We start from the raw sequence: 72,089 nt of genomic DNA on the forward strand, positions 1-72,089 counted from the left end.
ATCTAATTTGCAATTTTTGTGGAAATAATGGTCATCTAATTGACGACTGCAACAAAAAGAAAAATCAAATTGCAAAGAATATCAAACGTGTTACTCAAATCTGGGTTAGGAAAGACATACTTGATGCTCAGCGTAAGAAAAAGGGACCCAAACAAATCTGGGTTCCTAAAACTAACAAGTGATTCTTTTGCAGGCAAATGTGAGAGGAAGCAGCCTATAGTATCTTGACAAAGGCTGCTCAAGACATATGACTAGTGTAAATCTCAATTCCTCTCACTAGTAGCCTACCATGGAGGGTGTGTTATATTTGGCACTAATAAAAAGGGATAAATTGGTATTTGAAATGTCGGCAAATCTTTAACACACTCCATAGAGAATGTGATGGTGGTAAGTGGTTTGAAAAGTAATTATGTGATCAAGGTAATTATGTTGAATGTCATGCATGAACCTTTTACAAGATAACTCGTGGCTTTGGGATTAATTTCTGGAAATTAGTTGAGTATTATGCCTATTGTCCTCCTTTAAATATGTTAATTAGAGTGTATTGATGCATGTCTTGGTGAAGCTTTGTGAGTAAAGGTCCACTTGATATAAAAGGACTCGTAATGGTCTAATGATGCTGTCCTAATGTCATGATCCTAAGTTGCCGAACTAATAAGCTATATGATCCTAAGTTGCCGAATTTTTGAGCTATGAAATGCAAATTCTTTCTCCTATAGCGAGCTTGATTTTAGCCCAATATTCTGATTTTCTATTCATGAATTTGACATTTGTGCCTCATCATTTTTTTTTATATATCTCACCTTATCTTCATTTCCCTATTATTATCCTTCTTTTCTTCACACATTCATCCAAAGTTCTACAAGTGCTTTTAATCTTGATTCATGGTATATGGAGCATAGACATATTGATAAGATGGTGAAAGAAGAAGAGCATTAGTTAAGGGGGAACATGAAAAGGTTGAAGAAACACTAATGCTTGAAAGAAATGAAAGTACTGTTTCATACTGTGCGGGCACAGTGCCATGAGATGTATCTAGAAGAAAATGGGTTCGAATTAACTTATTTCACCTTTGATATCTTATTGATTGACTTAGTAATATTGTATGGTCTGACTCTCTTTAAAAAAAAAAAAAAAAAAAAGAAGAAGAGAAGAAAAGAAAAGAAAGTAAGACACTTGTGTTAGATAAATCTTAGAGTTCAATTTCTAGATAAAAAAATATTATCAAAGGTTTGAAAATCATTATTTTGGATTCCGTATATCCGAAGATTAGTTATATTTGAAAGGAAATAGATTGTTCAGTGGACACAGTGCAGTGGCACACACAGTGCCACAGTGAAGAAAGTCTTAGATGTTTATTTGCGAAAGTTGAAAATATGAAAAAGGGTTTAAGCACTTGTTGATCCAATTGCCATTTAAATCTTTAAGCTTGCATTACCTATCTCCATCTTACATTCTTAGCTACTAACCATGATCCTTCATGATTATTTCTTGCTTCATAAATTCGGATTGTGAGTTGGATTATATTTTTGCTTAATGACTTCGGATTGTGAGTTGGATTATGACATAGCACCAGCATCCTTAGTATTTATTGCTTGAGCTACTTGAATTATTTTACAGACTATATCTCACTTTGACTTGCTAAACATGTTGATGTTCTCCTTTTTGATAATGTCAAAAGGGGGAAGATGGGTATAATACTTAGACTATTGAATGAAATTATCTTGGTTACCAAGTTACTTGTGAAAACGTATGTGAATGATATTATGTTGTGATTAATGATGCATACTTTGAGGGGGAACAAGTGATTATCTAACAATATTATATTTATGGTTTGTCATCATCAAAAAGGGGGAATTATTGTGCTGTACATGTTATGGTTTATGCACATATTATGTTTTGATGATGAAAATTAATATAATATATTAGTAAAGTATGTAACAGTTAAACAGATCATGAAGAAAGGAATTAATAAATGAAGACTTTGAAGAAAAGAAGAATCAAGATTGAAGTCAAGTTTATATGTTCCTTAGAATAGTTACTTTGTGTAAAAATGTAATAGGCTTGAATTAGGTGATATACTATGTGCTAAATATAGAAATATAAAATTAGTATAATTATTATTTTCTTAGAGTTAAGAAAATAAATAATTGTATTAATATTATATGTCTATATAAAAAGGAAATTAGTTTATAAAATAAGATAAAAGATTTTCATAAAAAATGTTTTTAAAAAAAGAATTTTATAAAAAACGTGGTTTTAGAAAAATATTTTTACAAACGTGTTTTATGAAAATAATTTTATGAAAACGAGTTTTAGAAAAGAATTTTAGTAAACAACGTAATTTGGTTTTCAAAAAGGATTTGGAAAATATTTTTTGATAAAAACAGAATTTTAGTTGAAAAGAAAATCTAATAAGAAAAAACTTATTTTTTTGAGATTAAAGATAAAGATAGAAAAAGATAAAGTTTGTTTTTCTAAAAAGAGAGTTTTATCCCTTAAATTAAGGATTAAAAGATAAAGATATTTTTGAAGGATTTTCGTCCAAACCAAGTCTTATAAAAGGGATTTATAATTCACTTTTAGATCTCACGTTTTCAGAGAGAAAAATGGAGATATTAAGAGCTGAAAACTATTTCCTTCGCACAGAGTATAGCACTGTTTGAGTCAGATTCAAGTAACGAATATACGAGTGTAATTGTCCTCTAATTGCTTGACTAAGAAGCACACGTTTGAGGATTCTTTCTTTCTGTAATTTCATATTATAGAGAGTGTCAATCTTAGAGTTAAGAGTTGGTTAGCACTACTAGGGTTAGTAGTGAGGGAGTCTTATTGTATCAAGAGGTTGTATCTTAAGATTCAAAGAAATAAAGAGTTTTGTTTCGTGTGGACGTAGATCTCAGAGGTGAGATTGAACCACGTTATATTCTGTGTTTGTGCATCAAATTATACGTAATTTAAGTTTTAGTTTTCGCAAAAATTCAAATCAGAGATTTACGATTATTTCGCACAGTGGCTGGCACTGTGCAATAACAAAGGTTTTGCGAAAATCGATCAAATTTCGTCACTCAATTCAACCCCCCTTCTTGAGTGTCACCTTGGGTTCTAAAAAACACCACATCACCTATCAGATCATTATGTTTATTACTCCCATCTGGTAAACCAACCTTAATTGGTTTATGCAAGTCTATGTCTTTTATTCATCAGCACACTTTCATCATATGTCATATGATCACAATCAAGCACCAGAATCAATGATCCACAAATCATTCACATGACAATTAAAAGAATGGGATGTAATACCTGCATAGTTAGCACATGATATACCACTAGAATCTCCAACTTGAACCTGTTTACCCTTCATAGCCTTCATGACTTCCTGACAAATAGCATTTAACATGTCAGAATTAACTCCAGTAACTTCATTTGTGCTATCAAGAGGATCAGTTTCAGCCATGTCTTGTGTAGAATACACATTAGCAGCAAGTCTGGCACCATGAGATTGATTTCCTTTTGAAGCTTTAATGGCATTGTACCATTCAGGGTACCCTATGATCTGGAAACATTGATCTGCTGTATGTCCCTTTCCTTTGCAATGACTACATTGCTTGTTCATCTTTTCTTTCTTTAATTCTCTCCAGTCCTTCCTTCCTTGCATATGAATGTTTCCTTTGTAAGCCTGAGCCACCATAGCACTACTAATCATGGCATTATTATCAGCTACCATGCTACTTACTTCTTTCTGTTTCTCTATTTGCTGAGTGATAGAGAAAACCCTATATATGCCAGGCAATGGATCCATTGACAATACATTAGTAATAGTATTGTCAAATCCTTCATTAAGACCAAGAAGAAATTTCATCATCCTGTCTTCATCCTCAAAATCAGCCAGTTTCTTTAGAAAAGAACAGCTGCAATTATTTAATGCACCACATATGCATGAAGGAAAAGCTCTGAGGCTGTTCATTTCATCCCATAACTTCTTTAATTTGCCATAGTAAGTAACTATAGTCAAGTTTTCTTGTCTGAGATTATCTATTTCTTTCTTTAGTTGATAGATTAGAGGTCCATTAGACTGTCCAAATCTTTCAGCTAATTCTTTCCACAAATCAATAGCAGTATCTATATATCCAAAATCATCTGCTAATTCAACATTCATGGAACTTAAAATCCAATTTACCACCATGAAATCAACACGCTTCCATTTTTGATAAACCTTGTTAGTTACAGAAGGTTTCAAGATTTCACCATTAATGAAACCTTCTTTATTTTTCGCAATTAAAGCACGTCTAACATTTTTGCTCCAGCGAATGTAATTGACACCATTGAATACAGTAGCAACTAACGAAGAAGTAGGATTATCAGAAGCTGCTATGAAATAAGGGTCAAGATTACCTCCATTATTGCCTCCTCTCTGATTACCTCCATTATTACCTCTATTATTGCCTTCATTATTCGAACCTTCAGTATTCATAGATCCTTCTTCTAACGCCATATTGATTGTTCACACAATCACACAAATTCAACGAGATTTATGCAAGAAAATTTCGCACTTATAATCGCAAGATATTTTCGCAACAACTTAGATGAAAAACTCACCAATTTCAGAAAACCTCAATCTCAAGCTTGAGATTTAGCTCTGATACCATGAAGAAATCAATAGTAATCAGATGTATTTAGAGAGAGAAAGAAATTAGAAGAATGTATTATTCACTCATAAACTCCAAATGAGCTGAAAACAAGCTTATATACAAGATGTAAGAAAGTAGAGTAACAACTTGTAACTAACTTCTTATTTCTTTATTACAGGATATAATTTATATTTAAATATTTCCTATAGTATATGACAGAATGCGCAAGTAAGAGAGGTTATTTTTGAGAGGGTAGCACAAAGCCAAGGGGAAGGGGGAGATGATCGAACCAGGGTGAACTACGAGATAATAGGAACAATACATTAACCCTTTAATATAGTCGCTAAATCCTTTAATCATTAACCTCTCAAGTAAGACGATATGTAAAATTATAGTTCCTTCTCTTTGAATTAAATGCAACAATTTCACTTTTTCGCTATTCACACATTTTACTTGGTGACTAAGATTTGTGATTTATACATAATGAAAAACATAGTCAAATGAGATCTTGTTAGATTCATCTCGTGCCGTACTTTCATAAAACGTAATTTTTTTTAATTTTTACTTAAATGTAATTATAAATATTTATGGTTAAAATAATGTCTCGACATGCGTAAAGATGGATTTGTTGCAACGGAGGAAATAATAAATTTTGAAGTGTGACCTACAAGATAATAGGAACAATACATCTTAAGTAACGTGTTTACACTTTTCTGTTACATTGATTACTTTTTTCTTTTATTAGGATTTTCTTTTCGCAAAGAAAACACCCTCAAGTGATGCGTTCCAAAAATCTTTAACTTATAACATTCACATAAACTACTTTTAAGATCTATTTATGTCAAATCTTATTAAACTAAAAGTATTTTACAACTCAACTATAATATCAATTACGTTGATTGGTCAACATATTCCTGAAAGATAAAAAATTTACGCCCTATTATCCATTACCTTACAATTTTTCAGTATGCTATTGTCAATTGTGAAGTAATGAAAACAGCTCCTCGCTTTGATCACGCATGTACACGACGAAATCCTAAAAACCCATGAAGTTCAATTCCAAACAAAATTTTACATACTTGTATATGTAGTTATGTACAAGTTACAAATTTACAATCCAAAAGTAAGCAAATACTTCTCCTAAGTACTATAAAGTTTGCCAAGACTTTCGATTATGTAAACAGGTAAAATTGGAAATACCAAAAAAGAAGGAAACTTCTTAAACCTCAACGTAGCAACCAGATTGTACAAGACCCGAGAACTCATCAGGCACATCCACCAATTTCTCAAACTCTCCATACTTTCCATTCTTTTGCATCTTACCAAGTAAAAAACCGCGAGTTGCACCTTCACGCACTGCGCCACTCACTAGTACTCGGTCACCCAACTCAACTGCACACGTCCCAAATCGGACATCTGAGATTGACTCACCCCAATTGATCAAGTCCCTATTTTTTCCCACCCCAGCACACGACCTTGGGCTGCCACCACCCAACCACGCATCCTCGACTCGACCCCACACATCCGAATTTACATCATAAATCTCCGCACTCGGCTTGAATTCGCCTTGATTCTCGGTAGCATATCCACTAATGACCCAAAATTCAGACCCAATGATCAGGCCTTGGCACTCATCTCGGACTTGGTTCATTGGTGTCAACTCGGTCCACTCGTCCTCCAAGATATCGTAAACACAAACAGAGTTCAAACCATTTTTATCAGAATCATGTCCACCTGCGACGTATATACGCCCGTTTAGCCCTCCGATAGCGAAAAACGATCGTTTGGAGGGCATGTCCTTGCCTTGCTTCCATCTCCTAGTTAAAAAATCGTACACAAAAACCCGAGTCACGGGTTCGTAGTTCTCTGAGTCCCACCCACCCATAAGGACAAGCTTCCCCTCAGAGCTAGCAACCTGGCAAAACAGCGGGAGACGAGTTGGATAAACAGGGGACGAGTCAACTCGGTCCCAAGACCGAGTCACCGAGTCAAACATGGAAATCCCAAAATCGGTAGGACCAGCTGGTTTTGACCCAGGAGTTTCGGACTTCCCTTGAACCAAACAGGCATATAAACGGGTTAACCCGTTCTGTTTACGAAGATGAGAAAACTCACTACTTTTGAGTAAGCCGCGCCACCGGCTGCAAACACCGGTTGCGGCTAGATAATCTGGTGTTTGGATACGAATTAGGCATTCAAGGGCAATATCATCTGGTAATCCAGGAATAAGTTGTTGTAATTCTTTCTTCATTAGAGTTAAAAAAAGAAAAATATATGATGTGAGAAATTCAGAACAAGAAGAATATAGAAACTAGAAAGGGTGTTTATATAATTATAAGCGCTTGAGAGGTTGTGAAGGGATGCTACTACTTATATAGTTATATATAGAGTGGAGATTTGATTAAGGTATGAATGTCTCTGTCTTATCAACATTGTTTTTGCTTATTTTGTAGTGTGAAATGTGGGCGACAATTATTTGGCCAATCAATTGCCAAAAAAGACGTCGATTGGGATAAGAGGGTAATTAATTAAATACTTCGTTAAGTTGTCGTGTTTGTAATTAAAAAGGGATAGAATGTGGCAGTACATATACACAGTACACCAAGATTTGGTCAGACTGTCCACTGGATGTTTTTTTGTTGGAAGAAATCCATTGGATCCGTAAAATGAAACTTAAGGCCTATCTGTGTCATTTCCACTTGATTGTTTTCCTTTTTTTTTTTCACACTAGCAAAATGGACATTATTTAACACGTCTATAACAGTGTCGAATCAGTATAAGGGTTAAAATTAATAAGTCTGTAGTGTGTGACGATCACCTTAATCACCACAAGGGTTAAATTTGAGTCCTTGATATATAAAAAGAAATACCAACTATTGAAAATACTAGATCTTATAGTTAAAAAATATATTTCTTTAGTTTGTTTGGAATGGCTTCTCCATCCACGATTTTGGCTCATCCAGACTAAAATATAGAAAAACCGAAAATTTTTAGTTCTCCATTACTCCCTCTGTCCCAATTTAATTGCTACATTTGCTTTATCACAGTTTACGAGATGCAACTTCAAACACCAATATCTTGAGTTACATATATGAAAAAATTATAAAAATTATATATTTGGAACATACAAATTGGGATTGGGACGAATCAAACAAGATCCGACATGAGTATGTTTTTCTTATGTATATGGAGTAAAAGATAGTCAAAGTTATAACGTGAATAGTGCCTACGGTCAAAATGTAACAACTAAATTGGGACGAAGGGAGTACTAAAGTAGCTTCATTAACAAACCACGAAAATTCGAATTTGCCATCAAAGTACCCACAATTTAAAATGAACCTAATGATTTTAGTTGATTATCTGAGTAAACCATGTTCATGGATTTGTCATAGATTCTTTTTCAACAACAATGAAACTTATGCCATTGAAAATTGCAGAACATTTAAACATGAAATGGTGACTATTTGGGCACATTTTTTGAACTGGCCCATCTATGGTGAAATTACTAAAATACCCCTACCATTAGGGAATATAATCCCCAACAGCTGAAACTGATTAAAATGCCATTATTTATTGGAGGTCTCATCCTCTATAAATAAGAATTTCTCATTGATTCAAAAGTATTCAATTCTCACGTACAAAAAGCAGAGCATCTCTGTCTACATTAACTCACTTTCTCTCTCTACCTCAATCTCAACAGACTTGAGCGTCAGAGGGGCTTTCTCGGGAACATCACCGGGCAGTTTTCATTGTATTTTGTGGGATTGTCGAAGACCTCTTTCTCAACTCTTCAGACCTTCAGGGGATTTCAAGACTCTCAACACTACAATTATCCTTGACAGTTTCTAGGCAAAAATAGTTTGGCGACGCCTGTGGGAATGCTACATCTCAAAGTTACCTACCGAGAGCAACATGGCACCCGACTAAAAGACAAGAGCTTCTCACCTGGGCCGAAGAGCTCCCATCTTGTCGTCATACCACACCCAATGTAGAACCAACTCATTAGCGAAATGAGGGATCTACCTCTCAGGATGAGCCGAACAACTTCAACCTCTAGAACTAATTTCCTCTAAATCCCATCTCAGTTAGTCACAACGACTAACCTAGAGAGGATAGTCAATCAGCTCAACTAGAGCATCCAACATATCGCAGATAAATTAAGAGCCTCATCTTCAAGCCCTATTAACTCCACTCAAAGTATAATGGAGAAAGCTCGGGAATAAAATTAAAGGACCGATATGACATTCCACAGCAACAAGTAGGGTTAGGATGGAATCAGACACATGCCAAGTTGTCAACCATTGTGAGACAAGTATGGGAGAATGATCTCGCACATAGTACTTGCGCATAGCAAACCCTCGAAGAAAGTGTGAAACCCCTTTCAGATCCAACAAGCACAAAGAAGGAACATGCAACTCGGGCCCTCAACGGGTTCCTGGGACTCTTTCATAGTATCATCACGAATTTTCCATTATTCGACACTTTAATATTGGGCGATGGCACGAGAAGAGATTTGTAAGCTTGTCGGCGCAAAAACCAGGCAAGCGAAACGAGAGGCTTTCTCCCGGTAGTCCACCAACAACAATCGCAATGGGAACAATCACCCTCGGTAATGAGAGGAGTGCCCCAACCAGCTTAGCCAAAAAATGGCTAAGTATTGCTTGTGAGGACCTACTCAACATCCGAGTAGCGCTGTTCCGACAAAAGAGACTTCCTCAAGAAAGCATGAGGCATAATAGCCATCCTGAGTCGAGAACTTCTCCAAAGATACCTCCTTGGCAAACACGAGGCTCATTAGCCTCCCCGAGTCGAGAACATCTCCGAAAGACAGTTGTCCTCTCAACCTCACCATAAGGCTCAACACTTAACTAATATAGCTAAGTACATCCTAAATATCCAACTCGAATGGGGAAGACTGTGACCCTCTCGGTCTCATCAGATAACTCACCATTGAGCAAAATTAACCAAGTACCATCCACTCAACTTTCTAGGCAAATAGAGGCTTACCCTTCCCGACTTGTGGATGTGAGGTGACCATCTCGGGCAATAACCGACACGGTAAGGTACTTCGACTCAGAAAATAGGCGGCTCATTATCCCTTGAGTCAGGAGTATGTAACCCTCTCAGTCTTACCAGTGAGCTCGTCATTTAGCAAAACTTAGCGATGTATTTTCCATACACCCAACTCGGAATTATAGGTGGCTCATTAGCCCCCCGAGTTGGTGCATGATCCTCTCGGCCTTGCCAGGGAGCTCGTCATTTTGCAAAATTCGGCTAAGTTTTCTCCATAAACCCAACTCGGGATTATAGGTGGATCATTATCTCTCAGAGCCCCCACATTCATAACTCTTGAGCACTCGAAAACTCACTCTTTATATCTCAAGAAAGCCATAAGAATGACTTGGGAAAACACAACTCGATCCCCCTCTTATCCAATTCGTTGCCTAGCTTGGACCAGTTGCCACACATGTATACCTCTCTGGTAACAACCCTCTCCTCCAACTTGGGAAACTTGAGGCCTAACTCGGAGAATCGAGTAGGACTACTTCACAATCACCTAACAAGATCAAATGGACATCATTGTGTCCACCACTCGGTAAATTTACGGCTTCTCCCAAACTTGAGGATGGAATATCTTCCCCACTCGGGAATTTCATCTCGTTCCCCCATGAGGCTCACCTAGTTTTGCCTAAAACATAACATTTGGGGCTCTCGCACTTCAGGACACTTAGAAGCAAGGAACAATCTCGAATCCTCCTCCCTCGTGAGACCGACATGATACCCCATACTAGGAAACTCTCTCGGTTCCGTTGGACAACTGCTTCGAGAAGGAATGAGCCTTCCCTATCCGTTCATTCAGTGTGGGGCTAATTGCTTGAACCCATCAATTGGTCCATTAAATTCACTCAAAGGAGGTATGATGGTTCTCGTCAGCCTCCTGAGTCGAAACTTCTCCAATGGACCACGTCGATCATTGGATGAGTGCCCCGATCGACTTAGTGAAAAAATGGATAAATATCATTTACGGTTACTCGAGATTCGAGCACATCTTAACAAAGAAGCCTCCTCGAGAAGAATAAAGCTCATTATCCCTCCGAGTTGAGCATATCTCTCGTGGTACCTCCTCGGCCATGCTAGGAGTACCCTATCACTTCACGAAAATAGCTAAGTGCAAATAAATGAACCTCCTCGGTCTAGCATGGGGCTAATAACCCCCCCCCCCGAGTCGAGCACATATCTCACGGTACCTCCTCGGCCACGCTAGGAGTATCCTATCACTTCACGAAAATAGCTAAGTGCAAATAAATGAGCATCATCGGGCTAGCATGGGGCTCATTAACCCCCCGAGTCGAGCACATCACTTGTGGTACCTCCTCGACCATTCTAGGAGTACCCTATCATTTAACGAAAATAACTAAGTTCAAAAAAATGAACTTCATCGGCCTAACATGAGATTATTAGCCCCCCGAGTCGAGCACATCTCCCGCAGTACCTCCTCACCCGTGCTGGGAGAACCCTATCACTTAGCGAAAGTAGCTAAGTGTATATAAATGAACCTCTTCAAGAAACATCGGGCTTACTAGCGCCCCTAGTCGAGAACCTTCTTCATTAACACCTCCTCAGTTAAAGAGGAGCGTCTTAGTAACTTAGCCGAAAAGCGGCTAAGTATCAACAATTAGACCTACTCGGGATCTGAGTACCATCGTGAGACCTCCACGGGGAACATGGGGCTCACTAGCCCCCCGAGTCGAGAAGCTTAATCATTAGCGTCTTACTAACTTAGCCGGAAAAAAACTAAGTATCGTCGTTAATTGGACCTACTCGACACTCGAGTAGCATCGTGGGACCTCATTAGGAAACATGGGCTCATTAGCCCCCTCGAGTCAAGAAACTCGTTCATTGGCACCTCCTCGGTAATAAGAGGAGCGTCCTAGTAACTTAGCCGAAAAATGACTAAGTATCGTCGTCATCCGAATAGCGTCTCGAGTCGAGAACCTTCTTCATTAGCACCTCCTCAGTTAAAGAGGAGCGTCCTAGTACCTTAGTCGAAAAGCGGCTAAGTATCAACAATTAGACCTACTCGGGATCCGAGTAGCATCGTGAAACCTTCACGGGGAACATGGGGCTCACTAGCCCCCCGAGTCGAGAAGCTTATTCATTAGTGTCCTACTAACTTAGCCGAAAAACAGTCAAGTATCATCGTTAATTGGACCTACTCGGCACCCGAGTAGCGTTGTGAGACCTCATTGGGAAACATGGGCTCATTAACCCCCCGAGTCAAGAAAATCCTTCATTGGCACCTCCTCGGTAATAAGAGGAGCATCCTAGTAACTTAGCCGAAAAATGACTAAGTATCGTCGTCATCCGAGTAGTGTCACGAGTCAAGAAACGCCTTTAGCACCTCCTCGATCATAAGAGGAACATCCAACTAACTTGGCCAAAAAAACGACTAAGTATCAACAATTGGAACTTACTCGGCACCCGAGTAGCGTCGTGAGACCTCCTCAGGAAGCATGGGCTCATTATCCCTCCCGAGTCGAGAAACTTCTTCATTGGCACCTACTCGGTCATAAGAGGAGCGTCCAACTAACTTAGCCAAAAAATGACTAAGTATCCTCAATTGATACCTACTCGGTATCCGAGTAGCATCGTTCGGACAAAATAAACCTCCTCGGGAAACATGAGGCTCATTAGCCCTCACGAGTCGAGGAACTTCTCGATGACACCTTCTCGGTCGAAAGAAGTGCTCTACTCACTTAGCTAAAAAATGCCTAAGTATCGCTTAATGGCACCTACTCGGCTCGAGGATGAACCCCCTTGGTCTAAGGACCAACTCGAGTAAAGAGAAGGAACCCTCATAAAATGGCGCCTAACACATAAAATACGTCAGGTTCATGATTTCCTTAGCCAAACAACATCAACTGACTCGGGATCAAGAGCTACTCGGGTCGAGAGTGACTCCCTCGATCAGCACGAGAGTTTGTCATGTTTTGTGTCACTCTCATGAGCCTTACGGCTGACGTTATGCCCGTGCGTGCCTCGCCAAGCATGCGCCGAGCACAACATCAACTTACCCAAGAGCTACTCGGGTCGGGAGTGACTCCCTCGGTTAGAACAAGAGCTTGCCATATTGTGCGTCGCTTGCAGGAGCCTTACGACTGACGCTATGCCCGTGCGTGTCTCTCCAAGAGTGCCTCAAGCACAACATCATGGACTCGAGATTAAGCACCCCTTGGGTTGGAAAGTCTCTAAAGACCCTTGCAGCGTCATGGACTCGGGATTCAACACCCCTGGGTCGTAAGAATTTGCAAACACCGCTTGCATAATTGACTCGGAAATCAACCCTCCGTCAAACCTTGTGCACGGTAACGTCGGGAATTTTTAGTCTCGCCTCAGAAATCATCACTCTGTCAGTCGAGCTGGGCGCACAACGAATGCGCTGATGCACTCGAGTGTGCTTCTCCCAAAGCCCCCGCGTCCCATGCGAACTACTCTCGGTGATTTAGCCTCGGCTCGGGAAACATCCGTCATCAGTTGCGTTGAGCATGGACAAACGCGATTGAGCACGGACAATCTTGTCGGGATATAATTATTGTGCTGAGTGCGACATCCCGTGTGAGGTGCGTTGCTGGAGTGTCTGGCAAAGCTATTCTGTCGGGATGCAATCTCCCCAGCTCCGGAGTCAAGTAGCCAAGCATCAGTTGCCCTGTGCGCACGTAGTGCGTCGGGCGCAAGGCTCCACTTTATGTCTAAGCTGCACGCCTGACTTACCCACTCGAAATTCGGAACATTTGGCTCAGGATTCTCTCTTGCCCTGAGTCATTCTCGGGATTCTTTCTTCGCCCCAAGTCATTCTTGAGATTTTGCAAGCCAAACTTATGAGGCGCTACAATCCGATCTGACCCGACACACACGAGAAGCCCCTCGGCAGTTAACAAGAGCCCCTTCTTTGGACTCGGGATCTACCCCGACTCGGTTCACGAGACTGCTCTTATCACGATAGCTCAGCACAACTCAGAATTCACAAGATCTTCCTAGTGACTGAAAAATTGCCCCAAGATCTCGTGCTTGGTTAATCCTAGTGACAGAAAAATTGCCCCATTACGACCCGACATGATAATTTGTGGGTCCCGCTCAACATCGACAAAGATGCAATTACGTTGTTCCGCTAATCAACCGCACTAAAAATGATGATTTTCACTCCGATTCATTGGCATGGGGCTAATTGTTTCGGCCCATTTCCTCGACTGGTCCATCTATAATGAAATTACTAAAATACCCCTACCTCTAGGGAATATAATCCTTTACCAGCTAGAGCTGACTAAAATACCCTCATTTATTGGAAGTCTCATCCTCTATAAATAGGGGTTGTCTCATCATTCAAAGATATTCAATTCTCACCTACAAAAATTAGAGCATTATTCTCTACATTTACTCACTTTCTCTCTCTACCTCAATTTCAACTGACTTGAGTGTCATAGGGGCTTTCCCGGAAACACCCCGTGCCAGTTTTTCATTGTATTTTGAAAGATTGTTGGAGACCTCTTCCTTAACTATTCATACCTTCTCGGAATTTCAAGACTCTCAACAAATCATCTTTGACAATTTCTAGGCAGAAACGGTGATCTTAAAAAAAATTACTCATGGTTGAATCGAGGCGTTTAGTTTTTCCAATTTCTTATTAGGGTTTGGCGATCAATTGGGCAGAAGAATTACAGTTCTTTAATAGTTGATAGGAGAAAAAGATACGATTTTATCGTCCTATATTTTGAAGTATTTAGGGGGACGAGATTGTGGGAAGAATTGCAGTTCTATTATTGGTACATGATAAAGATGAACTTTGAAGCAAACACATACATATAATTTTGGAAAAAATGGATCTGAATACCCTCAACTTTGGCCCGTCCGCTTTTAATACCCCCAACTTTGAGTTATTTTTAAATACCCCTAACTCTTGGGGAGGTCTGTAAAAAATGCACCCCTGACCTAAAAGAACCGGTTTAGCAGGTTAAAATATCATGTGTCATGCTCTTATTGGTTTTACTTGATTTTTTTTATTTTGCTTTTTTATCACCCCACCCTTACCATTTTACTACTCCCACTCCACTGCCACCCCTCCCCTTCCTCCCCTTCCTCAACCACCAGTCCCCTCCACCATCTCTTTCGCTCTTCTCTCTCTCCTTTTACCTCAATTGAATGTGGTCGCAGTGAGCTCCTTAATCACCATTTTTCCACCTTTAGTTTTCTCTCTCCAAAAAAATGTTCATAACCATTCACAACTTTTAAACCACAAACTCATATTTTCTCTCTCCTCCCCCTTCAATGGCGACGACAACATTCAAGTCGACGTCAAGAAGAACCTCAATCGGAGAAGACGCCAATAATTCAACTAGCAGCAGCAGAATTAGCAACACTAAAACAAGAACCCAAAAAAATTATACCTTTTTCACCAGCATCACTATCCTTATGCTTAAGAATCTTTCTCACATTCTTACTAAGAAACAAATAAAACATTTTCATGCTACAAAGCATCCCCAAAAACCCACCACTAAAATTGGTCACCGAATTGACAAAACCGTAATAAAACCAACATAAAAACCTAAAAATTATAGAAGAATAAGAAAAAAAAATGGATGTTTATCTTCTGAAAAAAAAAACAGAAAAAGTGGGTTTTATATGAAATAGAAGTGGGAAGCAAGAGTAGAATTACAAGAAAGAGTTTGTAGTAAGTGGGAAAAAGGAGGAGTGATAGAGTTGAAGAGGGGCACGAGTGTTGCAGAGAAACAGGTCAATTGGGGGAAAAGGAAGAGAGGTAGCAGTGAAACTGGGAATAGGGGAGTTTGGGGGAGTTTAGGGGGGGTTGTTGGGGGTGCTGAGGGGTGGGGAGGGGGAGCTGGGATGGCAAGAGGTATCAGGGGAGGGGTGGGAAACTGGGAATAGGGGAGGAAGAGAAAAAAATAAAAAAATTAAATTGCTAACAGGTTACAGGTCACCTGGGTGCATTTGTGGCGGACCTCTCTAATAGTTGGGAATATTTAAAAATAACTCATAATTGGGGGTATTAAAAGCGGACGGGCCAAAGTTGGGGGTATTCTGATCCATTTTTCCTATAATTTTTGCTCCTTATTATTTACCGCATGAGACCCAAATTAACAATTGATTATCATTAATGTATCAATTACCTCTTAGTCTTACTTGAATATGATTTTATATACTAATTCATGCCTACATGGGATAAGCGCGTATTTGGCTACCTCGTTGTAAAAGTTTTTGTTTTTAAAAAACATTTTGAAATAAAGAAGTTGTCAACAAGTCTTTAAAAGAAGACACATCAACATTGGATATTGAGAAACCTTATGAACAACTTAGGCATTGATCCAATGTAGATTTCCACTTCATGCCTTCATAATTGGTCATTGAATCAACTATCGAGTTCCGTGGTGAGGGTACAAGTGTAATCAAGAATCAAATTTGCTCATGATGGCCTCTACTTAGTATGATTCATGTCTGAGTGTTATACAAATAAATAACCATTACCACTGTATTTTTTTTATGAGTCAATTTCTTTCTGAAAAAATTACTTTTGAAAAATAGATATAAATATCAGTGTCTAGTTTTAGGGGATAATACCTTTGGAATTTGGATATTTTGCCATTACTAATTTGCTACTCCATATAGTATTGTTTACGGTACCATAGTACAAAGACCACAGACTAGACGACGACATTCGAAGTAAAGTATGGGGTATGATTGTGAACCGTGTGAATTGTGATAATAACAAAAAGTATGGGTTATTGGGTTGGTTTAATTATTATGGAGGTTTTGTACAATTGTACTTTTATGTAATGAAAACAAAACTAAGTTTTTGACTGGATATAAATGTCGCGGTCAAGTGGTAAAACACCCTGGTGGGGTACGGCAGTGTGGGGGCAACGTCCTGAAACTCTTCTGTATATGTTGTTTAATATATCGTTTTTGTTGTAAGTTTCGCGATTAGACCTATCTATTTTGGTTAATTAGAAGGGTATATGTTTTATAATTAATTTTTGCCTTCATATTATGTAATCTTTATTTTCTCTCAGAAACCTAATAAAACCAGTTCTTCGTGTTGTATGGATGTAGCTAACATATTATTAGTGAACCACGTTAAATCTTTGTGTTTGTTGATGCAAATTCAGTTGGATGACTTTGCAAACAAGTCAATGTACACCCAATAGTTAGATACTGAAATTCACGGTAGTCTTAGCCCCTTGGGGTTACAGGTTTTAATTTGATAAAACCTTGCTAACTTACTTTGTTATAACATAATGTAATTAAACTATAACGCCTAATAAATTGAGGCAACGGGTATTAAATAATATGATCAAAGCAATAATCAATCTATTAATTAAAGCTGAATGTTCCCACTTGTATCACAAACTTCTAGAAAAATTCTCTAACACACGTAAAGATAAACCAGGTTGGACAATTAAAGGACAAACATGAAGATTAATACCTCCATGAATTTCGACTAAAATTGGAGATTGAACAAACTTGATAACTCAATACATGATCTAATTCTAGACTAACGGCTAACTATAACCCCGGAAGGGGGTTGGCTAATCTAGGTAACGCTACGCTAGAGAAAAGTAAATTGCACGTTTGTTGTGTGTTGTGTTTGTTGTCTTGTTCTGATATTCATTCTTGTATTTATACTACAGAGAAGTGTATAACTTCCTTGCTACTTTGAGGGAAATGATTTGAATCATTTATGATTCAAATCACAACTGCCATCTTCTAGCGCCATGATACCATGTTCTGTTACCCACGTTCTTGCATGCTTCATAATCGGATTAACTTCCAGCCACGTCCTTTATATTTAGCGTTACTTTGGCTTTCAACTCTTAACTGTGATCGCTTGATTATTATTGAAGGCTAGGCTTCCTTTTATGAATTGCTGACCGTTGACTTCTGTTGACCATATATCATGGGCTTATTTATATGATTGGGCCTATACATTGACATGATCATTAAACCTTCTAGGGCTTGATTCAATGAATCATAATAAATGCTAGCTATGACATAAAAATGGTAGTAACAGTATCGATTATTCTTTAATTCTTTGTTGTTGTATTTTGTTCGCTATAACAATAAAAATGTGAAATAACAACTCAAGGGATATAGTATTTTAAAATTTACATGTTATAGATTTCCTCTTTTCTTTTTAGTTTCTACATTTTTTGGTTTCACGCCATTTAAATATCCAATGCATTTATTTTGATCAATAATATCTTCAATTATGCATAGTGAAAAATTATAAAAAGTTGACATGATGAAAATATGCATCAAAATGAATCAAACAAGATCTCAACTTGACTATAATATTTCTTACACATAAGAGATAAGAAATGGAACAAAATTAAGAATATTTTTTTTTACTGAGGGTGGATAGTAGTTACTATGCAAGCATAGCATCTACAAGTTCAGAAGAAGTATTTTTTTTTGTTTGCAAATGAAGAAGAAAATTATAAAGACACCATGTGCATCCTGAACATGTGACCTATCAACTTTTAAAACATGACAATGGTCAAATAACAAGGACCACTCTCGAATCTCTAGAGAGTCCAGTAGAGATTCATATGTCTAATGGTGCAGAGATATGTAACATTTCAACAAGTTTAGCAGCATCAGTACGGATAGCAATCGAAGAGAATTGGTGTCTATGAGCCCAGAGGAGTAAATAAGGGTGTGCAAGGAGCCCATCAGCCCAATAGCACAGGGCCCCCAAAATTTTAAAGGCCCTAAAATATATTATTTTGAAAATTTTCTTCATATTCGAAGATCACCCTTGTTTTCCACTCTTAATAAATTTTTCAATAATTTATCTATAGATTTTCAACTTTCTATCTTTAGAACTCTAACCTTCCGTCTTTCTTTTCTATAAATTTAGGGGCCCAATTTTCATGTTAGAACCGGGATCCCAAAAATTTCAAGACGGCCTTGTATGAGCCCATTTGAGAATCTCTAAACAGGCAAGGGCTTTAGCCTTTAGTATATAGAATACTATGAGCAAGGCCAAAAGAACCACCTCCTTGACCCTTTAGATTACTAGGCTGATCAATAACCCAGGCTATTCCATAACATGAGTTTGTCGAATCCAAGCTCCATCTGTTTGAAGAACAATCTGTGGTCGTCCTAACGATGATCTTCCCAATTTAGCAATGTCGAAACCTGGCGGGAGCTTAGGTTCCTGTTTTGGAGGATGCAGGAAACAAAGATTAACTGGAGAAGTATATATGAAGTAACAAAATTATCACATTAACAATATACTTTCTCCATTCTTGCACCAAGAAGGGTAATTTCAAGTGAAGAGAAAAAAAATAAAACGAGGCTCATATGATCAGAAGAGAGATAAAGAGGGAGACCGAGCCTGGGGTTTCTATGATCGGCTCGTTACAATTTTTCTCAAACTCGAGCCGAGTAACTAGTTTTTTCCAGCTTAAATTTTCTAGTTCAATTTACCTTAAGACCGAACTTGGGTTTAAAAACTATATTACATATTCTATAAATAAGTTTAGACTACTTCGTTTGAGTTTTTTCACAAGTATTATGCAAATTTTACATATAATTTTTCATTTAATTTGTATAAAATGCAAATTAATATAGCTAAATCATATTTCAAGGTTGCTCATGAACTTTTCGAATCAAACTTCTCGCTATTCTCAACTCTAGAAAATTTCAAGCCAAGTTCAAATAATTTATAAGCCATGTAAGCTTATTAGCACCTCTAGTCAAATAATATTTAAAATAGGTAATATTGCAACTAAATTTAAACACCCATTTTTGAGGATTGTTGGAACTAGAATAGAAAAGATAATTACAGTTAAACATACTCAAATAAAAGAGTATAGCACCAACATTGAAATACATATTTCCTCCGATTTTTTTTTATTATACTATTTCATTTTTGGCACTATTCATCAACGTTAAGTTATATCTCACCATTATATAGGAAAAAATATAGTCAAGCGAGATCTTGTTAGATTTATATCAATGTAATGATTTCAAATATCAAACTTTTATATTTTAAGCATCTTGATTCTCGACAAACGTGAAAAAAAATATTATGCAATTAAAAAAATAGAGGAAGTGTGATGATACAATGATACTCCCTCCGTTGCCTAAAGATCTTCACTATTTCCGTTTAAGTGCGTTTCCAAAAGATCTTCACTCTTTTACTTTATTCCTTATTTAGAATTTTTTTTTTTCCTTTTATCCTCTCATGTCCCTATCATATGGTCCATCATTACATTATTAATTCAATTTTACTCCCTTTCTCTTTCCTACTTTAACCCATTTTTATTTGTTTATTTATCTTAACCCCTTTCTCTCTCCTACTTTACCCACCCCACATCCTATATAAATGGATCCTCCTTGGTATCTATAGGAACAGTAAAGGAAGATCTTTAGAAAACGGAGGAAAAGTAGATATCAATATATATTATAAAAACATATGAACAAACATTATACCCCTTGTACCCCCCCCCCAAGCTCTGACATAACATAGGGTAAGGTTTGTCTGTCACATAGTACTTCTAATAGAAAATATGCAACTCGTACCAATAAGCTAAAATATCAATGATGCTCATTTATTCTTATGAAAACTTAATTATTAAACTATGATGATGTTTTGAGGACGATATATCAAACAATATATACCAAAACTTATTAAGCTATTTTTCGTTCATTACATAAATAAATGAACGAAGAATAGCTCAACAGAATAAGATTAGATTTAGACTAAACTATGATGATGTTTTGTATACATATGTAATGTAATATAAACATAATGATTTTTTTTTCTTTGCTAATACAATTAAAGAGACAAAAAATGAGGCACCGCCATATGTCGACCCTCGTTTCTTCCAAAATGTATGTAAAAGTCCTCAAATTTTATTCCTTAATGTGCAGGTCATTTATATCTAACCATTAATCTACAACTTCTACTTGTAAAACATATCAATTGTCAACTCAAACAATTATATCATAAAGTTTAATCAAATAATTAGAGGTTTCGCTCAAACCACCAACTAGTTAAGAAATTTAAAAGTAATATTCTGAAGGTCCAATTATTTAAGTATTTGTCAAATAAATACACCGGCCGAGCATCGTACATAGCCACATACAGATATACTCGATGCCACAAGACAATTGTCCCAACTCTTCTAGAACGAATTTGGATAAACTAAAGATTGAGTCCTCTTTGGCTCCACCTATGCAAATCCGAATCAAGTGTTGGATACGTTGGAGTAGAAGTGTAGAACAAGGCAAGTGGGTTACGGGCTTGTCAGTTTAGGAGACAATATTGCCGTTGGATTAGATCCTACGTCCTGCTTTTTAGTTTTTTCCTTCGCTTTCAATAACGACATATACACTACAAGGTCACGTATTACAAAAGTCTTTGTCTCTGTCATCTTTACTTATTATTGCTTCCCAGTTATGGATAGGACCATGTGGACGTTGACTTGCTTTTTCTTACTCCATAATGTTGACCTAACATTATTGTATGTATTTTAATCACTTTGATCTGAATGATTGCTTAAATCTGTTTGTTCTAGAAGATCGATAGATTTAATTAAGCTTGCAGATTCGATGTGGAGATTGTTTATTGATTTCTTAGTTAATGTAGGAAATAATGTGTGCCGAGCCGAAGTCTTAGATGGGTGATGAGCAATAAAATTGTTGTAAGTGAATATGTTCCTTGAATATGAAAATAGAGGGAGACTATATTTTAGAAATTGATTGCTTTATTGATGAGTTGGCTTGGCTTATGTTACATGCATGCTACATGCATTTTATATACTTGAGCATGTCGGTATACTTAACCGACTTTAGGTAGATTTTTTTTTATTTTACATGTTTCTAGCTTAGACTAGGTAGCTTAGTAAGTAATCTAGATTTTTCTAACTTCTTATCATTAGATATTTTCTTAAGATCTCTAGAATTATCTACCAAAGTTTATCACAATATTAGATATTTCTAGGTATTTTTCAATTACAAGATTTTTCTACTAATTACAAGATTTTTCTAGATTAATCTAATCTCAAATAGTTAAATCTTAGATTGTTTAACGTAAAGAATGTAATCCCCAATTGCCGATAAGGCTAGATACGTACACAAAACACAACTAAGACATTTAATGCCTGCGCCCTGCGGGCTCGTGACGGTCTTGGTAATGAATTTTACATCAACAAAAACATAAACCCGGTGGGATGGGAGTGGGTTGGACTCGATCCTGGTTTATTGCCATTTTTAAAATGACAGTGAATGTTACTAGAGGAGTAGGTTGGACTCGGATATCCAATATTTTGGATCGGGTCAGATTGAATATTCGAAAACTAAAAAAAAAAAAAATTTAAAGGAAAAGTTCATAATATAAGTTTCGGATCGGATCATCGGATATTTCAGAACGACTATCTAAAGTAATTTGGAAAATTCCAATGTTTCGGATATTTTCAGATATCTCGAACTTGAAAATTTCCGATCTGCATCCATTCCCAAAATTTCCTAAAACTAAAAAAGGGACTGTCGGCACAAATCGGATATATATGAACCCTACTTAGAGCCAATACTACCATTTTTCCCCATAGTTATTTATTATTTTAACCTATATTATAATTAAAGAATTAATATTAGTAATTTTAAAATTGTCTAGCCTATTCGCATGCGTCCGAGCCGAGCATGAGGTAGCTCAAGCTCGACTCGTGAATGTCTCGAGCCGAATTTTGACCGAGCAGCTCAAACACTTTGCGAGCCACCTTGGCTCATTAGCACCCCTAAATGTTACAGTCTTCTCTTTCCTTATGTATACAACATGTTTTGGGTAAACCCGATGTATCCGATTACCCATACATCAGCACATAAAAATAAAAAAATTGAAAACTTGTCGAAAACAATCTTATAAATACAAATTTTTGCGAGAAATGATTTTTTTAAAAAAAAAAACTCGCAAAAAAAACTTTAAAGAGAACTATTTTTGCGAGGAACAACCTTGATCCATTTTCCGGCATTTACTAAGTATATTCTGGAGTTAATTCATTAAAATCAAACATGTGTAGGGCACATGACCGCATCTCTTATTTTTAACCCCGTTTTCCTCCATTATCTTAACATATACTAATGGAGTACTCAACGCCGGAGATACTTGGTCAATGTCGGAAAATGGAGCGCAACGGGGTTGAATATAGGAGGTGTGGTTACAAACAATGCACATATTTGGTTTTAATGAATCAACTTGAAAATAATTGGTTAGTGTTGGAAAATTAGTCAAGGTTGTTCCTTGTTAAAAAAATTATGGTCTTCTTCTGCCAAGTTTTTTAAGGAAAATTGGATTTTTAATAATCCAACCATTAAGCAGACTTCTTAAAACAATCACACTTATGAGTTTGGTGGTGTCTTCTCATATTTGACCTATTTGTAACCGGTATAACAAGTCAAGTGTAACACATGTCACACTCTCATTAGTCAGACTATTTCTTAAAATTTACTTTTAATTATGAAAAGTCTCTCTTTTCTTCTACCCTACCGACCACCATAACCCACCTTCTCTGTCCCATTTCGCCACCTTCATCTCTCCTCCCCTCGCCACCAGCCATTATCTCTCTCCTCGCTCACCAGCCACCACTACCCACTTTTTCTTCCTCCCATTCCAATGTCTCCTTCTTTACCTACCATTCCACATCCTTTTTTTTTTTGCTAAGTAATTGATAAGATAAATTGCAACCAAAATCATTTACAACCTAACACATAATCAAAAGGGCGCAAACCAACTAGGTTGGAATCCACCCTCAAGAAAATGCTAAACAGCAACTGTATACAACTATATTAACAAAACAAACAACTATATAATAGTATAGAACCAATCTCTATCTGCTTTTGAAATTTTCTTTGGAAGCACCAAAAAAATCCGTCTTCTTACATTCTCCTTTATCTCTTGAACCAGATGTTGAATTGTACTATTGTAGGCACCCTCTAGTTCCATTTGCTGTCATTTTGAGCTTGCCAGATCCCATAAACCAAACCTGTCATAGTAGCATTGCACGCAGCTCTCTGAAATTTAGATCTATCATATGTGCTTATCCATCTGATCATTCTATTTAAATCATCCAAGTGAGAATCTATTCCCATCCACAGCTTTATCTGATCCAACACTTGCTTGCTATAACAACATCTGAATAATATGTGTTCCTGAGTCTCAGGGAGCACACCACATAACCAACATTCAGTAGGTGTATTATTATTATAGATAGCAATTCTTGCTGTAGTATGAAGCCTCCCTCTCATGCCTAACCAATTGATGTTACTTATGTCTAGCCACACTCAATCTATTCCATACATAAGCATCCCAATTCACCTATGTCACTAGGCTCTGACATCTTCTGCTAAATTCCGACCACAAGAAAGCTCTACAAACATTCTCGATATCATGAATAACACTGCAAGGCAAAATAAAGATTTAAGCCCAGTGCACATGTATGCTTATGAGAAAATTGATCAATTGCACTCTTCCAGAATAAGAGATGTTCCTGGAGCTCCATTATTAATCATCCCATTGTGGTAGTGGCTGTTGATGCTATACTGATATTCCTAGTACTGGTGACATCATAAGAAGGAACAAAAAGGAGAGTAACAAGAGTGACATCAAGAAGAAGTGAACCTTGATTTGTCGATCAATAAAGGCGGTACAAAGTACAAAGAAGAGGAGGGGGGATTCGAACCTGTGACATATCGTTGACAGCACCTCAATCTTAACCACTAGGTCAAGACATCCTTGGTATGGGTTTTATTTCTTAAACATGCAGTACCCAGATAATTTCAATTCTATATATAACACGACATTAAATGATGAAATTTGTTTATTTTTTCCCCTAGCTACGCTCTTTCCACACTGGAGCACAACATAACACAAATGATAACACATAACATACCACAATATAATAATACATAACCATTCAAAACAATTTTGTGCAATTTTGTACAATTTTAGTGTTATACTTTTGCACGTTATGCATTAATTAATGGAGATAATAGACCTTGTTTAACTTCATAATAGTATAATTAGGATCCGTTTTGTTCAACTTATGATAGGTTGTCATTGGTTTCAGACTTTAACATTGACTACTTATTTTGAAGTTATTATATTTTATCTGAAGTTATCTCATCTGATCTAAACTTACTTTATATTATGTAAACTTATTTTATCTTTACTAAACTTATCTTATTTTAATTTATCTTATCTGAACTTATTGTACTTGATTATGTTTGTATTATTAGACTTTTTGTTTCTTGTATATCTGAACTTCTTTTATAATGGTCTGTTCTCTTCGGCATAAAACAGTTGAACTGAACTGAATTGAACTGAACTGAACTGAATTCAACTGAAATGAACTGAATTGAATTGAACTGAACTGAAATGAATAGTGATATGTGAGAGTAAAAGTATTATCCAGAGTTGAACTGAACTGAACTGAACTGATTGAACTGAACTGAACTGAATTGAATTGAATTGAACTGACTTGAACGGATTGAAAATAAGTTGGGGAGAACATGCTCTTATATGATTTGAACTTATTTTATTTCATCTGAACTTATCTTATTGTATATGAACTTATCTTATCTTAACTTATTTTTCTCGAATAAGTTAAAATAAGTTGAACAAAACGTAATCTAATTGGAAATTATCAACAATTTTAATCATTAACATCATGTCATAGAAAAAAACTATACTACAGGTCCATTTGATAAAAATATTTTTATGCTACCAAATATACATTACCAAAACAAATGGTCAATAAGATAAGGGGAATGCTATTGTAATTCATTTCTAATATTTTGTAAAGCCCAATATTGGTAAGCTAATGCTACTTCTTGCTAATTCCCTAATGAATTGAATAAAATAAAGAAATTAAGAATTATATTGGAATCGACTTGAAGAGAGTATCGGGTCCGACTCACAAATAGCATCCAACATATATATATATTAGCCTTTTACACACGCAATGCGTGCGACGACATATTAACATCAATACTGACATTAAAAAAAGCTAGAGGGTGGGGCACACTAGTATTATTTTATTATAATTGACCATTCATTAACTTTTTTTCATTGTGATAAACAAACATGTATCTGGATGTACTATAGGTTGATATTACTAGATGATATGGTATTTCTTTAATATATGTTTAATTGGTTGCGTAACATTATATTGAGAAATTGGATGATATAAGCCTATATCTTTAATATATTTGAATTACGAACATATTTTTAATAGTCATGACATATTTCTACACAAAAATAAGATGATAAGATGGATTAACACACTGATACAAACGACTACTATGAACATTAAATAAATAAAAGGATAAATTATTATAATCAATACATATGACAATTATAAAACCAAAAAAAATAAAAAGATGCGACTCTTCTCTCATTTTTCTTGGTATGTTATGTATTATTAATGTATGTTCTTTGAAATTGTAATTGCAATTGGAAGTATAGGTCGAAACAAACTTTAAGCTAGCTATCACTTTGTAATTGCGCTTGGAATAGCTTTAGTTTTCAATCGAAAGTTTGTTTTTTTAAGTATATTTTTTTGGGAAAGGTTTAATGAATACATTACATCTTACTATAAATTAGGCAATCTTAACTTTCTTTATTACACATAATTGTAGATCAAGAAGCAATGGAATATGATAAAAATAAATATTTTTATAAGTAAAGGACTGAAAAGTAATTTTATAAAGAAGACAACATAGCTCCCCTAGCTTATAGAATACTAGTCTAATATGCATATGATGCGTGCATTAATTTCAAAACTTGTTATTCTATTATGTACTTCATTCGTACTATAGTTATGATTACACTTAAAATATGAGAGATTAATAGTTAGATGAATTGAAATATATTAATTCGCTAATGTAAAAAACTAACACGCGTTGTGAATGATTTTTCGATTATATTTTTTGTAATGAATTCTGAACAAAAAGAATAGACTTAAATAATTCCATTAAGATATTGTATGAAAGTAGAATTTCTTATATTCTTAATGGAGAGTAGAAGGTTTTTTGATTGAGCGAGTAAGTTAAAGAAAAGGATTGTTTTCTCCATTTTTTTTCCATGAGTAACTCAATCAAAATGCAATAAAAAAATGTATGTTATGCTTAATATCTTTAGTTTGATCTATCTTAATTTTGTCCTTTATTCAAGTAGTTTTTCTTGAGTTGGCCTGATTGAATTAAAGAGTATCAAAGGTAGTATGTGTTTCATACTTTTCAGGTACACGCCATATATACCACCTTATCTTATAAAAAGAGGTCAAGATATTTTGTCCATTTAATTTTTTGATTGAATTATTTGACGTATATATCTTTTTTTAACTTTTTAAGAATGGTAAGTTGAAATGAGAAAGTGGTTTTTTAAATTATTCTCTTTTGTAAATTTTTTTTCATTTCATTAAATTATTAAGGATAATTTAGTATTTTCAAAGAGGAAGTTATCTTCCTCCCCCTTCCCTTATACTACCTCTGTTTCTTTTTAATTGTTACACTTTGACATTTTACACTATTCACAAATTGCACTTTGACCCTCGTTTGTGATTTATACGTGAATAAAAACATAGTCATGTGGGATCTTGTTAGATTCGTATTAGTATGTATTTCATTAATATGTAGTTTTTATATTTTTTATAAATACAAAATAAGAGATATAAAGGCTCAAAGTAGTGCATCGGCATGCGTGAAAAGTGTAAGTGTAACAATTAAAAAGAAACGGAGGTAGTATAATAGAGATAAATAACAACTTAATTTTTTTTAACTTATTGTACTTTCCTTTTCTTTAATAATCATCCAACTGAGACTATAACCATCAATTTCGCATCGGTTCATCTTAGTGTATGATCAAGACCGAACTCTCATTACGTAATAATCTTGAATCACAAAGCACAATAGTAAACATGGATACGTAGTTCACTAGAAAAGAGCAACAAAAAACAGATACGACTGTTTGTTACAATCAGCAACTAATTAACATAATGCAAAACCATGTGTAGTATATTTTAGACCCCTTGACAAGTTCAAGAGTGTATAAAAGCAAATGCAAAATGGACAAGGCAAACAACCACTCATAAATGTGATTAACTCATACGTGAGGGATTATTTCTTGGTTTCGTCCAATCATTAGTTACTTCATTATTTTTAGGTAATAGTATATAGAAAGAATGCTCGTAAGGAGTCTTATTAAAATCAAATAGATATAAGCCTGCAAGCCATCCACACTAGAATAAATAGAGTTCATCAAAAAAAAAAAAAAAGAACCTGCTAGTGAAGCAAGACCCCCTAGTGATAAGAGGCATAGGGCTAAAGAGACATCCAAAAGAGGATCTTCGTGTATAATCTTGCATAATCTTGAATGTTATCAGTTTTGGTACGTAGACCAACTAATACAATGCAAGTAGAAGTTATTGAATTCATGGAGATATAGAACAACATATAAGTTATATCGAGGAGTCAAAGATTTCGACCAAAAAATACCAAATAGAAGTCCATTGTTTTTTCAATTCTGAATAAGTTCATATATTACCCGTATTTTCGTCCATAATAGTACTCAACAATAGTATCATTGGAGTAGATACACAAATCACTTTAAACACAACGAGCCGAGTAGGTGGAGTGGTCCGATTGGAGAGAGTTTTTTCAAAAAAAAAAGATTAAGAATTATGATACTACGTACAATATTTTCTTCAAGCTTCCGGTCATATGTTTATTACTACTCCCTCCGTCCCAAAATATAGTTCCCATTTCCATTTTGGGTGTCCCAAAATATAGTTCCCATTTCCATATTTAGTTTTACATTTTTCCGTAATTTGTCTAGAAAAACCGTATCCCATCATTTATTTGCTTCTTGAATTTTGTTTTTTCCTTTGTTTATTCAACCAAAATGTTAGAATTATTGCTCTTTCACCAATTATTCTCCATTCTCTCTCCTAAAATCATCTTTTCCCATACAATATTTATTTAAGTAAAAAAATCTTTAATATATCTCTTATATTCTACTTGCATAAATTACCGTGAAAAAGGAAAATGGGAACTATATTTTGGGACGGAGGGAGTATTATTATCATGATTTTATAGTTACTTTGGCATTTGTTAATTGGCAGGGCTATTATTACAAAAATTACGAAATGTAGCATATTAAGGCCTCTACATCAATAAACCAATTCTAAGTCACTAAAGGAAATTTTGTAGCTCTCAAATATTGTGTAATTATGATGAAGAGCGTACCTGGATGACTTGGATCATGGGGTGTTTATAGTGTCGGGAGTGTCCTCATACTGATAGGACACTTCTCCTATTTGCTCAATCAATACTTATCCCTTATTTAATACTTATCTCTAGCCTCATGATCCATATATAGCGTAAATAGATCAGATCGAGGCCCAATTGGCATGAAATGTGTAGAGAGTACCGGCAAAGCACATATATAGGCTCGGTATGTCCTACAATACAGGTGTCATGTTGATTCATCTAATGTATTGGCAGATTACTCATTGAATTTTGGGCGCTATGATGGATCGATATGTTACTTGAACAACCCTCATACACATATAAATTGATAAATCAATAAACATGATGAACAAAGTAAACCACCCATGCACGTAAAACTGAATTATAAGAAAAATATCCCTTGAAATTACATTTCATTTACGCGATACCTGAAGTTCATATAAAAGGGACCAACAAGTGGTTTTACTTGTGAAAGAGGATCATCATAAAGGCGACCTAGCTATATTAATGAGATCTCTTCAAGACTTGAACCACAAAAGGTTTAAACCTGCAACACGATTGCTGAACGAAATCAACAAATCGGAAAAATAAAAAGTAACAGGCTAAAATGAATGGGATTTGAGGAAAACGAAAAAGTAAGAAAAGGTGTGAAGTGAAACAATGGAAAACTCGTTAAGACAAGGTTGGAAGACAGAAGTATCAAATCATATACTAAGGGAACTTCTGAGTTTTTATTTTTTAAAGTGTTAGGGATTCATATCACTTTTTTAAAAAATGAAATGCTATTCTTTTAATAATAATAATAATAATAATAATAATAATAATAATAATAATAATAATATAGGTTGATGTACGATACACGTAAGATTTTGTTTGTATGTGTACATATACTTCATCCATTTTTTTTAATACTCACAACGTTGAAATGTGTACAAGGACTAAAAAGAGGAGAGAGAGATACAAAAGAATCCCCATGTAATAAGAAAGACAAAGTGAAAATATATTGTCAAATATTAACATTGCAACTTGAAGTAATAAAAAACTGCCTAAAAGAAGAAAGATTGCAAGTATCAGAAAACGGAGGAAATAGGAAAAAACTAAGTGAGTAGGATCACTAAAATTTGGCCCAAAAATTATTTTTGAACTTTTGGTACAACTCAAAAGTCAAATCTAAAGACTATGCTTTCGGCCTTTAGTACAACTGAAGCCCAGCCAAATACTTCCAACTTCCAAGCCCTTTATAAAGTTGTTAATGCGGACATAGCCCATCAATGAGCCGACGTTGATGATAAAACTCTTTTTGAGTTAAAACGAAATATTTGGTGATAACGCTCTTAATAATATACTCCCTCGTCTTTTATTAGTTTACCCCTTTCATTGGGGCAAATTTGAGATACTAATTTGAACCTTAATATCTCTAATTTTCGATAAGCAAAAATTACAAAAAGTTGATATTTGGATAATACACATTGAGACGAATCCAACAAGATCTCACATGACTATATTTTCCTTAAATACAAATTACAAAAGATAGTCAAAGTCATGTATGTGAATAGTTTCAAAAGTCAAAAGGGATAAACTAATAAAAGACGGAGGGAGTAATTAACTAGTATTTGGATCCGGATGTTGTCTCGAGTTCGTACTGTAATCCGAATTTGATATGCATTTTTTTTCATTCCCATTAAAATATATTAAGGAAAACTCAACATTTAAAAAATATATATAATAATGTGGACACTTAAATAAGGATGATTAAAAGTTGGCTGAGACGGCAACTGTGTCATGAATAATAGCAAGAGGTCACGGGTTCAAATCTTGTTACAAGCTAATTTTACTTTTGTTAATTGACATGACTTATGTACACATTGGATAATTCTAGTGGAGTAACAAAGGTGCCACGTGGCATATATACATTGTCATGCACGTCTTTTAATGTATTTGTATAGATTAAGTTTCAAAAATAAGACAATTATCTCTATTATATATGAGAACTGTTGATGAATTGGTGTTCAATCTCTTTTACCAATATACCCTCAAATACAAATAAAATTACAAATTGGACATTTCAATGAGATTTTTCTAAAAAAAAACCAAAACTCCTCACTCATTATCGTTTTGTGTTTTCAGTATTTTTTGAAAACTAAAAACCAAAAACAGGAAACCAGTAAAAGTGGTTGTCAGTTTTCAAATTCATCATATTCCCAATAAACTTGATTCATATTTTATACATTATAGGACATATATCATATGACTTTGAAAATCAAAAACCAAACAACAGAAAACTACAGTAATACCGAACGGGCCCTTAAACTGCATCGTAGTTTGCTTTCACTCACCATAAGTTAACTAGAAAAAAAAATAACTGATTACAAATTGATTAAATCTCAATTTACCAAAAATGAATAAAAAGAAAAAAAATAATTAAACGCAAAATTATACATCAGTTTGTCAAAAATCCTTACTTCATGTTTATTCCTCTGTAAAACCGCAAAAAGGAGCAACAATCCCATCTTCCTCCAAGTCACCACGATCACTAGCCACCAAATAGAAAAGGAAATATGTGCGTTGGGATTCGAGGGGGTTGATTGGATTTATTGAGTTAACTAAGAAAGATACCACAAACGTACTCTTCCAATATGATAACAGCAATCGAAGAAATATGTCCTTAGGCGACATTCCTGACAATCACTAAATATAAAACGAATTTTTATAGAGATAATAAATTGCATTAGTTTAGTAATCACATCTACTTTCTAGAGAATAAATGTTGGTTAGTGGGAAAATATTGATTGAACCTACGACTAAGTTAACCTAATCCTATGAGGTCACGGATTGTAGTAACTAATTGAAGTAAGGAAATTGGCCAATAGGAGAAATTAGGGTTATGTTAGGTTTCTCTCTAAACCTATTCTCCTACTATTATAAAAGGTTATAATAGGAGAGTGGAATAAAGTGTTCTTTTTGTTAGTAACTATCAAACTGAAATCGAGAGAAAAAAACCCTATTATTTCCCTTTTATAAATCCGGCCACCCTCCCTAAAAAGCAAGAGAGGGAAATATGTTCATCCTCTTCCGTTCTAGCAAACGTGGGAATTCAATTGGTGCTCGTGGGCTAAGTAGAGGGACATCAATTATTGTTCTTTTATCTCTAGTACTTGCAATCCGATGGAAAACACGCTACAAAAGTTGTACATTATTTTCCTTATAATATGATTCATATTTATGTTATGCATGCTATTTTGTGATAGATGTTAGAAAATTTGTTTCCTGAAATTCTGCTATATCACTAGTGGAAAAAAGCCCATCTGATGCGGTCAAAATCGAGCTTACTGATGCAGTTTTGGTCCGCATTAGGTGGGCTCGTAGCAGATCTCATTTATTTATTGATCTGGTCCATTGATGCGGTTTTAAGGTAAAACCACATCAGTTAATCATATTAACTGAAGCAATTTTTACCTCAAAATCACAGCAGTTTCTTGAAATTTAAGTCAAAAAAAGTCCACCCACTTATTGCTTTCAAGAACCATCAGCGACATTTACACCATAAATCGAAACCAAAAAACTAAAGGAATAATGGAAAGACTTGATAGAAAATTCCATTAGTAATAGTAAATAACAAAACTACAAATTATGTGAGAGGACTTTACAAAATGAACAAACCAAAAATTAATAGAAAATGACAGCTAAATTACATTATAATTACAAATAAAACAATAAAAATAAAAACAAAATTCCAAAATATTTACAAAAAACAACAGCAACTAAACAAAACAAAAACTAAAGGAATTGAACAGAAATTTGAATATACGAGTATTACAAAACTACAGGAATTAGAAAAATAATGAAAAAAAACTACAACAATAAACGCTAGGTCAAAGCGGCGGAGAAGAGGGAGTTCAGATCTGGTGCAGTTTTCGAAGCGGCAAAGAGTGAATTCAGATCTGAGCATAATTTTCGAAGCGGCGGAGAAGAGTGAGTTTATATTTGAGCGCAATTTTCGAAGAGGACTTCAGATATGATTGGGCGCAATTTTCAAAGCGGTGGAGAACAGTGAGTTCGTTGGTCGTGTTCGTTGACTGACGAAGACAAAAAGCGGCAGAGAAAAAGAGCGATGCATTGGTCGTGTTCGGTTGTGGCGCGTGTTTCATGCGATGCGTTGTTCGTCGTTGCGCAACCAATAGGGAGGAGAAAGGAGGGAGAATGATTGTGGAGATGGTGTTGTTCGTCGTTGTGAGTGTTGAAAATCTGGTGAACCTGCGAAACACGTGATTTATTAGGAGGAGGGAGGAGGGTGAGAGCGTTGGAAAATTCTAGGGTTAATGAATTTTAGGAGGGATGGACGTGTGATTTATTACGGCTACAACAAGTAACAATGATTGGGCCATGAGGGACTGTGCCTTGTAATTTTTGGGATAATAATATGATGCAGTTTGCAAGAGAACCGGATTAGTTTATAAAAATAATATGGTTCTCTTGCAAACCGGATCAGATTATTAGCCCAAAAAATTATGCCCAAAGAATTGCGAATGTACTGGTTCGGGTTTTGGAGAACCGGATCAGTTTCTTGTGTCATATAAGGTTTTTTCCACTCGTGTATGTTCATCTATATTCCTACGGTGGTATCAGTTTTGCCTCTTGCATAATATTCTATGATCATATGTTTATGTGCTCTTTTGATTATTTTTATTCAATTAATGGAGGGATTTATTTATGGATTAATTTTATAATTTTTTTTTGAGGGGAAATTTGCATAATTAATATGGTGATATTAATTGATCGGAAATTGTTTTTAAATTATAATCATGCTAGTGTTATGAATTTTTTTTTTTGAGGGGAAATTTGCATAATTAATATGGTGATATTAATTATAATCACGCTTCAGGGAATGGAACAGAACCAGTTGGACGTGATTCATGATTTTTCATCAGTAGCTCATTATTTTGCTCAGCCACAAGGAGACAAGATATAAGTTCTGAATATTTCTTAAATTCCTTTTCACGGTATTGTGTCTGCAGGACAACATTATTCGCATGAAAGGTAGTGTATGTTTTCTCTAGCATTTCTGCATCAGTGATTTTCTCTCCACATAATTTCAACTGTGAAGTAATTCTGAACATAGTTGAGTTATATTCACTTACAGACTTAAAGTCTTGTAGTCTTAAATGTAACCAGTCATAACGAGCTTTGGGTAGTATTACAGTTTTCTGGTGGTCATACCTTTCCTTTAGATTACTCCAAAGGACTTGTGGATCTTTCACAGTCAAGTACTCAATCTTAAGACCCTCATGGAGGTGGTGGCGAAGAAATATCATAGCCTTAGCTTTGTTTTGACTTGTTGCTTTATTTCCTTCTTTGATTGTATCACCAAGGTCTTTTGCATCTAGGTGAATTTCAGCATCTAGCACCCAAGACAAATAGCTCTTTCCAGTAATATCAAGGGCCGCAAATTCAAGTTTTGTAAGGTTCGACATAGTTCACTATATACAAGTGAATATTGCAAAATTAGGACTTCATATCAAATTGTAATTCAATATTCTAGTTTAAGGAATTCATATAGTAGGGAATGTTAGAATATAATTCGAATAAATAATGTTACTATAGTATTGCTCATATGCTATAAGACAAAAATGGAGGGGTGCACTTTGTGTAGATTATGGGTTGATTATAAAACATATGAAATAATTACATGCTTCCTAATGAAAGAATTAACTAACACAGTATACGTATGAAATCATTTGAAACGAAACAAACATAACATTTGCTACCTCTAAAATCTAGTTAAGTGCAATAGGGGCATTGATGTATCTTGCTAGCCATACGAGACCTGACATATCATTTCCTGTGAACTTGCTAGCAAGGTTTAGCTCATGTCCAACTCGAAGGCATTGGAATGGAATAAAACATGTACTTCGTTACCTCCAAGGAACGAAAGATATGGGTTTATTTTTTCTAACCAACCCAAAGAAGACTTAATTGGTTTTGCAGATGCAGGGTATTTGTCTGATCCCCATAATGCTCGATCACAAACAGGATATGTGTTCACAAGTGGTGGTACTGCCATTTCTTGGCGTTCCATGAAGCAAACCATTGCAGCCACTTCTTCCAACCATGCAGAGATTTTAGCTATCCACGAAGCTAGTCGTGAATGTGTATGGTTAAGGTCCGTAATTCAACATATACGAGAAGATTGTGGCATATCTATAGGGAAAGAAGCTCCAACAGTTATGTATGAGGATAATGCAGCATGCATTGCACAGCTCAAGGAAGGATACATCAAGGGTGATAGAACAAAACACATTTTACCAAAATTTTTCTTCACCCTGAACTGCAGAAGAATGGTGATGTACAGGTTCTACAGATTCGTTCAAGTGAAAATTTGGCAGACCTATTCACCAAGGCACTTCCCACCGCTACTTTCAAGAAATTAGTTTACCGTATTGGATTACGTCGTCTCAAAGATCTCAAGTTATGTAATCATGAGGGGGAGTAGATGCGCGCTGCACTCTTTTTCCCTTAACCATGGTTTTTCCCACTGGGTTTTCCTGGTAAGGTTTTTAATGAGGCAGCATCTTACGCGCATTAGGAAATATTTATTTTAAGAGTGAACTTTTATTTTGTATAATGGACATCCAAGGGGGAGTGTTATGATATATAATATGGATGCCCATTATACCCCGTTAATATATCCGGGATATTCTAGGGTTTTGTTCTCCAAGTAAAACCCTAACTATTGTATTGTATATATATACCGTGGACTATATGGAATAAGATACAACACGATTTTCTCTTCTCTCTTCTCTCTTCTCTTTTATGTTTATTTACAACAGCTAGTTGTTTTTCCTTCCTTCCTTTTCATAGATCCGAATTTGAAGCAAATTGTTGACTGATAAACCTGGCGCATCAAATTCCGGTGCAACCACGGTGGTTGAGTCGGTGGTGTGTGAAAGGGAAGCGAAAACGAGTGCGGCAGTGTTGGCGTTTTAATGCGACAGCAGGGAAGCTGCTGCCGGCGAGCGGTGGCCGTTTGGTTGCCGCGATTATGCGGCCGTTGTGGTGGTAGGGTGGTTCCCTACTGTCATGACTGTGAATTTTATTAATTGATTCTCAGGGAAGGTAGTAGTTTTCGCCTTCATCTTGTGCGTGTTAACGCAATTTTGGGAGACTATTATTAGTGCAGTTTGACTGCACTTTGATTTTTTTTTTAATAAAAAAAAAGAGGGGAAGGAAAATGTTTCCTAGAATAACGGAAGTTGGAGGTAGGGGTGATAATGAACCCGACAAGCTCGCAAGCAGCTCGGGCTCGGCTCGTTCAAAGCTCGGCTCGAGACTTACACGAGCCGACCGAGTTAGGCAAAGCTCGGCTCGTAAAGCCTGTGAACAGCTCGATTATTATTTTATACTTTAAAAAATATTTTATTTTAAAAAAATATTTTATGTTAAAAAATATTTTATATTAAAAAATATTTTATATTAAAAAAGTTAAGTAATCACATTTACAAAAAATATTTGAAAATGATATTGTGTTATCAAATTTGGCATTAAGAGACTTAAGGAATTTAGTATTGTGCTAATGGGAGATTGAAGGAATATGTCCTTAGACTTTCCTAGCAATCACTAAATATAAAAGAAATCATAACAGAGATAATAAATTATGTTAGTTTAGTAATCACATTTACTTGCTAGAGAATAATATTGGTTAGTGGGACAATATTGATTGAATCTACAACTAAGTTAACCTAATCCTATGATGTCAACATTGTAGTAACTAATTGAAGTAAGAAAATCGCTCAATAGGAGAAATTAGGATAAATTTAGGTCTCTCTCTAAACCTATTCTCCTACTATTATAAAAAGGCATGATAATAGGAAAGTGGAATATAGCATTCTTTTTGTCTATAACTTTCAAACTGAAAAAGAGAGATAAAAATCCTATTATTTTCCTTTGGAAAATCCGGCCACCCTCCCTAAAAAGCAAGAGAGTGACATATGTTCATCCTCTTCCATTCTAGCAAACGTGGGAATTCAATTGAATTGGTGCTCGTGGACTAAGTAGAGGGACATCAATTGATGTTCTTTTATCTCTAGTATTTACAAAACACGCTACAAAGATTGTATATTTTTTTCCTTATAATATGATTCATATATATGTTATGCATGCGATCTTGTGATAGATGTTAGGAAATTTGTTTTCTAAAATTCCACTATATATTCATTTATATTCCTACAGCAATATCATCAATCAAATTGATCACAGGGAGTATGATATGCAGATGAAGAGCATTGTTGGAAAGTATGATTATACTACTTGGATACTCTTCAGTGACTTCATTTATTTATTTGCCAACTTCTATATGATGAGTGATGACAATAGAGAACTTTGTTTTGCCTGTTTAAGTTCGATGTATTGGTTTGATCAAGAATAGAAAAACAGTAGATTACAATTGTAACGAAGTATTGTCTTTGCACCCCTCAAAAAAAAAAAAGTATTGTCTTTGCAACTGCAATATGGTATTAAAAATTTGAAGGTTAAGATTTAAAGATTATGTGACATAGGTGCACATTGTTAAACAGTAACTATGTATAGGTGTTTAACAATTTAAAACCATCAATGAAATTGTTTTAATATTTTCGCACGCATCACGTACATATGCAACTAGAAATAAATACTTCATCTCTTCAAAAATAATTAAAATACTACTTTCAAAAAGCACTCACAAGAAAGAGGAAAGTATTTCACTTATTGAGTTTGTCTTGTAAGAGACCTACTTTTAAATTTAAACTAGTTATTAGGCCCGGGCTATGCCCCGGGTAAGAAAAAATTTCATTTATTAATATTGTACTTTGATATGATAGCACTAAATACAACTTGGTCTAGTGGTTAAAACTTTAGTTCATGAACTTGAGGTCACGGGATCAAAACCTATACTATGCAATTTCTATTTTTTTTATTGTACATGGATTACATGAACTAAAACTCCCTAGGGAGAGCGCCATGTGGCACCGTTTCTGACTTACGCACGCCTTTTAATATATTAGTATAGATTGGGCAATGATAAGTCCAATATTAAAAAAGAATTAGTTCAATAATGACTAAGTTAATTTATTTTGGTGACTAGTTTAATCCATTTAGTGACTAGGTCTACTTTTATATTAAAATTAGACCGTCTCTTTTAATAATTTTTGTCACTTATTTCACTACGGAGGAAATATCTCTATTATATAAGTGAAGGGGGGAGGAAGATGGTGTCCCCTTTCAAATCTAACATACCCTTAATGAATTTAAATTGTCATATATATTAAATAATCTTTTTTCCTCCTACTTGCCATGTATATTGAACAAGTTAATAACGGAATTGAATTTAAATTCCAATTAAATATTAAATTAATGAGAACGATTTCCTCTTCTTACCTATGTATGAAAAACTCTATTAAAAAAATTAAAATGACAATATAACTTGATTGACACAATTAGAAGAAAAAATAAAAATTTGAATTTCATATTAATAATTATACTCATAATATTTCACAACCTAAATGTTGATTGTTCTTCATTAATCACTATTATGTAAATCAAACTCTTATCGATGATTTAACCCGACACACAAATTTTTCCACTTTATTTGAGCACAAACTTTTCTTCTACTATATATTTCTTTCTCCCGATAATATATTTGAATAATGATAAACAAATAAATAAATAAACCAATGAAGCATTGATTTAATAAAAATATAGTTAAAAATTAATAAAAATCACAAATATATTTTCAAATCTAATTTTTTGCAATAGTGATTATAACTAATTGGAAAAATCAAAAAATTAACAGGATACGCACGCATAGCGTGCAAAAAATGCTAGTAAATATATATAAGAACAATCATTATTGAGAAGATAAGAAATTAAGAACACCTTATTGTAATCCAAATCGACTAATATATAATCCATTTTGCATAAACTATAACTTTTTTCTTGCAAGACCAATATTTTAAAATGATTATATTTTCAGGATAAAGAGTTATCACGTAATATTTTAAAAAAAATTAGAAAAAATTGACATGAATAATCTCCATTTTCACCAGTCTTCTCAAAATAATTCCAACTTTATGGGGTACCTTCTCAAAATGATTCGAACTATTTTATAGTGTATGCAAGAAAATGAATTAGTGTATGCAAGAAATATTGTATTTTGACTTATTTTGAGAAGGATCCCTTAAAAGTTGGGATTATTCTGGAATAACCCAAAGTTTTTTTTTTTTTTACAAATTCAAAATTGTTTTTGAAAACCAAAAAAAACGGGGTTACAATGTATCAACCTTCACAACCTAGGCATGAAGGAAAACTGGCTCCATAATCCAACATGGACTGGCAAATAATTGTCTACTTTTAATAATCTTCTTCATAGACCAAGAAAGCCTATTTGCAATATGCATAATGAGAACATCTTGCTGTTTGCTGTAATAGACATAAAACCACTTTATCCACAGCTTATTTTGCTTCTTGGAAAGAGCTCATAGGTGCTTATCAATAGCAACTTTATTTCAGACAGCAAGATCTTTTATATTCCACCCACTACACCCCCTTAGGAAGACAGACAGTGTCCCAGGCCACTAGAGCTTTCTTGGACTTCTTACCTTGTCCTTTCCATAAGTAGATTCTACAAATGCTTTTGATTTCCTTGAAGACTTTTTTAGGCAGAATAAAAATTTGACACCAATAAAGTTGAAAATCCATGTAGAATAGAAGTAACCAACTGGAGTCTAGCAGCATAAGAGAGTTTTTTCACTGACCAAAGCCTAACTCTAGCCAGAGTTTTATCAATCAAAGGCTTACATTCATGGTAGAACAACTTCCTAGTGCTCAATGGAACTCCTAAGTAGTTGAAGGGGAAAGAACCCAAAGGAACACTCACAATCTGCTGCAATACAACTTTTTGATCCCCACTAACACCAGCAATATACAGATTACTCTTATTTAAGTTTGCTTCTAACCCAGAAGCACGTGAGAACTTAGTAAAAGCATCAAATGAGAGTTGTAATGACCCTGAATTAGCCCTATCAAACATTAACAAGTCATCTGCAAACATGAGATGAGTAATGCTTAGCTTTGCACATCTTGGATGAAAATGGAAGCCTGTCTTTGTCTTAAGCTGCAGCAGACATCTAGACAAATACTCCATACCCAAAGCAAAAAGAAAGGGGGACATTGGATCCCCTTGCCTCAACCCCTTTTTAGCAGCAAAAGCCTTACAAGGTACCCCATTAATAAGGATGGAGAAAAATACTGAGGTCACACAAGTCATCACCCATCCCACAAACTTAGTAGGGAACCCAAGCTCACACATCACAGTTTCAAGAAAAGTCCACTCAAGAGAGTCATAGGCCTTCTTAAGGTTTACTTTAAGCATACATTTGGGTGATATATTTTTGGTAGAATAACCTTTAATGAGCTTAGTAGCTAATAGAATATTATCAGAAATATTTCTACCAAGCATGAATCCAGATTGAACTATGTCAACCACACTACTAATCATACTTTGCATTCTACTAGTCAAAATCTTAGCAATGATTTTTTACAAAATAGAACAGCATGCAATAGGCCTGTAGTCCTTAACCAAGTTAGGATTAGCAATTTTAGGGACTAAAGTAATCAGTATAACTAATAGCAGATAACATAACACCAGTTTCAAAGAATTGAACTACTGTAGCACACACCTCAATTTTAAAAATAGGTCAGGCTTTTTTGAAGAAGAGACTATTGAACCTATCAATATCAGGGGCCTTAGCTTCATTAATTGACCATAAAGCAGCTTCAACTTCTTGATGAGAAATAGGTTGAATTAAAGCCTCAGCATCATTTGAGCTAACTTGAACACCAGATCTCAACATCGCAATATCAACAGAGGGAAGTTGAGTAGTAGCAGTACCTAGCAAACCTGAATAAAATCTCAAAACTTCCTGTTGGATGTCAGCTTCTGATATAAGCTTACACCCATTCTCAGCATACAGGACATCAATAATATTATTATGCAAATATCTATCTTTCATAGCACGAAAGAAAAAGTGAGAGTTTGAATCCTCCAGTTTCAGCCACTGCACTCTAGATTTCTGTTTCAATATAGATTCATCAACCTGCAAGATCTTATGAAGTTGAAGAAGACATGTTATTTCAGCCTGGTGTAATATAGGACAGTGCTGAGTAGTAGCCATCTGGTACTGGACCTCCTGAAGCTCCTCTCTAGCCTTATCAATCTGCATACTCAGATTCCCAAACTCTCTCTTATGCAGGTGCTTAAGCTCTTTTTTCACCCTTTTATGACACTACCATATGTCCTGCATTTTGTACTCTCCACTCCCTACATCATTTCATGCAGTAGCAATAGCCTCCAAGAAGTTCTCATGAGTTGCCATGTAGCTAAAAAACTTAAAAGGCCTACCTCTGTCAAGGTGTTATCAGACCACTTGAGAATTATTGGAGAATGATCAGACACTCCTGGGTTCAAATACTCCATCACCAAGTTAGGATACTTAGTAATCCAGTAAGAATTCACTAAGCACCTATCAATTCTACTGCATATTCTAGCATCACCTAACCCTTTATTAGACCAAGAGAAGAAGTGCCCACATGTCTTGTACTCACTTTAGTCAGTGTCTCTCAGTAGCTCAGCAAAATCTTGGGTTTCATAGTGGGAAATAGGAGCACCATTCATCCTATCATCTAATGATAAAACTGCATTAAAATCCCCATAATACACCAGGGTTCCACCATAGAGTTATCCCTAGCTCTTAGCTCAAGCCATAGACTCTTCCTGTCTTCCACTGTACGCAGCCCATAAATCACTGAAAACCACCAAGCAATCCTAGTTAACTTGTCACTCACCAAGCAGTGCACAAGTTGGGAGGAAGCATATTGAACTTGGACACCTACCAGAGAGAATTCCAGGCAATCCAAATTCTCCCTCTATCAGAGTGGGCATAATTGTGAGTCCATTTCCATTGCCTACCAAACTTACTCATTAATCTATCTTTATTATGTTCTTGACTTTAGTATCAAGTAAAGCAAACAAAGAGAGCTTATGATGATGCACAAAGTGCTTTATTTCTCCTACTTTAGCAGGGTTATTCAACCCTCTCACATTCCATGTGCACACAATCATCACCCTGGGGACACTGTGAATGAGCTAGACCCAGCCTCATCCACTATATAATTCACCACCCCAGACCTTCCAATATCAACAACTTCTTTTCCTTTTTACCCCTAGTAACAATATTCCAGACTGGCTCACTTATAGATCTACCAGCACCAGCTCCCAAAGCTTTATCATTCACACCAGCATTATCCCTTGTGCAGTTAATACCTGCATCCATTGCATCATCTGCAATAGTTGTGATACTAGCAAGGTTTGTACCACCAACTCCTCACTTCCTGCCTTTTGCACTACATGTTCACCTATCATTATATCAGCAACATACCTTTAGGACCCACTGGAGCAACATGCTTTGGCACCCATTTCTTCACAGGTTGCATACGCCCCATACTAGGCTTTGTCTTAGAACAATCATGTCATATAATGGAGCATTTAACACAGTATGAAGGTGCCCATTCAAAATGAACTCTCTGTTCACTAATCCTACCATTACTATCTTCAATAGTAACTGACTGAGGCAGGGGTTTAGTTACATTAACTTCAATCAACAGTCTAGCAAAGGTAATCCTCTGTTGTTGTGTAGTACATTCATCCGCAAACAGGGGTGTACCAAGCATACTACCAATCCTACTCAAAGATTCATTGCCCCAATAGTTCAGAGGTAGGTTATACAATCTTACCCACAGTGGAATCACCCTAAGGATCTCAGCTTGAAAATCAAAATCTGATGTCTAAGCTTTCAAAATGATAGGTCTACTATTGAACATATGTGGCCCTACATACATCACTTCATTTTTATCTTCAGCAGACGCAAATTTAACTACAAAATATCCTTTATCATGTAATAATATTTTAGGCTTAGCAAGATGATTCCAAATTTGCTCAATATATCTAGTTATAGCTCCTATAGAAGGGGTCTGCCCCCACAACATAAAGAATAGCAGTTGTAGACCGAACCTCTGTTGACGCATCTACCTCAGATTGAGAGAATTGAGCTATTTGCTTACCATCCTTCATCAATGGAGGGATATAAATGAGGGAAGCTCCTTTGGATGTAAGTGCTTTCCCTTTAACAACATTCACCCATTTAACTCCATCTGTGAGGTTCAATCTTCTAGCAACTCCTCCTACTCCATGGTTTTATTCTAACCCTTGTATCTGGTCAATCACAGGGGTTTTGGTTGCTTCACTTGCCACAGTCGTGGTGCCCTGATTACTCACACTCAGATGAGTAGAATGTTGAGGTTTAAAGATTGCATTCATCTCATCAATCGCATTTTTCGGTGTTTTATTCACTCGGGTTACTGTTCCATTGGATGGGGTTTTTTGATGGCCATCCTTATTCACTCCCTCTTTGGCTTGTACTGATTGCGGCGAAACTTGTGGTTTTTTCTGGCGACCCATGGTACTTTGCAGTGGTTAGAAATCACCTGAGCTATCGCTTGTCACCATAGAGAGAAAACCTTACAGTCATAATCCAAAGTTGAAATTATTTTTAAAGACAAGTTAAAGTTGGGATTATTTATGTTAATTTTTCCAAAAATTTATCACTAAAATGGATTATAATTTCATTGTTTTCGTATAAAAAGTGTTCTCATGTGAACTTTACATATATATATATATATATATGTATATATGTATATATATATGTATATATGTATATATATATGTATATATGTATATATATATGTATATATGTATATATATGTATATATGTATATATATATATAATATATATGTATTATATATATATATATATGTATATATATATATATATATGTATAATATATATGTATATATATATATATATATGTATATATATATATATATATATGGCGAGTTTCCCATGAGAACAATTTTATACATTTTATGAGGTTCCCTTTAAAATAAAATGAGCAAAGAATGTTCATATTAAGCAAAATAAAAAGAGCGAAAACATAAATGAGCAAAACCTTAAGTGAGCAGATAAACAAAAAATGAACAAAACTTTCGTAAATGAACAAAAGTTTCTTAGAATGATCTAAAACACAAAATGAACAAAAAAAAAGGTCCATTTCTCGTTGTCAGGGTGGTTGTCACATACGAAATTATATATATATATATATATATATATATATATTATTATATATATATTATATATATATAAAATATTATAATAGAATTGATCATTTCGGGTTTGAGCCGTAAATAGATCATGCTAATCCTCAAATTTCACATAGCTCAACCTCTTTATGGGCTTGTTAAAGTTATCAAGACTCAACATTAGCTCTTCTTGCACTTATCTACTTCCATTCAGCTACATTTAACTATTAAAATAGAGGTAATGAATTTTGACTTAATCCAGTCCAAAGAGAAAATTATCAGATTTGGGGCATGATATTTTCGCCCGCGATTCGGGCATCACACAACCAGATAAGTCGTGGACAACCCAAATTCAAGTACTTATGCTAACTTTTGGCCTGGTCCGAATTAAAATGTCACTAAAAATCTACATGGTTAGGCCCAAATTAAAATAGTGAATTTTAACCTGAAAAAGTTGGCACAGCCTAACTCGAGATTTTAGTCCTAAACGAACCACTTTTTTTCGGGTAAAGCTTGATTCCGCCCCATTAACATCTCTATATTTAAAAGTGCTAAAAAAATCTAACAGAAGCTTCATAATCATGCTTTCATTTATGTTAATGAATTTGCCAACTAAAATTTTCTAGTGTCATGCTTTCTTCTTAATAAGGTAATTTTAATAAGTACTCCCTCTGTTTCCTAAAGATCTTCCTTGTTACTATTCCTATAGATGCCAAGGAGGATCTATTTGTGTGGGGTGTGGGGGTGGATAAAGTAGGAGAGAGAAAGGGGTTAAGTTAAATAAACAAATAAAAAGGGGTTAAAGTAGGAGAGAGAAAGGGAGTAAAATTATATTAATAATGTAATGGTGGACCATATAATAGGGACATGGGAGGATAAAAAGGGAAAAAAATTTCCAAATAAGGAATAAAGTAAAATAGGGGAGATCTTTTGGAAACACACTTAAACGGAAAGAGAGAAAATCTTTAGGAAACGGAGAGAGTATTAGGGAAAAAGGGGGGAAATGTTGAATCACATTATTTGAGCTTTTGAAAAAGTGTTGGGATTACATTATCCCATATTAAGTATAAGTAAATTGACCCATGTCTATAGGCTCATATGGCCCACTATTCATATCATGCCTTACCATACATATTGGAGGCTCGTTCTTCTGTATGGCCCACCGGCCTAAAACATAAAAGCTTAACAACATTCCCAACGCTACAAAATACCACTATACATACCCCTTAGGGGGACAACGTAGTGGAGTTGGACCTAGGGATGGTAATTGTGTAGGACGGGAAGACGGTCCATCCATATATGCACCCGCATAAAATTCTCGTCCCATCCTCGCCTCGCCACCCATTACTGGTGGAAAATTCAAGACCCATCCACACTCCAGCAGGTGCGTATTTAAACTCACCCCCGCCCCACCACCCGTGTGGGTAACCATGTCTGCTTCATACCCATGTTGTAGCCACTCCAAACCCGCAATAAGGTTCTCAATATTTTAAACAATTTGCCAGTACTACATCATAACATAATACAGTAAAAAAATTGATAAGTGAAAGCCCATATTTCAAATTTACATTTTGCAAAATAAGATTATTAATACGTTTATTTCACCAAATACCCCCGATAAATCGCGAAATTCCCAATATACCCTCAATGTTTCAACAATTCACCATATACCCCTGACTTTTCATTTTTGTGCACCAAATACCCTTTTTTTAACTGCCGTTAACTCACAGTTAACTTTATTTACCATTTTGCCACAATTAACTCCTAATCCTAAAATCTAAACCCTAATCTCTAATCCTAATCTAAATACTAACCCTAAAATCTAAACCCTAATCCTTAACCCTAAGCCCAGCCCAACCCAGCCCCTCCCCCTCCCCTTCCCCCTCCCCCTCCATATCCCCCCACCCCTCCCCTTCCCTCTGCCGCAACCCCACCCCTCCCCTCCCTCTGCCGCAACCCCCTTTACCGCACCCCCCCCCCCTCCCTATGCCGCAACCCCACCCCTCTCCCTCCCTCTACCGCAACCCCCACCCCACCCCTCGTAGCCTAGAAATTCAAATAACTCCCCCTTGAATTGAACACAACAACAACAATAACGCAGCAGCGGACACTAGTAGAAAAAGGACGATTTGCGTCCCCCCATTTGCGTCGCACAGACACGGAAATGACGCACAGTTCGTATTTGCGTCGAATTTGGGAAGCTGTGTGACGCAAATCACAACAATATCTCCAGCAGGTGCGCGTTATGTGCGTCGCACCCTCCTCTCATGCGACACACATTGCTAATTTGCGTCGCATGAGAGGAGGGTGCGACGCACAACATGGGTACCATGTGCGTCGGATTATCGTGTGTGTGCGACGCATATTGGAATTAAATAAATTTGGGCTATGATTTGCGTAGTATGGGCCATATCACACGACGCAGATCATGGGTTACCCATATTTAAAAGAGGCGCATTTTAGGGTTTAGCTTACAACCCATACATTTCAGCCGTTTTCCAAACCCTCTCTCCTTCATCTCTCTCACTCTCATTCAAACCTCCTTCGCATCTCTCCTTCTGCTATCTCTCCTTCTGCTATCTCTCCTTCGCATCTCTGCTATCTCTCATTTTCTCACCTTCATCTGTCATCTCTCTTTCGCATCTCTCTCGTTGGCGAATTCGGCAGCTTCGCATCTCTCTCGTTGGCGAATTCGGCGGCTTCGCATCTCTCTCGTTGGCGAGGCTTTTCATTTCAGATCCAGATGATTGAAAGACCTTTTCGTGTTTTCGGCATACAAGTTGACGAATTCGTTTTGTGAAGGTATTTCATTTCAGATCCAGATGGTCGACGAATTCTTCTTCTTCGTGTTTTCGTTTTGTGAAGGTATTCTTTCTTTTTCGGCATACAAGTCGACGAATTCGTTTTGTGAAGGTATTCTTTCTTTTTCTTTATTTTTCTTTATGTCTGATTTTTTTTGTTATTTTGACCTTTTCTCGTTTTCAGATCTGGTTCTTCTTGAAGTCTTGTAGTTGCGTTTGAGGTGAAGATCTGGATTGCTATGAAATTACATGAAATTCTCGAAGATCTGAAATTTCGACTGGATTGCTATGAAGATTGCGTTTGAGTTTTGTATTTTTATTTTTAATTTTTCTATTTTTGATTTAGTTTCTTGATTGTTCGTTTTAGTTTTAGATCTGATGTTAGTGGTAATGGTGATATTTTTTTCTTGTATTTTTTTCAATTAAAATTATATAAAACCATGTAACTTCTACTCATGTAACTTCTACTCATCTTCTGGTTAGCGTTTGAGTTTTGTAGTTTTAGTATTTTTTTTAGTTTTTCTACTCATGTAATTTCTGGTAATGGTGATGTTCTTCATTTCCTTTTCAATTACTGCACACCATGTAACTTCTAGTTTTTGCTGTTTCTGTACCACTACCAACTCCACTTTCTATGCTTTCTAGTTTTTTTTTAATAAAATTTTTTTTTTTAAAAAAAAAAATTGCAATTTGCGTCGCACGTGTCCCAAGGTGCGACGCAAATCATTCATCTGCGTCGCACCCTAGGCGATGTGCGACGCACATTACCCTTTGAGCTTGGTGAATTAGGCTGGCAAGATTCACTTGCGTCGCACCGTATACAGGTGCGACGCAAATAGGTGAACCATCTGCGTCGTTTCCGCATACAACGCAGATCGTTTCCGAGTCATTTGCGTCGAGGGCTTTGGCGTCGCACCAAAGTCCGACGCAAATAGGCGCCTCACATCCGACGCAAATTGCCTTTTCTGTACTAGTGGGAGCGAGCCGAGGAGAGAAGTTCAGGCGAAGCCAGCGTGGTGCGACGCGACGCATGAAGAGCAGCAACGCAGGACACCCACGAACAACAATAGAAGCGACGAAACAGCGGAGGAGGGAGTGGTGCGGTATCTCCGACAAGCCTGGCAAATCGCCGGCGAATTGAAGGGGAGGGTGCAGTGAGGTCGCAGCGAAGAGAGAAGAAGACGGGAAAGGGGCTGCGGCAGAGGGGGATATTGGAGGGGGATGGGTGGGGGGTGCTGCTTTGGTGAACGAAGAGGGGGAGGGGGAGGGGGAGGGGAGCGGTGCTGCGGCGGTGGGGGAGGGGGAGCGGTGGGGCTGGGGTGGGTTAGGGCTGGTGTAAGGGAGGGGGTGGGTTAGGAGTTCACTCATGGTACACCTGGGTGTACCATGAGCATGGTACACCCAGGGGTATTTTTGTAATAAATTAGAACTTCAAGTGCTCATTTGACACCAAATTTGCTCATATGGGCATTTTGCTCATTTACTCATTTGCTCATTTTGCTTAATTTGTAATAGAAGTGTTTACTCATTTTCTTAAATGAGTAGAAATGTTTGCTCATTTGCTCACTTTGCTCATTTGCTGATTCGCTCATTTTGATCATGGAGAAAATAGTCTTGGGTGTACCATGAGCATGGTACACCCAGGTGTACTATAAATATTCTCGTGGGTTAGGGTTTAGATTTTAGGGTTAGGTTTAGATTTTAGGGATTAGGGTTTAAATTAGGGTTAGTGAATAATGATGGCAAAATCGTAAATAAAGCAAACGGAAACCTAACGTCCGTTAGAAAAAGGGCATATGGTGCACAAAAATGAAAAGTCATGGGTATATGGTGAATTGTTGAAACATTGAGGGTATATTGTGAATTTGTTGATTTGTCGGGGGTATTTGGTGAAAAAACCTGTGATTAATAATATAAGTATATAACATGAATTTTTATACTTCCTCCGTTTTTTTTAGATGTTACACTTTCTATTTTAGGAAGTTTTAAATTAGATGTTACACTTTTATTTTGGGTAATAACTTCTCTCTATCTCTCTCCTATCACATGTTCACATGAGAAACTTTTGTTTTTCATTCTCTCTATCTCTCTCCTCTCCAAAAATTACCTAGGAGTCCGTGATTTGAAAAGTGTAACATCTAATAAAAAACGGAGGAAGTAATAGATTTACTAATAGATAGTATGTTTTTCAATAAATAGAAAGGTATGAGATGGAGGAGATAGAAGCGGGGTGGGCGGAGGTAGGGTTGGGCGGGTGGGGATGGGATGGGTATAACATAAAAATCCACATTCGCTCCACCCCCTATTACGGGTATAATTTTCATCCCTATCTGCGCCTCATCCCACCAAATCTAGACCCATCCCCGCCCTAGTTGGACGAGGATGGGGCAGGTCTCCTACTTGACCCGTCCCACTGACATCCCTAGTTGGACCTAATTAGTAGGCCACCTATTTTCACATCCTTTTATATTCTACATTCTTTCTTTAAAATACATGGGGTTTGAATACTGACTTGAGCATTGAAGGCATTCCCACGGGGACCGTTCCTAGAGCTTGGTGTTCATAGCAGATACTTGCAACGTGTGCTTTTCGGACGAAATCTACAACCTTCAGTTACCCACATATTACCAACTTAAGTAATAAGAATTGGAAAATGTTATTGTATCAAGTAACTATAGTTCATGTTATTCTCTACGATAAATCTATATATACTGTATTATTTGCACCAATTCACCAAACAATAAATTGCAGTTTAAACAATACATCAAACCATACCGCAATTTTCAAACCCCAAAACCAAGCCAAACCGCAAAAAACGGTTCAATCTATGATTTTGTGAATTGTAAATTTTTTAATCATGTTCAAGATCCCCTTACATCAAACTGCTTTACCCAAGTTTTTGCCTACAAATTATATACTTTAGTACTATTTCTAAATATTTGGTATTTTTTTGACTGGGGTCTCATTGAGATTTGAGATTAGGGGGGCAAAAACCTCTTTCGTGCTCCCCAGAAAGCAGAAGATCCCCATCATTATCAACTTCCATTTGGTTCATGCTTGTCATGCCATCTACCACCCAATTCATCGACTTTTCTACCTTGTGCGCATCTCATCAAACTTGGACCGTCAAATTACAATTAAACTACATTAGAATTTAGAACAAACTGGTGACCAAAGTACCTTAATTAATGATCCTTAGATTTCATATTTGACAATCCTTAAACTTTTAAATCCTTCAAAATCAACGGTAGTAAGTGTTTACATTGTCACTAATTCTCAATAACTCTTAAACCCCACTTTCTATTTCTTTCAAAATTCCTAGAAACTTTTCCACTCACTTTTTAGTAAAAACAAGCAGAAATAAAAAAATAAAAAACCAATAGAAAAAGGAATTTCTTTTTAGTATAAGTGGAAAATAAAAAGGAATCTGATTGCATTTACCTTCTTTTTTAGGCTAAATTATACTTCTGCCAAAATAGTTTTGGTTTTTTTTTTTCTTCTGCTTAATAATTGTATTCTAGAAGTTGGAGATAGAAAGAGAGAGATAATGGAGAAGATTCTTCTGGCATGGCAAGCTGCAACTCTAAGTGGAATTGTGGCATGGATTGTAATGTCATCGATTTTAGATGTAACACGAAAGATTAGATTTTTAATACAACCTTGGGTTATACATCATGTTAAAACTGGCATTCCTCTGATTCTTCAGATCCAGGTCTAATCTCTTTTTCTGTTAATTTATTATAGTTTATTTGTTTGGAATTTCTGTTAATATTAATGTAGTTCTTGGTATTTATGAGGTGGGTATTAATTATTTTGGCGGTTTTTTTGCTTTTTTTGTGGTGGGTTGCAGAAATCACAACATAAAGTGTTGGATGCTCTATTTTCTGGGGTTTCATGTATTGTTTCTGTGCCATTTTACACTGGTTTTCTTCCTCTACTTTTCTGGGTACTTTCTAAATCCCTCTGTTTGGTTGGAAATTATATTTTTTTTAAAATGAAAAAAAGTTGTGGGTGATTTTGATAATATGGGATTTTATTTGGATGAAATTATTGCAGAGTGGACATGGGAAGTTAGCAAGGCAAATGACACTTTTGATGGCTTTTTGTGATTACATTGGGAATTGTATTAAGGTAAAGTTCTGTTGGAAATCAAGAAAATTTGTGACAACAAAAAAGATGGTAATATAGGCTTTTGCTGACATTTGTGTATATATGTAGGATGTGATTTCTGCTCCAAGGCCTAGCTGCCCACCTGTTAGGAGATTGACTGCTACTAAAGATGAGGAAGAGAATGCACAGGAATATGGTTTGCCTTCATCTCATACCCTCAACACAGTGTGCTTATCTGGGTAATAACCTTTCTTTGCTTCCTGCTAGTTTATGTTGTCGAAATTGTCAAGTGATTATTGCTGTGTACTTTATGAAGTGCTTATACATTATGTGATCGCCTTACGTTTGTCTACTCTTGGGATTGGGCTGTAGAGATAGCATGCCAGTGAACAGGTAATGGTGCGATGTAGAATTTGAGCCATAGCTCTAATTGGAGGTCTAGGTCATAAATTTCCGAGGTTAGTTAGTAGAGATAAAGTGCATTAAGGATAATGATCCTTACTTACGACTTCTTGTCAAGATAAGTAGCAAGTTACATTTGTCCCTTGCGGGGAAGTAGATATAGTTGGTTAGTGCAGTAATTGATTTTTGAAGGAGATGAACTGCTTATGGTAATGCATCACTCTGAGCGTCTTGGAAGGCAATATAATGCTTCATATGTTGCATTTATTGTGATATTGCATATACTTCATCATCATTTCCATACTATACATTAAATTCAAAGAGCCTTAAGTCCATTGTCATTTATAAGAGTAAAGCTATTATATTGGTGAGATGGTGGTCGATAATAAAGCTGTTGCTGTCTCTTGTGCAGTTAATCTCACAACCCTCTTTAGCTGTGGATGTTAATAACGCCGGCAAAAGGGTGTTCACTTTAAACATGTCTGAGCTTCCTGGACATCTCAAAGTGGTTTGGTTTTTTTGTGATTGGGACCAGTATTTTTCATGCTAAAGTCTAAACTATATTGACAAATGTTCTATGAGATCTTTCATAATTTTGGTGGCATTAGCTTGACGGGGTTCTTATTTACCACTTTTTGATTGAGAAGCGGACTGTAGATTCATCTTATCCTCTACTTAGTTGTGTGTTTGTGTCTCTCTAGGTTGAATGAATAGTTGATTCTACTTGTATTTTTTATATCTACAGATACCTCTTGTCTTACATTCTATCATACAATCCAAGGAGTGATGGTCCTGAAGTATTTGTTGGCTTCGCCATGATTTGCTTGCTGATCGGCCTTATAGCCCTTGGTACGTCTTATGTTGAACTTACATCTTCTCCAATCACTAGTATTCCTGACATCATATCTAGAATCTAAATTTGACTTTTCTTGTTAGGAAGAATCTACCTTGGCATGCACAGCTTGATTGATATCATTGGCGGGCTTGCCCTGGGATTGATTATCCTTGCGTTTTGGCTCACAGTCCACGAGTATGTTGACACTTTTGTCACTGCTGGGAAAAATGGTAAGCATGCCCGCCCTTTGGAAGTTTCAAAGCTTGTCCTTCTTTTAAAAATGAGAAAAGATGGTAGACATTATACCAAGTCATTAGTTAAGCTGGACTGTATTATAAAATGAAAATTTTATGCCAGACAATCTATCTGTTGTCAGATTAAGTAGATAGACCTGAAAAATCTCCAACTAGGCTATGCTTTGAATGAGATATTTAGAGTGTACAATTTATCATAGATACTATGGTGGAAGGTAGACTATATAATAATAGATAGGAAGGATAGTATATCACTTTTGAGAGGGGACATTCATGCCTCCACCTATCTACCACCCCCAATATTTTAGCCCCTAACTAGCTCCTTCTACTCGTTCATTAATTCCTGTTATTCTAAGCATGGCCTTAATGTTAAAGGACATTGTATTTGTTTTTGTGGACCTACCAGGAGTTTACATAGCATTATAGCAATGTAGCATGTGGGAAGTTGCTTTTCCTGTGAAATAATCAGAAGTTAAAGATCAAAGAATGTATCGTAGTTCGGAGAAGGGGAGATAAAAGGTGAGGAATAAGGGGGTGATTATAATGATTGAATCATTAGGTTATGATTTGGTGCAACTCATGCTTCTGCTGCTGCATATTTTATCTATGAGATGACCTGTCATACGTGGAAAAATCTTAAGTTCTTTTCAAGAAGAAATGATATACTTGGAACTTGGAAGTCAGCATTTGGAGTAGAGAAAATTTGATTATTAGCCTCCCATTCATATGAAAACCAGCTGTGGCGTTTTTATGTTTGTTGGTCATGAACATAGCTGTTGGCTCCTGTTTCCATTTATTTTTGTGTGGGATATATTAGATCTTGGCTTCTATAGGTAAAATAGTTATTTCTGTAAAGAACAATGTTACCTAATATTTTTGTTTGAAATTCTAGAAAATGTATATATTTGGGATAATACTGCTACATTGTATTTGGGATAACACTGCAAAATCTTGGCTTTCGAGAGGCTTGCTTCTCTCTCACATGAACTCTTAAAAGCTCAGCCAGTCTCACACCAATATTCAACATAATTTGTCTCTCCTTAATCTCTGTATTTATAGGATTTCTTCCCTTACCGACTCTCTAACTTATTCCTCAAACTAACCTCTAACTGAATAATTATGTTATAACTTATACCAATAGTACCCCCGCCCTCTCCCTTAGGCCAGTTCATTACGGAGTTAGGAAGGACTGTCTGAATGTCTGGAAAAGGGTAATATTTCTATTTTAGGAAAAATATTAATCTTTTGGGATAGAGGGATTTTTTTGGATTTTGGAGTGAGTGAGAACCTATCCACATCCTTGGAGGATTGGGTTGGCTTGAAATGTGTGTTTATTTTCTAAATTAGAACCAGGAGACTGTAGCAAACTAGCAATATCAAGTTTCAGCTGATTTCAATGGTTTGTAGTCTATTAAAAACAGTTCAGAAACTGAAGAACCTGCAAGTTTCCAGGCTGAGAAGGCACAGGGCTTTGTTGAAAGTACAGTTCTTTGTTTCTGAGAGATGTGGTAGACAACCACCTCCATCAAGGCACCAACCAACAAGAAAAGAGGAAAAAGGACAGAAAAAAATCCGATAAAGGAATCGTAGCTTAATTAATGCCTTTAATATTTTGTCTTGGCCAATAGCTTATAAGCTTTCTCTGACTGAATTTTCGTGTTCTCTGGAAGCTGGCATATTATGTGATACAAGAGCCCAAACCCATCTGTGTGACTGTATTTCTTTCAACTGGAAAAGTTCCATGTTAGCTTGATCTGTAGTAAAAGGTATATTTTCTTTTGGAAAAGTCAATCTCATCATATCTGGTTTGGCATCTTCGTAGAAATGTGACTATATTGCTTGTGTAATTCACCAACAAATCTTTTTCTTAGGGAAGTTGCATTCTACTAAATACACAAATATATGGTTCTTTTTTTAATTTGAGGGTCGAGCATGGTCTTATTTTATGGTCTTATTTTATCTAAGGATTAGACTGAAGTAGACCTGTAGAAATATCTACAGGTTTCTTATAGTCAATGCACCAAGTACTCGTATTATATAAGATCTATTCATAATTTATAAATTTTAGGACAAAACTAGATAAACTAAATTGTGCACTTCTCGAGCTCTCCTTAAGATGTTGCGTATTAGTAATTAACCATCAGGGATGGGATTATCTTGTGACATTTTTCTTCATTATGGCCAATAAGAGATTTGAGCCTCTACCTGCAATTAGGCTCTTATTATTAGGCTTTCTAGTACTCTTATGTGCAAGAGGCAGGGCTTCTTGCTAAACATTCACTATTAGCATCTGGTATGTCTTTGTAAGGGATCTCTCCAACATCAATATGAAAGCCCTTGAAGAGAGTGTGTTTTACATCCAGAAATCTAGGGAGTACAACATTAACTCCATGTGTATATAAACCTGAGGAGCACTCATTTTCAGGAAGCAGTGTGTGTTGAGAAGAGGATAAAAGCGCCTCTGACACGGCTTGGGTGAGAGACCTTTTTCTGGAAGGGTATAAGAAACATTGGAGAGACGAACAACATGGGAAGTTGTGTTGGTAGCATATGAAAGAAAGTACAAGGATGGGGCGTATATGTAGACATGAGTTTCGCATAAGATTTGAGAAGCCCTAGAGGCTAGAGCTTTTTGATTTTGTTGCCATATAAAGTCATGTATAAGGTGGACTTACAAGTTACAATAATCTATCATTATACCAAGGCAACTTTTGTTTTTTAAGGGGAACTCCTTACTAGTTTTAGAGAACTTTTAATGTCTTACAATAAGTTATTGTTGGTCCACCTCACCTAAGACTTGTTGTTGCCTCGAGCATATGAAGAATGTGAAAGCATAGACTAAACTGACATCTATTTATCCAGAAGGATAAATCATGTATTATCCTTTTTCTGAGCTACAACTGGATATTGCATTTCTGACTAATTTTAATGCTATCTATATATAGATAGAGTCATAGTATAACTTCATCTATTCTGATTAGTCCAATTTACTCTTTTACAGTTACAACATTTTGGGCTGCCCTAAGTTTCTTATTGTTTTTTGCTTATCCAACACCGGAGCTTCCCACGCCAAGCTTTGAGTTCCACACAGCCTTCAATGGTGTTGCATTTGGAATTGTAAGTATAATGTTTTGAAGTTTAAATTCATTGTTGTCAGGCTTGTCGAAGTAGTTCAACATATTGTTGTACGTAGAACAGATTGTGGCACCATTCGAGGTATTTCTGTAAGTCCTCGAAACGGTATGATTCCGGAAAGAATTTGGATCCATCAAAATTCTTTTTTCTTTTTATTAGAATTTTTATAATTGAACAAACATTGATCCTCATGTTTTTCTTAAACCAGTGTCACATAGTTCGCGGATCGCTTCGGATTGCGGAACGGGTGCGGAAATAAGGTTTGCTAGTTGGCCGAATTCCGGATCGCGGGGTTTTTTTTGGTACACTTTTCGGGGTCATGGTACGCTTCGGGACATTTTCGGTTCGCTGATGCATTTTTTGTATATTTCATTGATTTTACCTAGCTTAAAATTTATTACAAGACAACTATAAAGTTCATAACCTCAATAATAGTAGATAAACAACATAAACATGATAAACAAAAATACTAAGGTTTAAAATTTAAAATTTTCAAAGATATAAATATAAAGAAAGTAACAAACATATAAGTGAGCTATCCCCGAACAAAAACTGAAATTGCAAAGAGCTAAAATCTGAATAAAAGAAATCCTAATATTAGCTTAAGCCTACTGCAGTAGTACTAAACAAAATATTAAATATCCTCTTATCTTCCTTGTGCTTCTTTTTGTTTCGTACTTCAGTTTCTTTCCGTCCTTGCTCGTTTGGAATTGTTTTCCTACTCAACGTTAGAGTCTAGACCAACCCACATCATATCCTCTAACTCCATTGGCGATTCCTCTAAACTAACAATTCCAGTGGAGTTAGAGGATATGAGGTGGGTTTCTCTAGACTCTGATGTTGAAGATGAAGATGCAGTTGAGGAAACCAATTCTAGAAGAGCAAGGAGGTAAAAGAAACTGAAGTACTGAACAAAAAGAAGCACAAGGAAGATAAGAGGATTTTAAAATTTTGTTGAGTAGTAGTGGAGTAGGCTTAAGCTAATATTAGGATTTCTTTTATTAAGATTTTAACTCTTTGCAATTTCAGTTTTTGTTTTAGGATGTTATGTAGTAGGTTACCTATGTGTTTGTTACTTTCTTTATATTTTTATCTTTGAAAATTTTAAAGTTTGAACCTTAATATGTTTTGTTTATGTTGTTTATCTACAGAGGTTATGAACTTTATAGTTGTCTTGTAATTAATTTTAAGCTAGGTAAAAACAATGAAATATACAAAAAAAATGCATCAGCGAACTAAAAAATATCCCAAAGCATACCATAACCCCAAAATTCGTACCGAAAAAAAAATCCGCGATCCGAAATTCGGCCAACTAGCGAACCCCGTTCCGAACTATGTGACACTGGTTGTCTGGAATACCCCTCACCTAATTCATATAATCTACTGACATAAGTTACAACTAACAAGTGTTGAACGATCTGTGTTGCATAAAACAATAAATATGGCTCATGTGAGGCAAAGGGAAGAGCCAAATGGTTGCATCTCTCATTGCCCAGGCCAACCACCTGGGATTAAGATCTCATCCCAAAAATATGTTGGGGTTTGGGGTGGGGGGGGGGGAGGTTTAAGCTTTGGGCTATGGTCTATGGGATGGACCCCTGAGGTAGTGCACACATTTCTTAAGAGGCTTTTTAAGTAGTGTCTGGCATGCGTTGGGGCAATATGGTTATTTCTCAAACTAAATAAAGGTTAGTTTTGAAAGAAAAACGTTAATGGCCATTTGATAGTTGACAATATTTTTTTTTATTAGTAAAGATAATTGGTCCGAAGACCAACCCCTATTAGGCTACTAACCTGCATATTGTAAATGCTCAGAAGTAATTGATCCAAAATATTGTTGGACGAGGATTCGAACCGTAAGCAATTCCCTGGAATTCGAGGTGGTACTCCTTTGAGCTACCACCTTTCCATCGGCAATAAGATATGGTAATGGCAAAGATTTATATGAAATTTTGTGGAAAAGGTCCCGTTACAATTGTCTCCATAGTAACGGAGCTTCCTTTCTAAATTTGTTTCTTGATAAGTTTCGTTGCGACTATGTATGATCACCTACCAAAAGTGTCGTTACGAGTGGAGTCAAAAGTCAGTGCTACAGATGGTTTAACCTTGTTCTGCTCAATATATCTACATTATACCTTCCATGATCTCATGAATTGTGTTGTCTAGGTTGCCGGGGTACAACAAACATATCATCAGTTTCACCATGAGGATGTTCCACGTATATTTACTCCCGAACTTGCGACTCCCACCTTTATTGGGAGGATCGCTGTGGGTATACCCACTATCCTACTAGTGAAATTCTGCAGCAAGGCCTTGGCGAAGTGGATCTTGCCAGTGGCATTGAACACGATGGGTATTCCAATTAGATCAACAACTTATCTTCCGGCTCTGAATGGATCCGCAACTGGTAAACAGTCGGGGTACCTTCAGAAAATTTTCTTCTCTTCTCGTGGGGATTCCTTTGATGTTGATTCAGGCATCAGATTTATTCAGTATGCAGGCCTTGCATGGGCTGTGGTTGATCTTGTTCCAACACTATTTTCTCAGCTCAATTTGTGATGGTATAATCTTTGACATGATTCTGTAGAGTATTCATTGTTGATAACCTTTTGCTTGGAAATAGCATAGTGAGTACATAACTAAATATATTGATATTCCCTTCATTAGGAAATTATGGTCATTCTATACTCCTTATGCCTGTAACTAAAAACATTAATTATTCCCTTCATTAGGAAATATATATATTAACTATTCCCTTCATTAGGAAATTGTGGTCATTATACACTCCTTGTGACCTTTCAATCCAGATAATGTTATAATCCCTATGCTAAGTGACGAAACAACAATCTTAATGCAAATCAATGTCCAATGTACGAAAAATAAAAAATTAAGGTCACAATTTTGACATTATTGTTCTTTATAACCTTCTTGTAAATCCCTTCCTATGCATTCATGAATGCTATTATTATATACTACGTTAAAGATGATTTGATCTAAGGGCCTGTTCTCCTCAGCTTATTTTCAGTTCAGCTCAGTTCAATTCAGTTCAAATCAGTTCAGTTCAGATCAAATCAGTTCAGATCAGTTCAGTTCAGTTCAGTTCAGCTATTGACAATACTTTTACTCTCACATATCACTATTCATTTCAGTTCAGTTCAATTCAGTTCAGATCAGATTAGTTCAGATCAGATCAGTTCAATTCAGTTCAGTTCAGTTCAGTTCAGTTCAAATAAGTTCAGTTCAGTTCAAATCAGTTCAGTTCAGTTCAAATCAGTTCAGTTCAGTCCAGTTGTTTTATGCCGAAGAGAACAGGCCCTAAGTCTCATTTTTTTAGAACTCGTCAAAATGATATCTTTAATAGTATAATCTATACTAATATATTAAAAGGCGCGCGAGAAGAAGAAACTGTGCCACGTGGCGCTTTCCCTATGGAGTTTTAGTTCATGTAATCGATGTACAATAAAAAAAATTAAGAAATTGCATAGTATAGGGTTTGATCCCGAGACCTCAAGTACGTATACTAAAGTTTTGACCACTAGGCTAAGTTGTATTTAGTGTTATTATCCTAAAGTATTATATTAATAAATAAAAAATTTTCTTACCCGGGGCATAGCCCGGGCCTAATAACTAGTATAGTTATTCTAATCCGTACATTGTACTTCCAAAATACAAAGAGCTTGTTTGGTTAACCTTCAAATACATGGGAAATTAGAATACCTAGGAAGTAGATATATGTGTTGTTGTTTGGTTGGCAAAAACATGGGAAGTAGAACTTCCTAGGAAGTTCTATTTCCTACAATATGGAGGAAATAACTTATCTAGGCCCCCCTAGGTAAGTGGAAATTCCCATGGAAAATAGATATTCCCATGTTCAACCAAACAAAAAAATGTACTTCCTAAGAAATGAAATTTCATGGGCAATGCAAATTTAAGGGAAGCTATACTTCCCAACTTCAACCAAACGACTCCAAAATAGAACATTTACAAAAACGGACATTTTAATGTTAAAATAGAACAATTAAAAAATTCACTTACGAAAACGAGCCTTTTAATGCAGAAGTGGAATATTACAACAATTCACTTACGAAAACGAACATTCTACTGTTGAAGTTGAACATATTTTTACAAGGGAATAAACCTAGTACTATAATCAACTATAAACAAAGAATCAAGGTTGACCTAGTAGTTGTAAGACCCTCCTTCCATTTCTGTAACAGGGGTTCGATTTTTATCCCTTGCAAAAAAGATCCCCAATTTTTCCCCTTCCTTGCAAGAAAATTCTCCTTACCTTCAAAACAAAATTAACATAAACAAGGTACAAGGAACAAGTGAAAAAACATTTTTAGAATTTAAACATTGAACTTATACTCTACATTTTTGTTTCTTCAATTCAAACAACTATTATTCATATATTTTTGGGTTTTTTCACCAGGTATTCCTGTGGTTTTTCAAAATTCATGGGATACCCCTAATTATTTTTTTAATGCACCAGGTACCTTACTTTGGGGGTAAATGCCCTTAATGACTAACAGTGCCAAGTTTTCGAAATCAAAGATATCAATGACGAAGGAGGAGAGAGAGATTAAGAACAACATCGATGGGGGTGGGGTTGGGGAGGGGGAATTCGACGGGGACGGTGGTAGGGGTGTGGGTGGGGAGGGGGAATTTGACGGGGTGGGGGGGCTGTGTGGGTGGGGGAGGGTGGGGGAAGGTGGTGGTTGGGTGGTTAAGGTTGGCGTTAGATGTTAGGGTGTTAGGATTAGGGCTTAAGGGTTAGTGTTAGAGTGTTAATTAGGATTATAGGGTTAATTAGGATTAATGACTAACGGAAACTTAACATCGTTAGCCATTAAGAATATTTCGTGAATTTTATTGAAATAGTAAGGGTATCTGGTGCATTAAAAAAAATTAGGGGTACCCCATGAATTTTGAAAAACCACAGGGGTACCTGGTGAAAAAATCGTATATTTTTGTTTCGTTATATTTAATTAAATGTTCAAACATATAAATGTAACATGTACTAAATTAGGACTAAAAAGTTCTAATATAAGACTTAAATATAACATTTGTTCATTGAGAACATCACATATTTTCATTGAAAATTAGGTGTAAAAACGAACATCTACTTGAATTGAACATATTTTCATCAGAAACAGAATACATTTTTCGCTGACATATAAGCTTTAAACGGACCTTTGTTGAAATAGAACGTTTGTTTATCGAAAATAGTACAATTTTCACGGAAAATAAAGCATATTTTCCGCTGCAAAATAAGCTTAAATGAACATTTGTTGAAATAGAACATTTGCTTATCGAAAATAGAAAATTTTCACTAGAAAATAGAACATATTTTTGCTTAAATATATGCCTCAAACAAATATTTATTGCAATAGAACATTTGCTCCTCGAAAAATGTAACAAATTTACTAGGTGCACCATGCTCCTGGGAGCATAGTAAAATTTTCATAGTTATTCCACTACTTGGCAGTAACTTTTTTCAATGATCTCAAGTCGTCAACCATATACAGTTTAAACAAAACGAACACATTCTATAATCTCCCATCATAGTAAAAACCAATTATATAAAAATTTTAGGGGGTGTTTGGTTTATAACGGGGAAAGGTTTAAACTTAAACCCTTATATTTACAATGTTGTTTGGTTCAATAATCTAAGAAAAACCCTAAAATTTTACCATCACCACTTTTTTTTTCCTTCACAACCACTAACACCCCTTCTCTTTCAATCTCCCCTTTCCCCTTAGGCCACCTCCCCCCTTTTGACCGCCACCTCGTTACCCTTTCTCCCTACCATCCTGCCCCCATTCGCCTCCTCCTTCCCCTCTTTTTTTCCCCTTTAAGGTAATCTTTTTTTCTCTCTCTATCTCCTCTATTGTAGATCTAGTACTAGAATTTGTAGGTGGATGATATGATTTTGTTTGGTGGCGGTGGGTAGTTTCTTGGTGGGTGACTTGGGTTTCGTGGGGGTGCGGAGGCTTCTTGGTGGTTGGTAGATGGTTTATGAGGGTGGTGGTGGATTTTGGGGTGAGTGGCGTGGTTTTCGGGGGACAAGGTAGTTTTTTGGGGGTGGTTTTCCAAGGTTGGTTGGTGGAGGTATTTCCCGCGGGTTGTTGAGGTGACGAGTCATGGTGGTTATAGTGAAGGGGTGAGGGTGGGTGATGTCGGTCGTTGGGTCAAGCGGGTGGTCAATTATGTCTCAAGAAAAGGGTAAGTGAAACCGAAATGGATGTAAAGGATTTTGGGGGGTAAGGTAGGGTGAGGGGAATCATTAGATTAACCAAATAAACATCAAGTAATGTAATCAACTTACTTGATTTCTTTACCCTTTCCTGAATACCTCAGTTAGTCTCGTTGTGTAATGCATGTTTTCAGAATCCCTTTAGAAATAAAATACCTTTGTAAATAGATTTTCTCCACCATGTGGCATTGACCTTTTTCAAATTTTTTTATTAGAAGAGATAATTGGCCTTACCAACTCTTACTATGCTATTAGCCTGCTGGACAAACCAGCTCAGAGGTTGGGTACAAGGCTAAACATCCCAGAAGACAACAGGCTCAAAGACCCACTGCTACCACAAGAGAACTCCCTAATGTACTGTTGGGATGAGGATTCGAACCCTAGACAAAGCTCTAGAATCCGCGGTAGTACTCCACCGAGCTACCACCTCTCCCTCATTGACCTCTTTCAATGGATCTTACATTCTTACTCCACGGCCAAGCCTACCTCATACGATAAAAGCTACAAGCATAGTCTTCACAATGTATTAATCTCAACTTCTTCAAGTATGAGTAAATATAGCTTTTTATGAACGTTGTGCGTGCAGCGACATTTTGGGCATAACTATTGCTCATTAATAAAACAAATTAAAAACGAAAGTTCATATCTAAGTTCACCTTCATTAACAAAGATTGAAATACTTACAAATAGTATTTAACAACATTATAATAAATAAGTATAAGTAATGAAATTTCATCTCTAACTACTGTTTTCTTAAAATTGCATCTCTAACTAATGTTTTTTTGTTAACTTTAACTAATTTTTCCAAAAATCCACGCACACTCATCAGTCCAGTGAACTTCAAATATGTAACAACATTGTAAAATTGATTGATATCCATACATGTGGATGTAAAAAACCATGAGTATTCTTTAAATTCGAAAACTTTCATTACCTATTTGAAAACTAGTGTTCTTCCATTAGGTTGCAAAATAATAGACATTTTACTATTTCAAAATAGATTGTATTGTATGATACTATATCATATTGATAAGATTGAGTTTAAAACTAAATAGAACAACACCAAGTCATGCCGATATCGCAAATTATTTATTATGCTCCTGAAATGACTTTATCACCTTCTCCTTTTTCAATAAAATTTTTATCTTTTTTTCTCTTTTCAAGCCAATAACCCAAACCTACCATATGTTTTGAACTTTTGTACATGAACGAAAAAGGTTCAAATTCTCACTAATTCGGCATTCGGCATGCAACATTCAACTTTCAAAGGATAGATAGAGGTTCTACAAATAATAATCTTCGTTGGAGAGTCTAAAATACTTACAATGTTGCTGCGTCTCTTTCTTTCTGTAAGGTTTGTAAGGTCTCAAGAGAACAAGTCAAGAATGCTCATGACTTAGCTAGGTTTCATCATTCTTTTCCGTAATTAGGTTTGTTTCTTAGTCTAGTTGTAGTTTCTGTCAAAAAAAAAAAAAACTACCATATATGTTCCTCACTAAAGGTACACTCACACATTGATAATTCACCTATTGGATAATATTATATTATAAAGGATAAAATGGTACTTTCATAATTATAGGTTTGTATTATAAACACTATATATATTGAATACCAGGTTAACCTTAACGCAATTATTTCTCACACTTGTACATCACCTCCTCACGCCTTCCTTCATTTTGTTGTTCTCGTATTCTCTCACACCACCCCATCGATTCACCTTCTCACTCTCCTTTTCACGTCTTCAATCATTTCCAGATCATGCCTTCAACCATTTTCAAGTCACGCCTTCAACCATCTCCTTCTCACCTTCTCACTCTCATTCAGTCCATCACACCACCCTCGTGAAGTGTCATCATTGATTTTCAGATTTTCATTCCAGATTTTCGCAATTGAAACATGCAGTGGGTGAGGTGGGGAAATTGTGAAGATTTGAGGCTCCACTCAACTTTTTTCAAGCCTAATCAACTCCTCTCGAGATATCATTCTTTGGACTGGAAGGTTGAGGTGGAGAAATTGCGAAGATTTGAGGCATTCTTCAACACCCGAAGTAGATTCCTCACTGGTTTGAGATGACAAAGGGAATTGTCGATTTGTCGTGCACTTGTAATCTTATAGGTTTTCCATTGGTCCTCTATGAACAGTAATTATACATCGATTTCATTTTCTTTCCCTCTTTAAAATCTGATTTGATAATATTATTTATGGGCTAAAATTCGAGTTGATATGTTTTTTTTTTACAATTGTATTTGTTATGAATGCTAGTTTAGATTTGAAAATAAAAATGTTGAAACCAATGGGTATACGGAACTTTGAATTATTTTTCTAAAAATTAAATTATATCTAGGCACAACTATGAAGTTATTTTTGACGAAGGCCCTGTTTGGCAATAGCGTTTGAGGTAGCGGGTAGCGGTTGGACAAGGTCAAAAAGCTACTTAGGAAAAAAATAAGTGTTTGGTAAGGTAGCGTTTGTAGTAGAGGGTAGAGGTTTAGGTAGAGGTTGGGTAGTGGTTGAGATTTTTTTTTTCAGATTATTTTTAGATATTCATTTTTCGGAAAAAAAAAATCAAGAAAATCTTTGAAAAATCATCTTATCTATAACGACAGTAGCTACAAAATTCCCATTGTATTGATCAAGTTTCCTCAGGTTTCTCTCTTTCCTTTTCACTATATTCTAAAGAGAGGTTTATCTTCTCATTTGAGCATGAAATAAGAAAGAAGCAAAAGAGATATAATTTTGTTGTGAATAATCAATATAATTTTGGTAATAATCTTCATTGATAGTGAGATATAAATACAAGAATGATTTATGAATGTAGAGACATATCTGTGATTTCGATCTCTCTCACTCTTCTACATAATTTTTCTTCCTTGTTCAGAATATGAGAGATTTTGTGTAGCTTTATTAGAGGATACAAGTTTTAGTAATTTCTTGTACCTGGAGTTGTTTTGATATGGTGGATGTATAAGTTGATTAAGATATGATATCCTTGGCAGCTAATATGGAGTACATATAGGATACTATAATATTTTCAGTTATATATGCTTAGCAATATATTAGTGATAAATTAAGTTGGCACTCATCTCTTCGAAGTTGTATTGAAAGATGCTTTGGAGTTCTCAAGCACAGATGAAAGATACTTTCCAAAATGCCACAATTTAGTGTTGAGACACATATTCAAATAATTCTCTTCTTGCATAATTACATTAGAATAAATTCACCGGATGATCCTCTTTTTCGAGTGTTAGAGCATTATCCTAATTTTATACCATCATTTGAGCTTCCCGATGTTCAGCCTATGGCACAAGGTGAAACTGGAGTGGAAAGTTGTACTGAAATGAAAGTAATTCGTGACCAGATAGCCGATTGTTTATGGAAAGCTAGACGACGTAGATCAATAGTTGTTGAAAACTAATTTTATGTGTAAGCATTGATTATTTAGGGGTGTAAGCATTGAATTTATTTATTAAGCTAATTAATAAAAATATTGTAATTTAGTTCGTAACTAAATCTAATATGTATTTCTAATATTGTGTTTTTTCAATTTCAACCGCTACTTTTGCCAAACACTCATTATTTAAACAACTACTTTAAACGCTGATAGCTAACAGCTACTAGTTGACAGCTACCCGCTACTACAACAGCTACCCGCTACCTCGACCGCTAGTTTTGCCAAACAGGGCCGAAATATGATTTTCTTTTTCGATCTTTTTCGATGTAGAGTAATTTTTATATTGGAATTTCAATTATATTAGAATGAAATTTCAAATTTACTATAATCTAAGTTTAATTTTTTCAAAAATTCATATACAGAGTGTTTGGGCCCATTTCTTGGACCGGCCCATCTACGATGAATTACTAAAATACCCCTAACATCAGGGAACATAATCCTCCACCAGCTGGAGCCGACTAAAATGTCCTCATTCATTACAGGTCCCACCCTTTATAAATAGGGGTTGTCCCATCAGACAAAGGTATTCAATTCTCACCTAACAAAACCAGAACATCTCTCTCTAGATTGGATTACTTTCTCTCTCTACCTCAATCTCAACTGACTTGAGCGTCGGAGGGGCTTTTCCGGAAACACCCCCGGGCCAGTTTTTCCTTGTTTTGCAGGATTGGAGACTATGAGACTCGGGATTCTAACCTAACTCGGGATTTGACTCTCACTCTAAACATATTACTCTTTTGACTAGTTTCTAGGCAGAAACAGTTTGGCGCCGTATGTGGGAATACTACATCTCAAAGTCACGTACCGAGAGCAATATGGCACCCCGAAGGAAAACTACCCGAGGCTAACTGTCGAATCCCTGACCCTAGACGACGAGGGATCAGCCCCCCGCGATGTCGAGTTCTCTGCACCACGGGACGACCCAGTCACAGTTACCATGGCCGACATTGAAAGGATAGCCCGACAGCTGTACGATATCATGCAAAGGAGTCTGCAGGAACTCGTAGCCAGGATCCCTCAGTTCAATCAAGGGGGAAACAAAAAGTTGACTCGGGGAGTCTCGAGGCAGGGAGGATCCCCAAACTCACGTTCCTAACCGGGACGGGCAGCGAGTGGGGGGAGAAAGGTCCCGACAGGCCAACTCTCCAAGGACCCAGAATTCAGATGCCAGGCGCATCATTGAGGAAAATCGCAGGCGCAGAGCGGAACAGGACGCTCGGGAAGAGCCAGCTCATTAGGAGGATGAGTAATCTACCTCTCGGGATAAGCAGAACAGCCTCAACTCGGGAGCTAATTTCCTCTAAATCCACCCGCCTCCACTCAAAGCGGAAAGGAGGATGCTCGGGAAGAAAAGGACCGAGAAGGTATTTCACATCACAAATCCCCGTAGAAAATGTGAAGGGACCCCCCTCGGATCCAACAAGCACAAATAAGAAAGATGCAACTCGGGCCCTCAACAGGTGCTCAAGATTATTCCTAGATATCATCACGAATTACCCATCACTCGACACTTCAATGTCGAGTCGGCGGCACATAAGCCTATCAGCGAGAAATTAGGGAAGCAAAAGGAGAGGCTCCCTCCCGGGAGTCCACCAACAAACATCATAATGTGAACGCTCATCAATCAGAAGCTGAACCAACTTATCCAAAAAGGGCTAAGTATCATTTGTTGTGCCCTACTTGACATCCGAGTAGCGGCGTTCCGGCAAAAAAAGACCTCCTCGGGAAGTTGAGGCTCATTAGCCTCCCGAGTCGAGAATTTCTCCAATGGCACCCCCTCGGTCGTGAGAGGAGTGTCCAACTAGCTTAGCCAAAAAATGGCTAAGTATCGATTATTAGGACCTACTCGGCATCCGAGTAGCGTCATTCCAACGACAGAGACCTCCTCGGGCAGCTTGAAGTATCTCAACACCCGACTCGGGATCATCATGGAGGTCTCATTGGCCCCCGAGTTGGTGCACTAGCCTTCTCGACCTCAACAGGGGGCTCAACACTTAGCCTAAATTTGGCTAAGTATCTCAACACCCGACTCGGGATCATCATGGAGGTCCATTGGCCCCCGAGTTGGTGCACTACCCTTCTCGACCTCAACAGAGGGCTCAACACTTAGCCTAAATTTGGCTAAGCATCTCAACACCCGACTCGGGATCATCATGGAGGTCTCATTGGCCCCCGAGTTGGTGCACTACCCTTCTCGACCTCAACAGGGGGCTCAACACTTAGCCTAAATTTGGCTAAGTATCTCAACACCCGACTCGGGATCATCATGGAGGTCTCATTGGCCCCCGAGTTGGTGCACTACCCTTCTCGACCTCAACAGGGGGCTCAACACTTAGCCTAAATTTGGCTAAGTATCTCAACACCCAACTCGGGTTTACTATGGGGGCTTATTGGCCCCCGAGCTGGTGCATTATCCTTCCCGGCCTTGTCGGGGGCTTAACACACAACTAGGGATCATCAGAGCACCTAGAAAGAAGGCGAAATCTCGAACCCTTCCTCCCCCCCCCCTCCCGGGACTGACATGGTGCTCCAGACCAGGAATCTTTTTCAGCCTCCGCTAGACGATCGCTTCGGGAAGGAATGAGGCTACCCTATCCGTTCGTCCAGCGTGGGGCTAATTGCTTGAACCCATCAGCTGGTCGAGCATACATCTCGCGGTACCTCCTCGGCCATGCCAGGATTACCCTATCACTTAGCGAAAATAGCTAAGTGCAAACAAATCAACCTTCTCGGGAAATATGGGGCTCATTATTCCCCCGAGTCGAGCATACATCACGCGGTACCTCCTCGGTCATGCCAGGAGTACCCTATCACTTAGCGAAAATAGCTAAGTGCACACAAATCAACCTTCTCGGGAAACATGGGGCTCATTATTCCCCCGAGTCGAGCATACATCACGCGGTACCTCCTCGGCCATGCCAGGAGTACCCTATCACTTAGCGAAAATAGCTAAGTGCAAACACATCAACCTCCTCGGGAAACATGGGGCTCATTATTCCCCCGAGTCGAGCATACATCTTGCGGTACCTCCTCGGCCATGCTAGGAGTACCCTATCACTTGGCAAAAATGGCTAAGAGCAAACAAATGAACCTCCTCGGGAAACATGGGGCACATTATCCCCCCGAGTCGAGCATCCATCTCGTGGTACCTCCTCGGCCATGCTAGGAGTACCCTATCACTTATTACTTAGCTAAAAAAGCTAAGTGCAAACAAATCAACTTCCTCGGGAAACATGGGGCTCATTAGCCCCCCGAGTCGAGAAACTCATCCATCAACACCTCCTCGGTGATAAGAGGAGCGTCCTATTAACTTACCCGAAAAACGGCTAAGTATCGATAATTGGACCTACTCGGGATTCGAGTAGCGTCGTGAAACCTCCTCGAGAAACATGTAGCTCATTAACCCCCCGAGTCGAGCATACACTTCGTGGTACCTCCTCGGCCATGCCAGGAGTACCCTATCACTTAGCGAAAATAGCTCAGTGCAAAACAAATCAACCTCATACTTAGCCAAATAATGGCTAAGTTCATTCATGACCAACTCGGGATTACATGGGAGGGATCATTATCCCCCGAGTTGGGTACCCCTACTTGGTCGATCCAAGGGGCTCACTCATACTTAGCCAAATAATGGCTAAGTTCATTCATGCCAACTCGGGATTACATGGGAAGGCTCATTAGCCCCCGAATTGGGTACCCCTACTTGGTCAATCCAAGGGGCTCCCATACTTAGCCAAATAATGAGCTAAGTTCAATCATAACCAACTCGGGATTGCATATGGAGGCTCATCAGCCCCCGAGTTGGGTACCCCTACTTGGTCAATCCAAGGGGCTCTCATACTTAGCCAAATAATGGCAAAGTTCATTCAAGACCAACTCGGGATTGCATATGGAGGCTCATTAGCCCCCGAGTTGGGTACCCCTACTTGGTCAATCCAAGGGGCTCCCATACTTAGCCAAATAATGAGCTAAGTTCAATCATAACCAACTCGGGATTGCATATGGAGGCTCATTAGCCCCCGAGTTGGGTACCCATACTTGGTCGATCCAAGGGGCTCACTCATACTTAGCCAAATAATGGCTAAGTTCATTCATGACTAACTCGGGATTACTTGGGAAGGCTCATTAGCCCCCGAGTTGGGTACCCTTAATTACTTGGTCAATCCACGTGGCTTGATGCTTGAGTTAAAAATACGTCTAAGGGGTTCGATGGCCTTGAGAGAGCCAACAAACCAACTCGGGACCCATCGAGGAGAACCCCTCAATTCCTAGTCGAGCCCCCACATACAACTGTCCGGACACCCGACAAACTCGGGGTCAGGACACCTTGTAGAGCCTCCCAATGGCACAGCCCGGGGTCTCAACCTATCGCCCGGCATCACACCCCCGAGTATCATGGCACCCGAGTACCAGCACACCACAGGAGTCCCTTCCCTAGGTGTTGCGACACATTCGAGCGGATGTTGACGCCTCTCGGGCCTCACAGAAGCAGGATCCCCTCTCGGGGTCTGATGAGAGACGCTCCTTAGAACAACCAACTCGGGACTTCCAGCCGCACCAAGTGCCGCATCCCGCCAGCTCTACCCTCAGGTATCTCTTAGCCCCTGACCCGGGACCTCTAGTTGCACTTTGCACCGCGTCCCGCAAGCTCCATTATCGGGGATCTCATAGCCCCCACAAGCATCATTGTCGGGATTTCTTAGTCCCTACTCGGGAATTCACGAGACCTTCCTCCTCGAGAAACATATACGTTGAAAAAGTTCGGGGGCGTTGCCCCCTAACCCCCACCAGGGCGTTTCACCCCTGGACCCCGAAACAAGCATTATTTTTCCGTCGTGCTTGGTTAATCCTAGCGCCAGATAGCTAGCTCAACCTCATCAAACCTCGGAACAAGCATTATTTTTCCGCTAATCAACCGCACTAAGAATGGCAGATAAAGAAAGTTAGGACACCCTTCTCTCAAGGGAGATTCCCAACGAATCAAGAAGAACAAATTTATTTACTAAAGGTTTCGTAAAACATCCACGTCAACCGAAGCAGGAGAACTATTGTGACCTTTGTTTAATAGAAGATCTGTTACCCAATTAACTTCTCGAAAAATATGCTTAATAGAGTAGAATCTGAATTGACGAAGTAGATGTCGAATGTCATCCATTAGGGTTTGAATAGTGCAAGGGCAAGTGTAATGACCTTGTAGCACTCTTTATAACTACTTGATTATCTCCTTTGATATAGAGATCTTGAATATGTTGATGAATGGCAAGTATCAGTCCATTTCTAAATCCCCAAGCTTCAGCAACGAGAGTTGAGGTTTGGCTAAATCGATAAGCTTGAGCGGCAACAAGAAGACCATCGGAGTTGTGAATGGCAACACTGACAACAGCTGATGAACCAATAACTGAACCATCAAAGTTTAGCTTGAAGCAACCGGGGGGAGGGGACTGCCAGCTAACTGTAAAGGAAGAAGGGGACCTGCAACAAGGAAGTGAAGAGATAGTAAAGGAAAAATCCATCATAGTTCGAGTAGTCAATTCCAAATACAAATGCCAAGCTATGTAATAAATATGATTTAAATTAAGTATAGCTTCATCAAAGATAATTGAATTGCATTCCTTCCAAATACTCCACAAATTGTAACAGAATAATTGTAAGGCTTAAGGGTAGGGACGGAGATATGTTAGGCATTGTACAAGGTCTTGAGGCACTATATTACGGATTTTTGACCGTATATAATTTGAGATCCAATATTGGCAAATTAGAGGGCATGTGAAAAATAAATGGTCAAGAGTCTCTGTAATAGCCCATACTTTTCAGCAGCATCTATTACGGGTTAATTACATTTTATTAAGTCTAATTATATGATAATGTTAGTATGCTAATATTTTGAGAATTATAAATTACTTATAAAATTAATTATACCTTAAGTACAAATATGAAAGGAAAAAATTGATTCTAATAATCCAACCTTTGGGCCGTTCGCTCAAAATAATCCAATCTTTTGATTATTATTTAATAATCCAACCTTTTAGTTGTAGCTGCTCATAATGATCCATGAAACCGGTAACCTGTTGAAGTTGTAAATTTTTTTTTTCCATATTTTTTTTTTCTTCTCTAACCCCTCCCTCCCCCTTACCACCCTTTAGTCCTTTACTCATCACTTCACCAGGAACCCCCCTCCCCTGCCCTCCCTCACCCCCCCCCCCTTCCCCGACCCCCACTGTTAGCACCCCCTCCCCTCCACCGCCCTTCCCGACCCCTACTGTGAGCACCCCGCTCCCTCCCCTACCCCACTTTGAGCACCCCACCAGCCCCCTCTCCGTAGCAGCGCCTCCCTCCGCCGCATCCCCCTTCGAATCCCCCTCCCGCTCCTGCTCCCCCCATCCCACTTTGAATCCCCCTCCCCTCCCTCTTTCCCGCATCCCCTCCCACTCCCCTCCCGCTCCCCCGCACCCCCCTTCGAATCCCGCAGCAGCGCCTCCCCCCATCCTTCGAATCTCTCTCTCTCTCTCTTCTTCTTGCTGATGGTGGTGGTGGTGTTGTTTGGGGTGGGGTGATATGGGGGTTGTTGGCAGTGGTGGTGGTGTGGGTGAAATGGGGGTTGTTAGCAGTGGTGGTGGTGTGGGTGAAATGCGGTTGGCAATGGTGGTTGGTATTGCGGTGGGCAATG

The 72,089-nt window shown here is 37.0% G+C and overlaps 5 protein-coding genes across 5 annotated transcripts; 1 reads left to right on the forward strand and 4 right to left on the reverse strand.

Moving 5' to 3' along the window:
* Nucleotides 1-3,238: 3,238 nt before the first annotated feature.
* On the reverse strand, nucleotides 3,239-4,495 carry LOC104906777 (uncharacterized). Its single transcript, XM_010695577.1, has one exon. The coding sequence runs from the start codon at nucleotides 4,493-4,495 to the stop codon at nucleotides 3,239-3,241; it is 1,257 nt and encodes a 418-aa protein (XP_010693879.1).
* A 1,170-nt stretch (nucleotides 4,496-5,665) lies between these two features.
* Nucleotides 5,666-7,042, reverse strand: LOC104906733 (F-box/kelch-repeat protein At2g44130). Its single transcript, XM_010695529.4, has one exon. It carries the CDS (start codon nucleotides 6,880-6,882, stop codon nucleotides 5,851-5,853), a length of 1,032 nt encoding a protein of 343 aa, XP_010693831.1. The 5' UTR covers nucleotides 6,883-7,042; the 3' UTR covers nucleotides 5,666-5,850.
* Nucleotides 7,043-33,826: 26,784 nt separating this feature from the next.
* LOC125495714 (uncharacterized) lies at nucleotides 33,827-34,426 on the reverse strand. The gene has a single exon (XM_048640516.1). The coding sequence runs from the start codon at nucleotides 34,424-34,426 to the stop codon at nucleotides 33,827-33,829; it is 600 nt and encodes a 199-aa protein (XP_048496473.1).
* A 6,255-nt stretch (nucleotides 34,427-40,681) lies between these two features.
* On the reverse strand, nucleotides 40,682-41,206 carry LOC104906779 (uncharacterized). The gene has a single exon (XM_010695580.1). The coding sequence runs from the start codon at nucleotides 41,204-41,206 to the stop codon at nucleotides 40,682-40,684; it is 525 nt and encodes a 174-aa protein (XP_010693882.1).
* Nucleotides 41,207-49,981: 8,775 nt separating this feature from the next.
* LOC104906734 (lipid phosphate phosphatase delta) lies at nucleotides 49,982-58,475 on the forward strand. The gene is made up of 8 exons (XM_010695530.4): nucleotides 49,982-50,691; nucleotides 50,830-50,925; nucleotides 51,036-51,110; nucleotides 51,198-51,328; nucleotides 52,237-52,340; nucleotides 52,428-52,556; nucleotides 55,582-55,697; nucleotides 57,882-58,475. Exons 1-8 carry the CDS (start codon nucleotides 50,527-50,529, stop codon nucleotides 58,272-58,274), a joined length of 1,209 nt encoding a protein of 402 aa, XP_010693832.1. The 5' UTR covers nucleotides 49,982-50,526; the 3' UTR covers nucleotides 58,275-58,475.
* The last annotated feature ends 13,614 nt before the right edge of the window (nucleotides 58,476-72,089 follow it).

The sequence above is a fragment of the Beta vulgaris genome, chromosome 3 (genome assembly GCF_026745355.1).
Source record: "Beta vulgaris subsp. vulgaris cultivar EL10 chromosome 3, EL10.2, whole genome shotgun sequence".
Classification (NCBI taxonomy): domain Eukaryota; kingdom Viridiplantae; phylum Streptophyta; class Magnoliopsida; order Caryophyllales; family Amaranthaceae; genus Beta; species Beta vulgaris.

Coding starts and splice junctions, on each gene's coding strand:
- LOC104906777 (XM_010695577.1), bottom strand. CDS start 4,495: ATGGCGTTAGAAGAAGGATCTATGAATACTGAAGGTTCGAATAATGAA.
- LOC104906733 (XM_010695529.4), bottom strand. CDS start 6,882: ATGAAGAAAGAATTACAACAACTTATTCCTGGATTACCAGATGATATT.
- LOC125495714 (XM_048640516.1), bottom strand. CDS start 34,426: ATGTCGAACCTTACAAAACTTGAATTTGCGGCCCTTGATATTACTGGA.
- LOC104906779 (XM_010695580.1), bottom strand. CDS start 41,206: ATGCAGATTGATAAGGCTAGAGAGGAGCTTCAGGAGGTCCAGTACCAG.
- LOC104906734 (XM_010695530.4), top strand. CDS start 50,527: ATGGAGAAGATTCTTCTGGCATGGCAAGCTGCAACTCTAAGTGGAATT. Junction 50,692..50,829: donor CTCTGATTCTTCAGATCCAG/GTCTAATCTCTT, acceptor GGTGGGTTGCAG/AAATCACAACATAAAGTGTT. Junction 51,111..51,197: donor ACATTGGGAATTGTATTAAG/GTAAAGTTCTGT, acceptor GTATATATGTAG/GATGTGATTTCTGCTCCAAG.